This window comes from Excalfactoria chinensis, chromosome 7 (assembly GCF_039878825.1).
Source record: "Excalfactoria chinensis isolate bCotChi1 chromosome 7, bCotChi1.hap2, whole genome shotgun sequence".
Lineage (NCBI taxonomy): Eukaryota > Metazoa > Chordata > Aves > Galliformes > Phasianidae > Excalfactoria > Excalfactoria chinensis.
In genome coordinates, this window is record NC_092831.1 from 19,952,964 (window position 1) to 20,020,641 (window position 67,678).

Below are 67,678 nucleotides of genomic sequence, written 5' to 3' on the forward strand. Positions count from 1 at the left end.
TATATGTAGGGGAGGACAATCACAAACACAGAGTTCAGACATGATTTATCTCTGGCTGTGCAACCAGATCAGGCCACAAAACAGTCAGCTCCCTGATTGACACAAAGTGCAAAGCAAACAACAATCAGACTAATGCGGGCATGCCTCAAATTGAGGCAATTCCAGTGTAACAGAACAAGAATCTTCATAACTAACAAGCACTTTATGCCATGTACCTAGGCAGTGCTGTTGTTTATTTCACAGTACTCAAGGGCAAGAGAACAAGAAGCACTAACCGACACCCATATTAAGACTTTTATTTAGAGAGAAATAAAAGAAAAAAAGTTCAACTGTGCAATATGTTTGGGGAGAGGAAAAGAAGGTAAGAAACAGATGGGGTTAGCCATAGCACAAAGATGAGGTAGAGGTTACTGAGACACACCAGGAGGGTTACTTTGTAGGAAGACACCTCTCCTCAGAGATTAAAATACAGCTGTGCTCTGAAAGCTTCTTTCAACTTCAGTACACAACAGCAGTAAGAATGCTTTCAAACCTATTGTGTGCATCTCTACACGTTAAGGAAGTTCATTTTAGAGGCCTTACAAGGGGTTCTCATGCTTCCCCCCCCCCCCCCCAGGAAATGCAGGCTAAAGGCCAAACCACCGGGGTTGGGTTGACTGTTTCAGAGCAGTGCCCGGTACTGTGATAGAACAGGTGTGAACACGGCTGAACGGGGGACATTTTAATGCTTGTTTTGTGCCCTATGCATCACACTCAACATTAGGAACGAAAGTGGAGCAGCTCACCACAGCTGCTGCCTAGATGTGCTTTGGTGTCCAACCTGAACACACTCACCATGGGTGAGAGCTGAGCAGCTGCAGGACATTTCCACACTTTTTACACATTATCTCCAGGACAAAACCGTCACACGAAAATGAACACTCGGAACGCCCAGAACACTCCACAGCCGCTCGCGCACGCTCTAAGGGAGAGCTCGGCATCACTACAGCTCCTCCCACCACGCTACCCATTGAGAACGCCGAACCGCCCCATTAAGGCTCCCATCGCCCTGCCCCCTCGCAGCCGGCAGAGGCGGGTCGCCGTGTGCCCTTACGTGAGAGGAAGAGGTGGTGCCTGCCCGACGCCGCCAGTAACGGCTGTGCGCTGCGTCTCCACCCCTCAGCGGGCGGCGGTGAGTGCGCCAGGCCAGCGCCGGCGTGGGACCGAGCGGGGCGGAAAGGCGCCGAGCTGAACGCTGGCACGGTTATATCTTTTCTTATCGCCCTCTCATTCCTCCTCCCCGCTTTCCTTCTCCAGCCGATCCGCGCTCCTCTCTCGCTGCCGCCGTTGGTGCGGAAGGTCCCGCTCCGCGCTCGGCCCGGGGCTGGCGGCCTCGCGGGTGGGGGAGGGAAGGCGGGAAGAACGCACTAACGGCTGCCGCACGCGCCCGCCCGCGCGACCTCGCTCGTGCCGCGCGCTGCCGCCGGCCCGCTTTCCCGCCACGTGACCTTCCCCTCCCCCCCCCCCCCTTTCTTTGGGCACCATGTTGGCGGGGCGAGGACGGGCGGGCTGACAAAATGGAGGTGATACCCGCAGCTCGTAAAGCTGACAGAGCGGGCGGGAATGCCGCGCTTGAGCACGGGGCGCGTAACGGTGCTTCTCGAGTCCCTCGCGGTCGCCTTTCCCCGCGCCGTGGCGCGGCTGCCGCAATGGCGGCGGCGGGCAGGAAGCGGGAGGCTGCGGGAGGGCCGCGTTTCCGCCCCTCGGCGCTCGGCCGCCATTTCGCTGCGCTGCGGAGCGCGGGGGGAGCGCAGCCTCCATTCTGTGCCCGGGGAACGCCGAGAGCTCAGAGCCGAGTTGAGCCCGGCGTGGGGAGAATCGAAAGCCTGGCCGCTGTTCTGCCCTCCTGCGTGGCTGAGACCTGCAGCAGGCCGCTAGCGGCGCTTTTCAATCGCTCCTTTTCCGGGCAAGAGCCTTTTGAAGCTGAGAGGCCGCTCAGTGCCTCGTCCTACTCCTCGCTGGTGTTAGGCCACACGGAGCCGCGCTTCTTCTCCCCTTCCAGCCCCCCACCCCCATCTTTCTCATCCCGAGGGTGTTTGCGATGAGCACTGGGGACGTGGGGCATAGTGCAGAGCAGCAGCCCAGGTCGTTGCCGTTACCCTTTCTCCACGCCCCCAGCTGTAAACGCACATGACATCCACGGCATCCTGCCATGATCCTGGTGGGCAACACAAAGAAACAGTGCTGCACAAACCACGTTTTCTCAACTTGCATTCAAGTAACGATCAAATCCAGCCTAGGACAATGATCCACACCCTGACCGGAGGAGAACAGTGTACTGATGTCCCTGCTCTTTTTTTTCCCCTCAGAACGTTAACTTATAGCTTAAACATTTCAAAGTATGGTGACTAAAAATGGTGCAGAGATCTCTGGGCATTGTGTGACCTTCCTGGCAAGCTGCAACCTTTGTAGGACTGAGAGCAGAGAAACCAGTAACTCACACTAGTTCTGTTACTGCATTAAAAGCATAAAAGAAACCCGATCCCTTAGCAAAACAGCTAAAAATAACTGTTTTCCATGTAAGCAATTATTTTATTCCCTTGAACTGTTTGTCAGAGGGGAGCTATGATGAGTTCAAAGCACGCTTCAGTAAAGTTGGCTAGAATCTTATGCTTTTTTTTTTCTTCTTTTCCCCAGCAGATATTCCTGTTGGCATTGGGAATATACAACAAACTACCTACACACTTAAAACTGAAAATCTCTTTATTTGCTGCCTTAAGTCTTAGATTTGGCGAGATAACTCATATGCACGCCAGGTCCAACTTTGTCCATACACAAAAAACACCAGTACATCTCTGTAGTGTTCTCTGAATGGAGAAAGAAATTTCCATCTTGAGAACATCAGTTTCCCCTCTGTTATAATACTGCTTGTCTCTTCATGACAGTTCAGTCATGATTCAGTAGATCAAAATGTTCTGAATGTTTTGAAACTATTGATATTTCATTAATAACTGATTATAAAAAAAATAGTACTAATGGCTTCATAAACTTTGTGTAAGATAGGGTGGCATTGAGGCTGTACTGGGCTTTATTCCACTTCAGCTCGTGGTATAATAAAGCAATAATTTGCTTCTGCCCACTGTAGCCATGAGCTGTACGTTGGCTGGTATGGAGCCCCATTGGAACAGGTTTAACTGAAGTTAATACACATGGCTTGATTTTACTTCTTAAAACTTTAAAGTTGTTAAAACATGATACTCGTAATTTCATAGTTGGGTTCAATATTAAGATCTTAATTTAAGGCTTAGTTTGACTTTAAATGTAGAATTATATTCAGAGTGAAAATTATTGTAGCGTAACATTAATTAGGACCTACCTGCATTTCCCTATGCAATATTTGAAGGGATAATACTTTAAAAACTGAGGAGACCAACCCAAGGTTTGAAAAGTTACAATGTACCTAATTTTGTCAGCGTAGATTATTTGGAAATAGCACAAGCGTAGTTTTACAGTAGCACATTATTTAGGTAACTACTCCAGCCTGGCTACTGTAATGAGTTGCACAAAACATCTGAGGTAGTAAGAAATTCCTGCCAAAGACAGAAACGCAGCGTAGTGAGAGAAGCTGAGTAACTGAACCATCGTGGGGAAACTTGAAATAGTAAAGGTTAAGGGGAATGTGATTTCTTGTTTATTTGAACGCTTATATAGAGCTGCACTCTCAAGTTTGTCTGCTGAAGTACTTTTTGTGATGATGTGTAACTTCATTAACATTCATTGATACAAATTGGGCATGTAAGTGTAGAGTTACAGAGTCATAATGAAATATATCATTTGCAAGGAAAGTAATGCGGATGACCAGCACTTGGATTCCTGCGGATCAGCTGTTGGAATTTCTGGTTATGCAAGAATAGAATCACTAAAGGATTCTTCCACTGCTGTTAGTGGAAAATATTTTTCAGCACAGAAACTGTTCTACATCTTTCCGTTTGTAGGATGCTGGATTACTGATACAGTAGGTTACGCGTAAGATAATTTGAGTAAGAATTATTTGCAGTGTGTTATTAGCGGTGAAACAGTAAGATTTGAAATCTGGAGTTGTAGGGTTTGATTATTTAAATACTAGACCTGTTCATGATAGTTATGTAAGCCAGTATTTGACATAAGGGATTCTCTGCCTTCACTTGATAGCTCATGTTCTTTCTGCAGTAACTCCTGGGTGACATAGGCAGGATTTTTACCCTTTGAAAAGTAGTTCTTCTACTTTTACCCTTTTCCATTTCCTTTCCTGTAATGACGAAGCTGTGCACTGCAGCCAGAGAAGGCCTTGCTTGGTAAGAATTGGGGTGAGTACTGACTTTCCCAACTTGTTTTCTAGGTTTCCTAGATCTAAAAGAAAGGCTGAGTTAGAGTACCCTTCCAAAATGGCTGCAATTAAGGAAGACAGAGAGGTGGAAGATTACAAGAGAAAGGGCAGACGATCATCACAGGTGAGAGGATTGCCTTCTTAAAATTATAATGGAGTAGCTTTAAGGAGAAGAGATTTAAAAAAGGAAAAAGTAGAAGTAACTGGTTCTATCAGCATTAACTCAGTCCTTTTTTCATCCTCCTAGCAGCAGAGTAATTGTGAAATGCTGTGTAGAGTTCTAAGGGGTGGGATTTTAGGCATGGTGGGGAAGTTTTGCTTTTCTAGCTTTCTGTTGTAACAAAGCTGATCTGCTGTGTGCTCGCGACTAAAGGTGGAACTGTTTGGTGTTGACAGGAACTTGATTCTTTCTTATCTTCACAGTCTTGTTTTGAGCGGGATTGAAGGCAGGTTCTTTTTTAATAAAAATGGTTGCCTGTTAGTCACTGCAAATGAAAGTGAGGCTGTACTAAGTAAAAATAACTGTTTTCTTTTGCTTCTAGCAGAAATACCGTAGACTGAATAAGGTGCGTAGTATAGAGAAGATGGTGGGTCTGTTCTGGGAGGATGGGAGCTAGTTACTTTGGGCAGGGTGTGGAAATGGGGGGGGGGGGATCTTCAGAAAACTGTGAGATCAGCAAAGAGGGTGTTATTAATAATGCTTGTATGGCTTGTCACTGAGACATTTGTGATTGTGTTTTGTCATGTATTGCCCTTCTAACGTTACTTTTCCAGGGTACCTGAATGGTTTTGCTAGCTGAACCCACCATTCTCTGGTGCTGATATACCAGTGTCGTGTTGACAGGGGGATAGTACACCATTTAAAAAACAAACAACGAAAAAAGAAACACAATAACAGCCCGTAGTTACATTTATCCAGTAACGTGGTTACTTTGTATTGAGGAATTGTGTGTCAAGTCCTCCTGCAGAGCCCCGCAGCTGTCTGTTGCTCACGGACACAATGTATCGCAGGCCCTCAGCTGCCTGGAATGCCTGGTTATTAAGTTTCTGGAGAAAATGTTTTGCAGAGAAAGTTGTCTGCCTGCTTTCAGTCCCAGAAGGCAGCCAAGGATTGGGCTACAGTCCCACTGTGCAGCTGTAGCTGCAGATCAGCTCGTGTTAGCTGCCATGTAGAGGTGCAGGGCAGGGGACGTTGCCACGTGCAAGAGAACCTGTAGAGCCATTGCAGCTACAGAGGACTGAGTGGGCAAAGCCCAGCTGTGTGAAAGCTAGGATTCCTGTAAACTCACTCAAAAAGTAGTTCTGTATCTACAGCGCTATTGTGAAAAGCAGCCTGGGGTGTTAGCAAAGCTTAGGATTTGTGCAGGAGTCGCAGGGTGCTGCCCGTTACCATTCTTTCTTCCAAGAACGGTACAGGTAGACTGAGCCAAGTATTCATGATATCATGTAGGGTATAGGAGTGTGTAATTTGACTTTGATCATGAAAGAAGAGTGCAGAGAGGTCCAGATGCCCCAACCCCCCAAAAAAACACGAAAAACATAAAAACACCGGCTTCTTCTTGCTGCTGTCTGCCTGCAGGAGCAGCCCAGCCCCCACCCATCAGTCTGGGTGCTTGTGCTGCCGCTGCAGTGCTGGGACGTGGCTGGGTGGTGCGGCTGCGCCTGCGTGCTCCTGCTGTGCCTTGGCCCTGCCCCTCCGGCTCCATATTGAGTGGAGGAGACAGATCGCTCACAAAATGGAGGCGGCCTGTGCCGTGTGGTGCTTGGGCTTGAGGAGAAATTAGGTGGTCACGGCAGGAATGAGGGCTCCTCGCCTCCTTAGAACATAGGCATGTCTTAGATTAAGTCCTTAAACTGCTTAGGTGGAGAAAGGAAGTTTGTTTCCCGGTTGCTAGCTGCAGGCAGGCTCAGCACTACCACCCCCTCCCTGAAGGAGCTGCAAAATGGCGTTCGTTCGGGTCTGCAGCGCTGAGTGGGAGGGAGCTGTGGAAGCAGCACAGTGCTGAGGGGGAGGGGTGTCATGTTTGCTGCCCAGAAAGACTGCTATTGTAACTAGGGCATAGCGGAAGGATTGAGAAATAGCATCATGCGTGACAGAACAGCATGCTGAGAACCCGAGAGATACTTATCCCCTGTGAGAACAAAATGCTTCATCACTATGAAGTACTGCCTTCTATTTCTGTAGAGAATTCCTCTGACACAGATATATTCTGAGGATAATAATATCTGATGGAAGAGAGAAGTTAACTGCGAGTGGTTGTGTTTTTTTTTTCTCCCTATATAAGAGCTGCTGTTCATTTTAATGGAATAAAAATAAACAGAGAAGGGCTTTGATTTTTCCTTTCAGGAGTGACCTGGAGTTCTGTAGTCATTCTTTTAAGGTAGAAATGATTTGAGTTGCTATTTGACAGCTATGCGGCCTTAAGTAGTCTTAGAGATCACAATCAAGTCTGGCTTTTGGGTTTCTGGATTTGGGGAAGGCTAATTTCATCAAAATAGTACATTTAACAGAATTGATTCCTTGTATACTGAGTGTTCAAAACCCTTTAAAATCCCAGCTTTAAAATAACCAGCTAAAAATTAAGTAGGCACAAAGAAATGCAGTTAGGAACAGAAAACAGCTTCTTACTTACCCTGAAGCACCTTCTGTATGCAGTATGTTAACCCTTCAAGATTTAAAGTTTTCCTGTAATTTAAAGGGAGATTCTTTTTAAATTATACTTTTGTAGTCTAAGCCACTTAATAGAAAAGAAGTTTTAACTTTAGCCAAGAGGCCATTGTTGGCTATTTTATATAGTATTACTGTGGTCATGAAGTTGGTGCCTTAGACTAAAAGTTGTTAGTGAAAATGCTGCAGCTTGCTTTTGTGCTAAAGGAGCTACATCCCAGAAAGCTGCTCATAATTATAGGGGCAGTTTCCTGCAGTGCAGCCCAATGGCTGTAAAACAACGGACCTGTAAAGCTGCGTATAATTCTGAAATGCTGTTCTGCCAAGTATTGCTTCGTAGTTTGAATCGCTCTGTAGAGTGGTTGTGTAGCACTCAAACGAGTAAAGGTTTTTCTGACCAACTCTTGAACTACCATCCTTATTATTTAAATTGGCAGAAGCTGAAACACTTCACTTGCAGGCTTGAAGCAAGACTGCTTCAGTATAACAAGTCTGCGGCTAGTAGTTTTATGTAGTTCATCTCTGAGGATTATGCTGCTTCTAGTCAGCTTACACCACTGCAACAGAAGCAGTGTAGCCCAGTGTACGTTACGCTGTGGAGTTGAAGTCACGTGCTGGTGTAGCCAGCCAGCAGCACAGCCAGCCAGCACCTTGTTGTGAAGTGTCTTGCACTTGTATCAGATTGCAAAATAAGGCTTGAGTGTGATTACTTATTAGAAGACTCCTTTGCCTTGGGGATGAAAGTGGTAAATGATTTTTTACAAACTCCTTTCAGATGTGCAGGGCTATTTCCTGCATAACTGAAGTCCTGTGTAACACTGAAAGAAAGCAGAAACATGAAGGCACTTGTACTTACAAGCCCACTCTTTTTTTTCTTTGGAAGACTGGGCTTGAAAATCAGCATGTTTTACAACGTGGCTGATCACATGTAGGTGATACCATCAAGAGATTCACTTAAACTGAAGTTTCTTTTTAACTGTTTTTGCTAAGGTACGAGTCTTACTTGTTCTCTCCATTCTCGGTTATTCATTACTCTTTTTTCTCTAAGACAAAAGTCAATTTAAACTTAAGAGGTAAAACAAAACCACATACATACTTCTACTTCATTGCTTGTGTGTGCTCAACTAATAGTTACCCAAGGACAAAATCTGTAGTTGTAAGGAATTAACAGCTGACAAATCTTCTTTAAAATGTGTACGTTTTTAAAAGGGTTTTAATACAAATGTTCCCAAAAGAGAAGGTGTTTAATTTGAATTCTTACCCTGTTTGTTTGCTGCTATCCTAATTTTTTGATAGCTTCTTGCAGTTATGCTTCATGAAGTGTTAGAACTTCCCTTTATCTAGCAGTGCTTCATTGCTAATCCCTACAGAACAATATGCAGCTCCAATAGAGGATAGGCATAAAATGAATGCATTTCAATGGGGAAGGAAGGACGCAAGCGTGCTAACTTAGTATATTGAGATCTCTTTACCATTGTTCTCATTTGAGCATTCCTAAGTTGTTAGCTGCTGTTTTAATTAAAATCACACTTCATTAAGTGTTGAACTTAACTGTGCTGCTGTCTACAGTCATTAGAAGACGTTATGTTAATGTGTTTGACCTGTTTATAGTTATGTGCACAGTAAGTTTTAGTAATGCTGTGAAATTTTAATTCTGCTGTTTGCATTCAAAATATGTATTTTATGTTTTTATGTTTGTAGGGCCATGAGCCTAAGGAGCCAGAGCAGTTGAGAAAGCTGTTCATTGGAGGTCTGAGCTTTGAAACAACAGATGATAGCTTGAGAGAGCACTTTGAAAAATGGGGCACACTCACGGACTGTGTGGTAAAGTGTCCAAAATCAGTTTGTGCTTTTGAAAGGACGTAGGTACTTAATCTAGTACAGAAATGCAGAGTACTCCCCTGTGTTTTTAGGTGATGAGAGACCCACAAACAAAACGATCCAGAGGCTTTGGCTTTGTTACTTACTCTTGTGTGGAAGAGGTGGATGCGGCCATGAGTGCTCGACCACATAAGGTTGATGGACGTGTGGTTGAACCAAAGAGAGCGGTTTCAAGGGAGGTAAGCTGGGGTTTTTGTTGAACTTATTTCTTCCTCTCTACCTACTTAAGAGGCTCAACGTGATTTTTGGTGTTGCAGGATTCTGTAAAGCCTGGGGCGCATCTCACAGTAAAGAAAATATTTGTTGGTGGCATTAAAGAAGATACAGAAGAATATAATTTAAGGGAGTACTTTGAGAAATATGGCAAGATCGAAACGATAGAAGTCATGGAAGACAGGCAAAGTGGAAAGAAAAGAGGCTTCGCTTTTGTAACTTTTGATGATCATGATACAGTTGATAAAATCGTTGGTATGTAATTGTTTAGTGGGAAGTGACTTTAGTGGGAGAATAAAAGTGCAGCTTAACCTCCCAAAAAAGCTGTTCATTGAATATAAGATATTGGCATGATTAACTACTTGGACTGTTGTATGAAGCAAGGTAGATATAACGTTCTTTTGCAAAGTGTGGTCATGTCTTACAGTAGCTTCTTAGGAGTTGTACAGCGTAACAGCATACACTGCTTTCAGTTATTTGGAATTATTCTAACTCTGTCACCTTTCACATTTTTCTTTAGTTCAGAAATACCATACTATAAATGGTCATAACTGCGAAGTGAAAAAAGCACTCTCAAAACAAGAGATGCAGACTGCCAGCTCTCAGAGAGGTAAGTGTGGAGTTATGCAGAGTTATTGTATGTAACTGCTTTTCAATTAATGTAATTAAAGCAAAATACTTTGCAGGTCGTGGGGGTGGTTCAGGCAACTTCATGGGTCGTGGAAATTTTGGAGGTGGTGGAGGAAACTTTGGCCGAGGAGGAAACTTTGGTGGAAGAGGTAAATTATTGAGATGTTTCTAGAGTGATTTTTACTCTGGCTGTGTCTGATTTCCTGAACACATGTTAAGTATTTAAGCCAATGACCTCATATGTTCTGTTTTCCAGGAGGCTATGGGGGTGGTGGCGGTGGTGGTGGGAGCAGAGGAAGCTTTGGGGGTGGTGACGGATACAATGGATTTGGTGATGGTAAGTGTATTGCTGCATCTCCCCTCCTGACTAAACTAAAAGCAGTGACAATCAACTTTTTGGTCAACTCTAAGACATATTAAATAAAGCTACGTGTAGATCAAGTGTGTCCAGCCAGTGGCCTGCAAGCTGCACGTGGCCAGGGACAGCTAGGAATTAGCCCTGCCCCTTGCTGCTGTGCTATTGTGGCAGCAGCTCTTTGCTGCTGAGTGGTTTGGCCTGGCCTTGGGTGCACACCCATCACTCAGCAGCAGCAGAACATCAGCCTTCGACAATTCCTCATCAGTCAGTGCAGCCCAGGCAAGCAAAGTGGTCAGACACCTGCGGTTTAGGGAACATCTGTAAACTGGAATTCTTCTGATGGCTCTGTCTACTGAGTAATCTTAGGTCAGAGGAATAGAGCGGCAGGAGCAACAGCCACTTCTGCACAGAATGTGATGTGTGATGGTGAAACTTACCTTATTTTAAAAAAAGTAATGATTTTTCTTGTTGGATTAAATAGTTTGGTTAAATGATTCAACAATAATGAACACAGTGCAGGGGTAACATTGTAGGAGACTAGTGTGTGTGTTTGTATGATGTTTTAGGGTTTTTTAGTGGACCTTTTTTTACCAGTATTTTGCTTTGATTTGCTTAGTTTGTTTCTTCTTGTATTCAAAGGTGGCAACTATGGAGGTGGTCCCGGCTATGGCAGCAGAGGGGGTTATGGTGGTGGTGGAGGACCAGGATATGGAAACCCAGGTGGTGGATATGGAGGTGGAGGAGGAGGATACGATGGCTACAATGAAGGAGGAAATTTTGGAGGTGGTAAGATGCAGCTCAAATTAGCTGACCCTTTTTTCATTCAGGTCTGAGTAGTACAGTGTGGGGCTGTGTTACATAATTGAAATTCTCTTACCTCTGGATAAACTTTGATTAAATTATGCAACACTAATTTAACTGGAACTTAGTTTTCAAAAAGCAGCTGCTGTAAATGTGTGCTGGTAGAGTAGGAGAATTTCGGTTTTTGTCCTTTTGAAATGCGCTGTTGGGTATCGGTTTGAACCACGTGAATTGTGTCCTCATTTGTGAGCACGAAATGCTGTAAGTTTATGGAAGCTTTCTTTACCGTCTGGTTGTGAAATGAGGTTCCTCAATTATTTTTATAAAAGCAGTTCTTTCACCATTTTGCCTTTTGAAATAACCAGAAACCACGTTATCACGTGGCTGTTTTACAGCATTAGCAAGGGTAAACCCTTGATGGCGTGGAAGGCAAACACTAAAACATGCGTGCTTCTTTAGTAGAAATTGGGGGGGAAGAAGCAGTAAGAACATGCAAGGACCCAGTGTGAGTTTAGGAGGTTAAGCAGCAAAATCTACTGCACGCTTACCAATACCTTCTGGTGTATCTGTGCTCATTACAGTTTTATCACTTTTTACAGCAAATAAAAATTGCTCTTGGCTTGTAGTTTATGTCATGTTCAGAGCACTGAACAGTGGAAGAATGATGGTGAAAGCAGAGTATTTTTTAGTTGGGAGGCATTAAGTTTGGCCTTCCATGTTAATTTCAAATTGCTACTCAAGCCTGTATGAACCTTATTAGATAGCCTGCTGTTTTTCATCATCAGTGATACACCAACTCCTAATCTTCGGAACGCTAAAGGTTTTGCTGTCATTTGTGCATTGCAAGTAGAGATAGCTTGCTCAGTGCTTGCAGGTCTATTCTAAGTTGCTTTAAACAGCAGTTGCAATTTACGTGGAATGTTGCAGTTTTACAAACTTTGTGAATTTATTTCAGGTAATTACGGTGGCAGTGGAAACTACAATGACTTTGGTAACTACAGTGGACAGCAGCAGTCCAATTATGGTCCCATGAAGGGTGGTGGCAGCTTTGGTGGTAGAAGTTCAGGCAGTCCCTATGGTGGTAAATATATTTCTGTACCAAAAAAAAACCCCTTTGTTTAAATTTCCTTGGTATTTCTTACGTTTCAATATGCACCGGGTTTTGTTTTTTGTGCAGGTGGTTATGGATCTGGAAGTGGAAGTGGGGGCTATGGTGGTAGAAGATTCTAAAAATGCTACCAGAAAAAGGGTAGGTGTAATGCATATTTATAATGATGATGAATAATGTACAACTGTTCACTGAGAGTAATAATTTTCTTATCCTGTATTCAACAGGCTACAGTTCTTAGCAGGAGAGAGAGCGAGGAGTTGTCAGGAAAGCTGCAGGTTACTTTGAGACAGTCGTCCCAAATGCATTAGAGGAACTGTAAAATCTGCCACAGAAGGAGCGATGATCCATAGTCAGAAAAGTTACTGCAGCTTAAACAGGAAACCCTTCTTGTTCAGGACTGTCATAGCCACAGTTTGCAAAAAGTGCAGCTATTGATTAATGCAATGTAGTGTCGATTAGATGTACATTCCTGAGGTCTTTATCTGTTGTAGCTTTGTCTTTCTTTTTTCTTTTTATTTTCCCATTACATCAGGTATATTGCCCTGTAAATTGTGGTAGTGGTACCAGGAATAAACAAATTAAGGAATTTTTAACTTTTCAATATTTGTGTAGTTCAGTTCTTCCACATTTGGTACAGAGAACTCTATAACAGAAATAAAATGTAGTTTAGGGTGTTTCCTTGTTAGTAGAGAAGATTAATGCATTTCTCAATTACTATTTTGTATTAATTTAAAGTTAACAATAGAAACACCTATTGATTTGCAGTCTTAAGGGGTCTAGTCTCAGTGTATATATGTAACTGTCATTGATAAGAGTTACATAGGCATACAGAGGGAGAACATCTGTATGTTGCATTATAGTTTGTTTAGATGTATAACTAGGATTGAGTTACTCAAATTAGTGTTTGTGAATTATAGAACTAAGCTTTACCTTCAAATGAAAATTTCAAATTACTTTTTGGTTTGTGCATATTTTTTTAATTTGTAGTTCTGTATTAGTAGTAGCGCTTCAAGAAATAAGGCATGATAAATATTTTAACAAGACCAACTTTAGTCACATTCAAGCTGTCTCCAGTCTCATCTGAGATGTATAAGGGATAACTGCAGTTGCTGAAGTTCTGGGTGAAGAGAAAAAGAAACTTGCTTTTTACCTTTTTATTTATTGTAATTCCCGAGAAGTTAAGGTGGGGTGGGAATCAAGTGCCTGTTTCCTTGGGATATACAATGATTCTGTTTCAATAAAACTATACTTTGGGGAGGGTGGCTTGGAATTTTCATCCCCTTCCTTTCTCCCCTTTCCCCTCTCCCTCACACCAGACTGTGCTGTTTCAATTAAATGAGGCATCATAGTGAGAGTAATAGGTATGTTCCTAAATAACTTAATGGCTATATACTTTCTTGCATGCACCCTAGGCAATTTTCTGGACACATTCATCTGACTGGGAGCCAAGGGTAGCACAGGTGTAATCACTGACAGTCCCAGGTAATGGCGTTCCAAAAGCCCGTTCACGATGGGCTCTAAGTAGCATAGCTTTCAAGCTTTTTCCCTTACGAATATCTAAGCTCAGGTAAGAGCTTGAGGATGAAACAAAACACAATCTAGTTATATTTTACTTGACCACAGGAGGTAGAATGATAGTGTTTTACAGTTTGATTTGATGCACTGGAGTAGCAAATCTTATCAGCACATCTGGCTAGAAATTGTACTCAATTCTCATTACTGATCTCCAAATTAAGGCACTACAATCTCTGCTTTTCTCAGCTGATGTCACTTCTCTCTCAACTATTGCCAGGACAGTGCTTTCTGACAATTGAGACTCAGAAGAGTAGGGACACAGTCAATAGAAGAAATGTTCAGACACTTGACAATATGTGATATTGGAAATTACACCTGTTTCACTTCTGGGTCAATGTGCAGTATAAGGTAAATGCGATTCCAGTGTAGGAATGAATCTGCAAAGATGTATGAAATGGCTCAAGGCATAATCAGTCATATTAATATAATTTTAAGAAGTTATTAGCAAAATGAGTGTGTTGCTTGGAAAAAAAAAAAATTAAACGATGTTATTTGAACACTGTTATTGAGTGTATTTAGACTGCAGTACACTAAAAGAAGGAATCACTGTCAAGATGTTAGCCTCCAAACTGGATTTCAAAGTCTGCTTATTCTTTTCTGTGGAGTTTTAAACTATCTCTAACTTAAAAGCAAGAATTGCTGATGCAGTGAACATTTTGTTGTTGTACGTAATTTGGGCTTGTGGGGAGGGCGGGTGGGGGAAGGTTGTATTTCAATAAAGGCATTTTTTTAACCAACCCACTTGGAGTTTGAAAACACATTAACAACTAAAACATCTCACTAGGGAGTGAGCCACCCAACTGCTGACTTGCTTTGTACGTTGCTACACCTAGAAGTCGTGTAGATTTGTAACTGGGGCCTGCATCTGGTTGCAGGGACAACTGGAGAATGGGGTTGATGTCCCTTCTGAAAATGGATATGGTATTTCTAAAAGTTTTAGAATGTATTGACAGTGTTCTTTTTAACAGGGCCTCTTGTAGCTGTACTGTGACAACAATGTTAACTTTGAAAAATAGTGTCATAATAAACTTTATGAACAAGATCTGTATGCAACCTTTTAAGAGATGGAGTGTGTAAGTGACCGCTTTGTAGGTGGGTGGGGTAGCTTAGCTGTTGTTTGTGATGTGGAAAAGTGTAAGCTGTGAGGACAGTGATTAACCGGTTTTAAAGAACCTAGGATGTACTTCTTTGATCCGTACTTTGTTAAGGAGACCCATAAGACAGGAAGGACTTCAGCAGCCTTTTGAGTATGGAGAAGTCAGCATAATTAAAGAATGACAAGGCAGCAGGAGCGACAGCTTCAACTTCCAGAAAAGTGAAGGCATAAGATACTGTGCTGATAGTGAGCAGCTTTCCAAAGTCTAGTTATATCTGCTTATCACAGCTGAAATATCGAAGAAAGTCTAGCAAGAGTTCTTCACCTTTTGGAACCTCCTTGAGTGATAGCTACTTGAGTTGACTCAAAATCAATAGGTCTAGCATTTAGACCTGAAAGGAAGGGCAATGAGCATAGGTAAGGTTTGCCTTTAAAATTTTTCATGAATTAAAAAGAGTTGTCGGAGGTTTTGAAAACAAGGTAAGAGTAATTTCTTTAATTTTCAGGTTGAATGAGAAGCTGCTGCTTGACAAAATGGGGAATGTCTTGCACATCCTCTTCAATTGAAGGTTTCTGACTGGGTAAGATTGTAGTGCATAGTAAAATGTGTTTATTGCTTATTTCCTTATAAGCTTTCCTTGACTAGCCTTTTGATAGCAGGGAAAGCTATATAAAGGAGCAAGTGTTCCAAAGTATGTCATCCACTGTTCCTTGTTCTGGTTTAGGGGTGTTGGCTGACATAATTCCTATTCAAGAGTCTTCCATTCCTGGCAGGTAATGATAATGCTGTGTCAGAGATCAACAAACAAATGATAAATGATTTTAAATACGTGCTTTAATTACCATTAGGAGTGCACTGTTTTTTTTGTTTTGTTTTTTTTGGGGGAGTTGGGGGGGGAACATGTTCTTGACACCCGGTGTGATATGGAAGGGCTACAATATCTAAGCTGCTCATCACAGTCCAAAGTAGTCTTTCCTATACCGAAGCTCTAATTGACATAAAGACATTCTGCATTTATTTGATCAGTGGTTTTCCCTCCTAAAATAAACAAATGCCTTACCAGGTGAGGTTGTACTTAAACATAAAAATAGAGTTCCCTTTCAGATGTTCTTGTGCTTTCAGGGCAGGTCAGTGCAGGCTCCTCTTTTAAAGTGATACCCAGCTGAAAGCACCACAGTATAAGGATAAATAGCGATGAAATTAAACTGTGGATTTATTTATTATTCTTTGCATGTGGGTTCTTAACTCTTGGAATGTGTATTTCCTATTCTGCTGTATCCCAGGACTGTATCCCATACCTACAAAAGTCTCTGATTCAAAAAGTCCTTTGGATAGTAGTTAACTATTCGAACTTCTCTGTACCTCTTTGCATCTTTGCAGTATTTCTGCAAAGTCTGTTTCTATTTTACTGTTCGTTATGTTTAACTTACTCAGAACAAGACAAATGGACAACGTGCTGTTCAGGACTTGGCCATATTGCAGACTGATTGCAGTAGCTGCATTTGCTGTTCAGAAAGCAAACTTCATGTTGGAACACATACAAGCAGAGGTTCACTTGATGTATTTTGACAATGGTAATGTGCAAATTTCATATCATCAGGAGATACTAAATGGAAATCGCATAGTATATACTTAAATAAAATGGTGACAAATGTTCTTACTTAGTCAAGATTGAGCAAGAATTAAAACCTGCTGCAGTGACGCCACAGTCTCCTTAGTATAGTAGGTATATAGTATAGGTAGCTTGTTTAGGTGATTTGCTTGCTGTCTTAACTAGAGGTGAAAAACAGTTTTCTCTCTGCTATGCACCATTGCCCTTCTGAGCTGATGCAGTCACTCAGTGCCACAACAGGTCACTGGGGGAAGCATTCATGTGCTGAGTTAGTTCAAAGGCATTTGCTCATAAGGGGAGGGGGAAGTGTTGCAATTTTTTATTTTATTTTTTTTAAAGAAAAATCTTGGAAAAATGAATTTTTACTTATCAAAAATGTCTACCTTGCATTCCATTGCCTAATAAGCCATTCCAGTAAAGCCTTGCCCTTCCATACTGTGTTCTTCAGGGTTTTTTTGCACCAAATGTGTGCAAGAAGATATCCCTCAAGTGACTTGCATTTGGTTTTATACCACTCCTATTAGATTGATTGGCTTCCATTACTTATTATCCCATTGGTACGGTTTTTTTTTTTTTTTTTCAGAAATAAAACTTCTCAAAGGCGATCAGACCCATAAGGAATATTTGATCAGGCTTATCTTTGCCCAAGAGACACTTCCAAGAGTTAAGAATGTTATTTCATGGCTAGTTTTTTTCTTGAGCAGCTATAAATGGAGATGTACGGATGTGAAAACGAAGTTGCAAAGCATCGGTCCCTATACTGCAGTTCTGTAGAAACTTAGCAAATACCTAGAGCTGTATGTTGACTTGAAAGCAATTTGTCCTTCCAGGTAGGAAATGAGCCCAAAATGAGCCCAGGGTAACACAGATGTGATAAACTGTTTATCATTAGACAATACCAAAACGACACGACTTCTTAGCTTTGATATCCTTTGATTATTTTAATATGGGAATGCTCCTCCTCCTTCAAATATTGCTTGTGTGACGTACTGACTTTATGGTTTTGCTTTCTGTATTTAAGAGATTCACTTCTGTTCGTAGACTGTCTGCATTACAATGGACTATTCACATATCAGTCTGTGATCTCTGACAAATATTTGTATCTTGTGTGAAGCATGAAAGATCTTGAGTATCACTGAAATGCAGATATCTGATGGATGATTCTTTTTCTGCTGTGGGTGCTACAGGTTGACATCTCTGTCTAAGATTAGCTTTTTCCTCATCTAAAGTAATCCAAGTATCTCCGTAGAAGAACAGTGACCTTCATGTAGAAGATAATATCGCAAGATTGGAAACAGCGTAATATGTTAAAATAACTGGCAAAGACTTCAAGAGCAATGGTGCTAGTATGGTGATGTCTGATCCTTGTGGTTAAACAAGTTCAAAAGCATGGAAATGAAAAATTTCAGTATAGTCCATAATGGATTGAAATGTTAAAATATTTCATTTTTGTATCAAAATAAAGTGTATGTTGTCAAATGACTCACAATCTTAAATGTGTTGCCATCACTTTTGTTTAGTGCTGAGAGGAGTACGAAGTAAACTGAAGTTACTGCAATGCAGTGATGGGATCGCTGTTCCAACCAGGGTCGGCAAGTCAGAAAGTAACTTTGATTCAACTCAGGAGCTGAGCTTTAGTTTTAATGGCTTTGCAATAGAATGATGGGAGTGAGAAACAGAAGGTCTCCAGGTGGAGGCTTGTCAGTGTGTGAGGTCAGAATTGTGATGCCTGAGAATTTACATGATGTGTCAGTGTCACTGGTTGTTCCCAGGTTTGGGAGCACATCCTCTACCTTGGTTGTGATCATTAAATGAAAGGCTTGCAGCCTAATATTTTCATGTAGACTTCAATGATCTAATACAGAATATTTCTGCCTTAATGTTGTTAGGTGTTGCAAGTACAAACACCACTGTCTTCGTGATGGGGAAAGTTCAGCTTTGCAGCGAATGCATGTTGAGGTCTAAGTTATTTCAGACTGACTTTTTGCCAAGTGGAATTCAAACAAGGTTTCTACATTAACTGTGTTCTTTTTATCACACTTTATCATATTTTTCATCTTGGCAATGGAGTAAGTAACCCTGTATCACAGCAGACTCTGCAAAGGCTGTAAGAATTTTGTCTCAGACTTTTGCATTAGTGCTAAGTAAGTACCAAACAAAAATGGAGGGAAGGGGTTTATCAAGGTCTGTTTTATACCCAAATTGTGATTAAAATAGTAATCTGCATCTAGAGATGCCCTTGATAATGGGAGGGGAGGGGGGAGAGAGGGAGGAAGGGGAAGGCAAGCATCTTAACTGTTCTTGGCTGTACTGTCAGATGTACCTGTGTTAGAGCTACTGTGTATCACTGTTCAATGACAGTCCAGGGCCACAACATGATTTTTTTCCTAGTGCTTATACTTCAAAATTGCCATTCTCAGCGATGCTTTAGATCATCTTGCTTCAAATGGCACCAAAGTCTCACATTCCTCTAGTTTTGATGACTCCTAATAAGGATGTTTTCCTTCCTTGGCAGTACTGTGTTCAAAGTCAATACAGGCATACTGAACAGCAGTAGCAATAAAAATACCCCATGCTACTGTGATATCTTTGATTTAGTTTACCTGGTGACTGGCTGCTCTGTCTTGAGCAAATAAACCTGCTTAATCTGTCAATCCTGGCTTTCAGGTTTTGAGCCATTGGTATTAAATGTTTGCTACAGAAAATGATGTCCTCTTGCATTCAGAGTATGTCAAGGACTCTGGGGGGATGGACTCATGTGCCATTAACATGAAGGTTGTTAAACAAGTTAGTGCAAGTAAGTTTGCCTGGATTTCTATTTACCAACAAATACCATCTGCACAAACAAACATCTCAATGTGATGGGCAGCATTCCTAGTGTTTCCAAGAATGTTGCGGTTCTTGGGAGCAGCTGAAATTAGAATGTCTTTCCTTTTTTTCCCCTGTCTCCTTGTGTGAGCTTGCAATTGTTGCAGTGCTTTATATGCAAGAATTGTCTGCTTTGTTGCACCAGTATGGTTTTCTGAAGAGTAAATGACCCAAACCACTGTGTTATAAACTACAGTTAGCATGAGGTTGGGAACATGCAGCCATTTGCAGGCAGTGGTGAAGACGAAGAGGGAAACTTTTGGTAATTCTTCCTCTTTTGGTAGTAGGGACCTGACGAATCAGCCCAGGCTGTTTCATGGATCTGCATCGCTGCAGGAAATGGCCACAACAAATCTGTGGTTGGGCCAGACCAGAGTGCAGCTAGGTCTCTCCAGAAGCCTAATAGTGCGAATGAGAGCACTTTGCTGGCAGGATTTTCTTGGTACAGATACTCAAGGCTTAATAGCTGGCTTAATTTCATAGGATAAAATAAAGAGACATGCCTCTGGGGATAATCTGTTATTCAGCTGTGTTAGATAAGATTGAAAGTTAGGATAGTATTTTTCCAGCATCAGATACTGACCTGCTCAGAGGTGCTTTTGAGAATGCATTATTTACAGAAAGGGGAAGAATAATTATAAGAGTGGAAACTACCGTTCTTGCTCAAGGGCTACTTTTCCTATTGTCTGCAGCTGTGATGGTAAAGATTTTTACTAGCACAAGTGCAATCCTTGTTTCCTAGCATAAGGTTTAGACTCATTTAGCTAATATGATGAAATGCATTTAATGTGGCTCTAAAAGCAGCAATGGTTTTCACAGCATTAAGGTGAAGCATTAAGGTCCAGACTTTAAAAAATAAATAAATTGTAAGTAATAAGTTGAAATTCCTGTACTTACTGACCCCTTCCGACTTCACTGTATCTGCTGCTTTAGATACAAACACGTGTGGGACAGGACCTCACTTTGGAAAGTAACACTGTATGAGAAGTGAAGCTGTGTGAAACAGTTACCTGTGCTCTAGTTCTTTACGGGTATGTACCTGGAGCCTCTGTCAGCTGAAGACTGTCTCCTGGTACTGGCACTTGGCTGCGCTGCCTTTCCAATAGGATATAATCCATAGGAGCAGGGCTCCTAGCATCATCCAGCCCTGCAATACAACTACCTTCTTGGTAAAGCTCCTGGAACAGACCTGCTTTCCTACTCCTGGCTCTTCTCTGTTTAGCTAACAGCACACTTCAGCTGAAGCACAATAGAGATTGTGTACACGTTGGCACCGGGTAGTAGAAAGGCCTCTGCTATGCAGAATCTGTAAATGAGATAACAGAGGGTGAATGACCAGCTCACTAAGTGTAAATACAAAATTCTGGGGATAATGAAAACAAAAGCTGATAACGAAGGATTACACTGCTGTTATTACTATGACCTACTGGACAATAAAATGCTTGTAAAATCTAGTGCATCCAGGGAAAGTCCAAACTGGCAACTACACCACAGTTGGTTCCAAACTAGTTACTCCTATTAAGGAAAGGGGGTTTACTGAGCCCACTGGAGCTGTGTGAAAACAGCAGAGAATGAGTGGAAAAAAAGGAGAAGCTCCACAGCATTCCCTGATACAGAAATATTCATCGAAACCAGGGCTTTCCGTCCTAGACCCCTACCCTTCCTCTTTTGGGAACATCAGCCCTGCCCCCTGCATCTGCAGTTTCACAACACATTCACGTGGGAAGCAAGGCTGATAGCCGCAAGCTCTTTTAACTGAGAAAAATAATGAGCTTCTTTTTAGAGGACTGTTCAGTAGGTCTAGCAAAACTTGCAGACCAGCTGGCTGCTTAGTGTACTAAAATAATGTGAGCACGGTAACAAAATACACCTAAAATAATAACGAAACAGCACCAATGGCAGAAAAAACATGTTCCTATTAGAAGTTCTGCAGGGAAGATGAGGCAGTTTCTAACGTTCAGTTCAATGTGTATTTCAAATTACATATTTTCAGTTTTTAGAAAGATCCACGATGATCAAATACAACGAGTCCAGCGGAGGAGTAAATGAAACACTGTGATTTATTTGCCCAATTTTTCACCTCTTATAACTTCACAAGTCACAACATTTTTTCAACAAACGGAGCCCAGGTTCCACAGAGCGCGGTGCTCGGCCGTTGGGGTATCTTTTTCCATGACCTCAGACAGAACAGCAGTGACAAAAGGTGCCTGCTGATCAGTCAGAGATGCAGAATGAATTCCAATAATAATTAGTGAAAGGTATAAAGAATTTATTAGTTGGAAAAAATACGTAATGCTGACACTGCTTTTAATTAAACAGATTCTAATGCCTTTGGAGGAGATCTCATCACGAGATAATAAATAGTGTTCTGAGAGAAAAACATACTAAGTTAGTATAGGCCTGAAACAAATTTGTCATGCAATCCTTCCAAATGGTAGTTAAAATTATGGTAAGCATTAAGAATGCTAACAATGCTGTGCGATACGCCTCTGCTTGTTAAGTGTATTTTGTTGCATGAAGACTTATCCTTGGAAAACCAGTGAGAGTACCTGAATCAGCACATAACCTACTTCGGGGAAATAAATGCCTATGATGTAAAAAATAATAATAATAAAAAAAAGTGTAATGAACTGGTAAGATGAATCAAAAATCAAACAATGAGTATCGACTTGACACTAAATTAGAATCATATATTAAATATAAAGCATTTATAAATGCATAAGAAAAATCAGAAACAAACGCTATTGCATTTTTTTTCTTTTACAAAAGAGTAAGAAGCCATTCTGTTTGTATTGCAAGAAATTACATTTAAGAGGCTAGAATTATTCTTATATATCAAATCTATGAATATAACAGGAGATAAGAACAGTATATAAATACGGTATCTTTAAATATTTACACATGTATGGAAACTAGTTAAAGTGGTGCTAAAAGAAGGAAATGCCTGTTATAAAAGTGAGATTACAAATTTGCATACATACATCTGCATTACACTATTAGTTTTGAACTCGCACCTTTCATAAACTTAACTATTAATTTTCAAATCACCATTGCATAGAATTACTTGAAAAATATTACCTAATTCTGCATTCCACCTCACAGTAAAGGCTATTAGGATAACGATACAAAAATAGTAACTCGAAGAACACCAGCCAGCCGTGCTGCTCTTCAAAGTTTAGTCTCTGCCTTCCTGCTTTTAGGAACAAGGAAGATGTTGCCATCTCTAGTTTGCTGCAGTGAGTATTCACTAGGAGAGTAAGACTTTCCATCTTCATCGCGTAGCATGCTGAACACCTCAACATATAAGGTGGTTAATTGCTTTTTCATTTGACGAAGGCTTTTGTCATTCTCTCCTTTTTCTTTCAGCAATTTCTCCTTCTCATCTTTTAGGTGACTCAAATCTTGCTCCAGTTCCACGATATTTTCCAGTTTTCTCTTACGGCAGTTTTGAGCAGCCACTTTATTCTTGCCTCTCCTGCGTATATCTCGAATAAGTGCAAGCTGGGCTTCGCTGAACTGCTCCTTAGACATCATTTCATTGAAGTCATCAACAGGGAGATTGATGATTTTTTCCACTGGAAAAGGGATCTGCAGAGCCTTTGCTCTTTGCTCATCTCTTGTGAGATGAGCTTCAAGACGGCCCGAAGGCTTATCTTTTGTAAATGGAGCTTTAGGGTGGCCTGGGCCGGCAGGAGGGTCTTTCTTTGGTGTGTTCATACGTTGTAAGCTGGGTTTTTGAGTGCTTGGCTCCACAGAAGGAAGTATTTGATCAGGGAACCGCAATGAGTACACACTAGCATTGCTCTGTGGCACGCTCCCAGGTGAACTGTCCATGTCTTCCATTTCAGAATCACTACAACCAAAAGTCTTATCTCCACAGGTAGATGATTCAACAGAGTGCTCAGGAGATGCTATACTAGAATTTGCATTCAGTGAAATACCAGAGTCAGAATCATTACACTCCGGTACAGTTCCTGAGTAGTCATCATTAAAAGCTCTCCACAGTGGGAAATCAGAAAGATCAATAGGTTCACTTAAAATATCTGCAAGTGATTGACTGATAGTGTTTGTTGTTACTGTGTCACTGTCCCCCTTTGCACAAATAAAACTGGTATAGAAATCCTCACACAAATCAGAGCTCAAAGTTGATGTGTTATTTAAAGAGTTCACGTTCAGCTGGCTGCTGTCTTCTGGCTGCAAAATGCTGGAAAAAGGGCCCTCGATGTTCTCCAGGAAATCTGGACCACAGTTAACATCTTTTCTCATGATGGGTAACGAGTTGTAGTAATTATAGCTGTTGTGCATCTCCGCTGGCTTGGTTTCAGGGCTCGTGATTGTGCTTACTTCAGCCAGGTTGTCATTTTCAATGTTTAAACACTACATGGGAAGCGTAAGAGAGGGGTTTAGCAACACAAGACCAACTGATCATGAAATATTTTTATAGAATTCACAACTATTAATTATTTTAGTCATTAACATGTACATGGGGTATTGTAATACTGCTGTAACCTAGATGAATACAACATAATTGCACTATTGGGTGACAATCTAGGAAAAAGAACAGATATCTAAGCAGAGTATGAAGCAACTTATCCTGGACAAAGCTATTTGGAATATGACAGCAAAGCCTCTCAAATTCATAGCAAGGTGCTAAAGAAGAGATCCATTCCAACACACTGATACATGGAAACAGCCCTCCTGTTCTACCAAATTGCTAGTGGGGATTCTGGAACTGTCAGGTCTGAACTCCTCACAAGCATCCATGCTAGTAATGCTCCTCTTCAGTAAATTTAAGATTACTGAATGAGGCTTACTGAGCACTCACAGCAAACTATTTTTAGCCATCTTCAATTTTATGTGATGATTTCTTCATTTTAGGATTCACTGAAATTGCACAGAAATGTAATTCTCTGGAAAGTAAAAAAGAAAAAAAAGTGTGAACCCTTATTAATGTTAACTCATCCCATACGCTTCTAGGAAAGCTGGCTAACAGTAGTGTGAGTATCTAAGATGTTTACATAGATGGGCTTTTGTTGGCTACAAAACTAACATTCTTTCCAAAAGAGTGGCAGTTTCTTAACTGAAGCTGAAGTGTCCCTGCTGTCCCCAAAGAATTAAGCAACTACTGCAGTGTTTATGTGTCTCTTAAGGAGGGTTCACACGCTGACTATTTAACCAGAGAGTATACAAAGCTTAAGCTAAGGCTTTGAATGTGAGAGCTCTTTTATTCCCTTTTAAACATAGTTTGTAGATCACAATAGCCTCAATTTAATTATCTCAATCAGAAGATTATTCAGTCACTCTACAGAATTAACAGACAGTTTTGGCTTGGTTTCTTAGTATCTTTTCAGCTGCCTTTTCAAAGCTAGTCCTCCTTGCTACCTATGTAGGGACTTTTAGGCATACCAAAGTAGTAAAGACTAAGAAAATTAAGAAAAATTTGAAATATAGAAAAAGAATAAGGGAAAAATTAGAGTGACAGGACATATAAGGTTCCCACTACTGTTGGGGTCCCCCCCCTTTTTAAATAGTCAGAACTAGATAAAGGAAATAGAAGATTAAAAAAACCCAACTAGATGCCCTCTATAATGTACAACTCAGTGATTTTGAGCTGTCTATTGTTCCCTTGAAATACTCAGTTCATGTACATTATATGATTAGTTTCAACCAACAAATATGTAGTTAAATAGTTAAATGAGATAAACAGAAGAGCCAAGTGTAGCTAGATATCTATCTGTACATTCTATTATTATTTATACAAACCCTTTTCTTAGATAAAATTCATGTAAATAGTATATGATTACTTTTGCATTTAAAACACTTAAATAATAGGAAAAAAAACACTCATTTACAATAATGATTGCAGAAACAATTTATGCTGTAGTTCCATAATTCAGAAGTGTCTATTTTCAATCAGCTCCTATTTCCACCATGGTTGTGCTGTAACAGGTTGCGTACAGATGCAAACAATCATTTGTCAAACATGATGAAGTTCTGATTTGGAAGATACACTGTTTTACTAAGGCGCCCTGATAAAGACTTATTTCCTTCCTAGTATAAATTCTTCAATATATTACTTTCTTTCTTACTTGCTCTTGTACCTCATACCTGGCATACCATACTCTGCTGGAATACCCTGCTAATATTACTTTTTTCCAGATGATTATTATACTAAAGTTTTACCTGTAACTCCGGAAGGGACAACAACTCTTCCCAAACTTGCTCTATGTTCTGCATATTCTCTGCATCAGTAAGTGGAACTATACCAGGTGAGTTGGGTGGCTGAGTTTGATTAGAAGAAATGAAGACTGGGTCACTATCAATCTGATCAGGAACCAGTGATTGAAATGCAGATGGAGAAGCCTGGAGTGTTGAACAAACAAACGTATACTTAGAATCTTCCAAAGCAAAAACCCGTTTTTGCTGTTTTACCATTTCTACAGAATAAATAGGCATTTCTTAATGAAAGCATTTACTGTACATAATGAAATAATCTAAAAAGTATTCCCATGAAAGGAGTTTTCACATTATTTCACATTAAGGACAGAAATAGGAAAAAGTATGAAATGAATGATGAAGGGCTTATTTTTACTCACCAAATAGTCCGGGTCTGTACATCAAAGTAAAGCAGCCCAAATACACCAACTGCAGAGAGCTGAACTAAGCTCACTGCAACAAACTGCAAAACTCTGCTACTTGCAGTAACTGGCCTGACTGCCATCAGCCAGTGTAAAACGGCCTGCAGGACTCAGTAAGCACAAGGAATACAAGAGCACCAAGCCATGCCACCTGCTCCTGATACAGCCCTAGTTCAAGCCCACAACACGGCTTTATTCCAGTTACAGATGGCTTGGGGACAGCACTCAAATCGTATCACAAATTAATATTTCAGTGCAGCCACATCCTGGTATGAGAAAATAGGAAACCGATCCCCTGGCACACAACCACAACCCGTGTAACCGCTGCACTGAGCGCTTACCTCATTGTTGTCTATAAACGGGAATGCTTCTGCCAAGAGCTGCATGCAGTCATCAAAGGACAAGGCCTCTTCTGGTTTTGAAGTATCTGTGCTCTAAACAGGAAAGTATTGAAAAAAAAATGTTACTGCATCTTTGAATAACTGAACAATCTTCCATTACAGCAACAAATGCAAATTCATTTTAGGCAACCACTAGCATTACACCTTCCTGTGGATGGAAAAAAGAGTTTTAAACGCACTCACAAACACAATCAGAGTTTACCTGAGAAAAATTGATTGGTGGTTCGGCGTTTTCTGACTGAATCTGCTGAGCTGGCTGAGCTGGAACAAATTCACCTGTCTCCTCGTCTAACACCAGCTGAGCCAGCAAGGCTTTCTCCCGCTCTTTCTGGAGCTGCTCTTGTCTTTCCTTTTCAAGTTTCTTCTGTTTCTCGAGTTCATACTCCTTCTGTCGTTGACTAAAATCAAAAACTTCACGCCTTGCCCCAAGGTCTATATCTTGCCTCCAAAGGATGTCAATCAAGTTCATGTCCTGTAATAGAAATGCCGTTTTGAAGCAAGCCTCCTCCCCAGTAGAACTGGTTTAAAACAATAAGGCTTTTAAATTCTGCGTTAAACAGGTAGACTCATGTAAGTGAGATTCATTCTCTTAATCCTACAAAATTGTCTAAATGAAATATGTCTCCATATGACCTTCCTGAAGTGTGTGAACTGAAGGTTTGGTTGCTGCAGCCCACACACTGGGTCACGGAAACTAAGCAGTTTGTTGCAGTTGGTAAGGCAACACACGAACTAGACAGTTAGTATTCTTTCCTATGTTATCCCATAGAATATGTGAAGCAATATATTGTGTCACATTACAGTAAGAAAGTAAAAAACGAACAAATAAACAAAAAACGATATAAAAGAGAAAAAACAGAAATTAAGTATATCCATGTAGTTCTTTTTCAGTATAATCTTATTAAATTGTAAAAACTGACTAAGAACATCACAAGGAGTTGTCTGAGTCGCTACAATAACCATACTCAGAATGCGTTTTTAAATATTTGTGGTCCATCCTGGCGTCAAGTATGAATCTTAAGATCAGCAGAACAGTGCTACAGAGCCGGAGGATAACCTGGCTCCAAGTCCCCACCTCACACAGCATCACGGGAGTGCTCGGCAAAATTATTAAGACTATCACTAAAAATCTGCAATTCCAAGCTTAATTTCAGTTGACGTTGTAAGTGTGACTGGTTTGGAGCTGAGTATAAGCCATGTATCGAGCTGTCAAACTTTGTTAATCAATTGGGCTCTGAGCAATTTTTCATATTTTTATGCTGTTCAAACAATATTTCTCGGTGCTGAAGTTTGGACTCTTCTGTAAGAAGAATGCACCACACAGAAATCATCAACCAACAATTAACTCTGTTCCTGCCAAAGCCACGACAGCAACCCATTCCAGTGCCTGACTGCACCCTCCATGAATAAATTCTTCCTAATGTGAGACCCAAACCTCCTCTGGCACAACCTGTGGCTGTTTTCTTGCATCCTGTTGTATCAGCTGAGAAAGGAGTCCAACAACTCACTGCAACGACGAGTATATAAACATCATATCTCACTTGAACAGGACTTCACTGATTCAGTGAGCAGTTACACCCAAGGTACATTAAATTTTCCACCATATCAAATTAAACATTCCCTTCTCTGTTAAGAGTGTTTTCAGGCAGAGAAGCAAAGTAACCTACACGCCACATCCCACTGCCTTTCAAAATGACTGCTTCTGTACAGCAGCGATGGCTTTAGTGGGAGTCCACATCTGAGCAGACCATAATCTCTTCATTAACAATGCAATGCCATTTGTGCTCATACATGCACATTACATGATGTACTTCTACTGGTCACTAAAAATAAAAGCCTACTTTCTTTTAGAATCAGGCAGTTCCATGTAATACCCACGTAACACAACACAGGCATCCTGACACCTAAGACATATTTATTATATCTTGCTGGGAGAGACTGAACTCAGCTTTAATGGCCAGCAATGAAGAAGCTGAAATAATTGCAGTGGCTGCCCAAGACAATGTTTGGTCTCTCCAGATTGGAGGGTAAAATGAACTAATTAAGTCCCGCGGTAATTGGAGATGCTGCAGTATAGTATAGATTCATTAAGGGCCAGTAGTTTACCAGCTGCTCACTGTCTCCTTCTGCAGCAGATTCTAAACTGTTTCCTAGTCTCAAAGCATTTGCAATATGCTCTGGATAAAACTGCAGGATCTGGATTTTAGGGCTCAGTTCTGAATTATTCATCTACGAGGCACTGTTACAGATGCTACTCAAAAGATTTGTGTGTGTATAATGCATGAGGTTGCAAATTAGCAGAGCTGTTTGCCTCACCGAGATGCAGCACATTACTGCACAAAAATAGCAGAAGTGCTGCATGGTTTCGGTTTAAATCACAAAATACAAAAGTGATCCAAAAAAAGGTACGGAACGCAGAATGCTTTTTCCTTGAGCAGAAAAACATGCTGCCTTGGGCAAAACCCTCACGTACAGCCACCAAGCCAGGCTATGCCACACAGCATATCCCCACCAAAACACACAGCTTTGGGTGCTGTGCATGGCTGGGACCCGTGGGCACCACTGCAGCTGCACACTGCTTTGGGAGCACAGCTCTGCGTGTGGAACTGGAATGAACTGAACACACCTGATGCGTGGGCTGTTGCCTGAGGAATAGCGCAGCACTGACTTAATGTCACTGTTTCTCAAGGGCCCACATTAAGCCCTGTATCTTATCTGTGGCTTTGTTAAGCAGTGCTGCACCTCTGCTCTGGACAAATGCCTGTCAGGAGCCTTTTTTTATTGTGACTTCTAAATCTATTTGTCTTGTGGCACTGTAAGCTGAAAAGGCTTGTTTGCTTTTAGTAATCACCACCTAACTGGAAAAGATTACTGCTATTTTCAGCTTGGAAAAATTCTATGCTCCTATAATTACTCTTCATATGAACAAGTTACATGGAAGAAGTGTTCTCCTGTTCAGTAAGCTAATATTTAAAACCATCACAGAGCACGTTGATTTAAATATAACCTGTTACTGAACATTTATCTATAACTTCAGCCAATGATTTCAGTGATACTGCCCTTGTCAGGAAAATAAAAAGTGCCGGGCATTAGGCCAAGGCCCCAGGTCAAAGTTAATGGAGCCACCACTGACCAGTGACTCACAGAAGGGTGACTCACAGCCCCGGCACGAGGGACAGCAAAGGACTAAAAAAGAAATTGCAGTCTATAGAAATATGTTGCAATTTTGCTCTTTCAGCCTCCCACTTCCAATTACTTCGCAGCCTTGTTGACAACAACACAGACAAATACATGTACCCACAGGTGAGTGCAGGCACTTTCCTAGGTCTATCACTGAAGTATTTTTACCTTTCACCATGAAAGCACCACACAGTGACCATGTACTTGGCAATCAGTGTTTCCAAAGCCACTAAAAGGTATTTCAGTTTCTGCCTGTGCAACAGCCACCCTCTAATTTTCAGATGACTCAACACAACCTGCTGGGTGGAGAAGGCTGGTTAGGAAGGAGGCAGCAGCAGGGATCTGCACCCAATGCATAGCGTGTAGTGGAGAGCCTTGTGGTAGGTTGGCCAGCAGCAGTCAAGCACTACTTCTCACAGCTCCAGTCCCCGCCTCCCTAGCACCAGGGCTGCTTACTGTAAGTGCTCCAAGGGGCCCTCGTGACTGAACCCACAAGCATCCGTTTGTTCCTCCCTTCCTTGTGTAATTTCTTGGATTGCATCAGAGGAAGTGGCCGCCTTGGCAGGAGTGAGAGGCCAGAGCAGCCAGCCCAGCACAAGGACACAGCTGCCAGCAGGAGGGATTTCATGGGCAGCGCTTCCCCCTGCTCTGGGCTCAGCTCTTTCCCTCTTAACCCCAGTCTCTATTTTGAAAGGAAATACATTAAGGCACTTATTAAAAATGCTGGATAATGATAATAAAAACTTCTTGAAGAATAGCACGCTTTTAGTATTTTTCCTCTGAAGATGAACAGCAGTTTTATTTTATTTCTCCCATTTCCTTCACAATTTTGTAAACAAAACATGACTATATAATGACAGAATAGCTTAGGATGGAAGGAATCTTAGAGATCATTGTGCCTCAACCCCCTGCCATGGACAAGGTTGCCAACCACTACACAGTGCTTCCCAGGTCCCCTCCAACTCAGCCTTGAATGCCTTATCTCCAAGAACGGGGCACTTCCCAGCAGAGAAGGACAAGGTTTGCTTTCCCATCATCCACGATAGCAAGAGGTGCCTTGCACTCATCATTTGCGTTTCTGTTCATTTAGTGATATGCTCTCCCCACCATATCGACAGCTTAGTTTGGACTTATAAAGGCAGTTTTGATAAGATACACATAAATGTTAAACAATTCACATTAAGCCACCATCTGGCCCCCAATGGAAATTTTCATGTTTTAGATTTACATATCAGCATTTGCCATCTGGGCAGAGTCTGTTACACATTTTATGAGAAAATCTCCCACTACATTGTAAAGTTTGACAATTAACTCTTATCGCTCCTAAGCGAACACACTTGCAGTGGGGTAAACAAAGGGAAGAGACCCAGGTTTTGTGTTATTTCATAGAATGACTTCCCTAGTTTCCACAGAATGCTCATCCTTCCGTGTCACGGCTCTTTGGTTTCCTACAATCCATTAGAATCTATTTCAAAGAAGACAAAGTATTCCGTACACCAGGGTGAATAAATCCAGCAGAAAGGGCAGAAAACAACCCCACAAGAGGTAAGAAAGCACTCCTGTCTGTAGCTTATTTACAGAAAGAACTTGGAAAAGCATCACTCATTTCCCATTTGCTTTCCAGGAAGGGAAAGGAATGGACAAAAAGCATCTCACATTTTTGTTGTATTCAAAGTACCACACAGGAAGTGAAGATCAAGGCCTTAAAATATTCCTGGACAAGAATGAAAGGAAGGAGACTAAATAATAAAGCAAGACTAAGAGGAACTGGAAACATTCTTACCACTTTAGAAAAGCAGTGGGAACAACAGCTGAACATCTTCCCTTCATCATCCCCAAGAGGAAATGATTTTATTCAAGCATGATTTTTAAATCATTTTATTTTTTTCATATGATTTCTGAAATCACCATAATTAATTATTTGTTTTCAGTATTCCAGATCTTCCATACTGGAATTCTCTATCGAGGTAAGCTACTTACCTAACTGCAAGTCAATTACAGAGCAAAAACAATCACAGGCACCTAAGTCCCTTGCTTCAGGGAAAGCACAGAAAGCAGATAAAATTATCCCAGCCCCACTACTTTTGACAAACATAGAATGAGATCTGAAAGCTGGGCCACAATTTTCAGTGCCTTACAACTGGAAATATGAAGAACGGAATTTGAGTGAACAAACTGAGAGAAGAGCAGCACTTAAGAACAGGGAAAGGATAGTATCATATGCTGTTTACGCTGGAAGGCAGAGAGGCTCAATTTCAATATTAGATGTCTCGGTTTAGGATTTGGAAATTCAGTGGAACAGGCAGCTCTCAAACAAAGCCACAAGACAACAACCCGTGATTCATGGATCCTCAAGGTCAAGGCCCCAACCATCTTGTGGAGCTGCCTGCTGTCCCGCAGCTTTCACCAAGACCTTCTGCAGGCAGTAAAGGAACAAACTATGCACTTGGGTGGAGGTATGCCTGACATTAAATCAAAACTGCTTGAACACTGCCTACTTCAGCTTCACAATGCTCATTTGCTCTTACTGACCCTAATTAATATATGGCTACCTGATATCTTGGTCGGCAGCCTCTTTAAGACCCAGAAGGCTGGCTTACCTGGGGAAAAAAAAAAAAAAGACTTTAAAAGGATTGGAAAGATAAAGCTTTACAGAACAAATGCCATGAGAGAATTTCCACTCCTTGTCTATATAAATAAGCCAGCTAAAAAATGCTGGCCATGTTTCTCAGGACATTCTTCTGCCCCAGCAGAGACATATGAAATAAGCTCAGTCTCTGAAACATAAATATTTGTAAGCAAATTTAATTTCTTACTCAAGAAAGAAATCTCTAGAATGTTTTTCCAGGACAGGAAGTGAAGTTCTGGTATTTCATTAGCTAGAAGTGTTTAGCCTCTGTCTTCTCCTAACATACATCTCATATTTCAGACTGTAGCTCCCACTGTATTTGAGCAGGCTCACCTAATAATGCCAAATTATCAGAATCTACTCTTATGAATCAAATCAGTTTAAAAACTACTTGGCTGAACTGTTCAGCATTCTTAAGAAAGTTTCCATGAATGTTGTGATTCTTCTAACAAGGAGTGGGACAAGCAGTGACTGGCTGCAATGAGTCTTCCTCTGCAAGTGCAGTTCAGGACATACAGCCCATTGCACTGCCCCTAACACAACAGAAGTAACTACCCTGAGAAGCAAACAATTTTTGTACTTCACCTGAACTGGCACCTTCTAGGAATGCTATTAACAAAGGCTACAACTGTAAGACCTGGTTTTGCTCTGATGGTTTTCCCATATGACGAATGCTATGGTTAGCAAGCTTTCCGAACTGTTAGGAACAAGCTATATCCCACGTATTCTCCAGGAGTGAAAATACAGCTTTCGTCAAGCCTGAAGAGTATAAAATGAGCAAGAATGTAACTGCAGTAAAGAACAGATGTTTTAGGATGTTCATGGTCATGCATGTGCAGGCCTACCTCCATTCCAACCCCCAAAGCTGCAAACTCCTAATGCTGGCATGTCTGCACTAGAGCAAGACCACTGCGACTGAAGAGAAACAATCAATTACGGATAGCAAAGAGAAGGAAAAGAAGGGACATAAATGGCAGATAACTGCTTTACCCTGACAATAGCTTTCTCTTTTTCTACAAAATCAATCTGTCTCCACCTCCATGCCACTCAGCACAGACTGTGTACAAACACCACAGAGCAGTCCCTTCTAGCCCAGGGTGCAGCACCAGGAGTGGTGTCCTGCTGCTGGCTCAGCAGTCAGCGAGGCACACGTGCATCATGAGGCATCCATTTCTGGTACAACAGAGGAGGCGATTCTTCCTCAGCGCTGCAGATCCCTTTGCAGAACATTGTTTGGCACCCTCTCACAAGCTTCAGAAGCAGCTGTGTTTTTCTGAATTGTTAAATCAATTTTTGGAAAGCAGCAATACATAAATTGAGTTTAACATATAGCACATGATTATCAGGGGCCAAATTGCCCCTCAACATCTTAAAAAAATTCAGTAAATAAATGAAAAACAGCTCAACTGCACTATCTCATTTGCATGGCTTGCAGTGTGCAAACAGTCTTAAACCTGACATCACTACTTATTTTCTTTGTATGGTATTTTATTTTTCAATGTCATTCTCTAGCACCTGTGGCCAAATCCATCTTGTATTCCATTCCCTATTTCTGCCCTAGCCTAAAGGAAAAGAGAGTGAAGTCTACTGCTGAAAGCCAATGACAACAAACTCTGCTTTACAAATCTAACAGTGCCCATATTTATAAGCACTAACCTGGCTGCTAAAAACTTCTTCATAGCTCATCCTAAATCTCTTGGAGTCCCAGGCTGCTTACCAGAACATCATCATCAAAAGCAATGCATCTTTGATATTTTCATTGCTTTGCCATTTTAGTTTGATGGCTTTCGTTCTTCCCTTTTCCCCTTTAGATCATAATTATATTATGTTAATCTAAACATCACTTTCCCACAGTATAATTGGCAGGTATACAAGTGTTGTGGTCCCTTCTGTTGAAATTCTGAATCCCTCTTTCAGTTTAACAGTCATTTACTTGCTATTTCTTTACTCTTTCATCAGCAGCATTACAAAATGATTAAGTCAATAAGCACACAAAGTGAGTATGCATACAAGTTACAATCCATTGCACAAGTTGCATAATGAAATTGGAAGGCAGGCAAAAAACATGGGATCGTTTTATAAAAGAGTGGGTTAGGCCGTGTATTTGTTTTTACATGTTTGATCCATCAACAAAACTCTGCCCTGCTGCCCCAGCAAGTAAACTGAGTGATTCTGTTGTGGCTTAACTTCTCGCTGCTGTCTAATCGCTGTGTGTTGCACTGTGTTACTCCATTTTGAAAGGCATTCAAATAGCAGCCAGAAGTCTATTTCATTTCAGGAAATACTGGTCACATTAAGAGCTTTGCTTTTTGTCTCTCAGGTTAAAATTTCATTGTAAGAAAACTGGCATTTGATGAATTTTGCAATTTATACAACAAATTCTTGACCTACAGTTAAACAACGTAAAAGCTGTATGTTTTTATCTGAAAATACTGCTGATCACTCAGACAGAGGAACACTGAAGCCTTTGTTGCCCAGTTCATTTTATGTAGGGAACCTACAGTAGTTGGGAAACAATTACCTGTTAAATGATTACCTTCAGGCTATTCTGCTGAACCCAGCCAGGCACATACAATGTGTGGACACTGCTACAGACTACTCATTAGTTTATCTAGGAGAGGATTTGTTTATAATAATGGCTCAGTCATCTGAGAAGCATGATCCAGACAAATTATAGCACACTCTTATGACCATTGAAACAAGTCAGGAAGAAAAGATGCACACAGAGTAAAGGACATAATAAAACTGTAAATAACATTTATTAGGTTGCGTTAACCTTGGGTTATAACCTTTTAGCCACTATTTTGATTTCACTAGGATTACGCTTTTCTAAAAAGTACTTTCAAGCCAAACATGAAAACAGAGTGCATCTGTTCTGGATCAAAATACACTCAATGATTATTTATACTCTTGAGCTGTAAGTTTTCACTCCACTGAGATCTTACTGGTAGGCCTCCATTTAGCTGTCATTTAGCAAATGGCTGGCCAAGCTATAGGGACAGGCACCAGATGGGTTACTACAGTTACATGACAACTGGTATGTTCTGGTGTTACAAGAAGCATGTCTCACCAAGCTCCCATCCTCTGATCTCACAAGCAACTCTGTTGTTGTTTTTTCATGAGCCAAACTGCAAGGGCAAGCACTTGCAATGTCTTTGTGGGCTAGAAAAGCACAGAGGTTCACTATCTGCAGTGCCAACACACGTCCATCAGCCCTCCTTCACCAAAACAGACAGCTAATCCATAAGGCTGCACCACAACACCTCCTCCATGCTTATTAACAAAGCTGAGACAGAGAGCAAGGATGCTCTCAAGACCCTGAGAACTCACCAAACAGCTTATCAACTTAAAAGAATACAAGCCTGAGAAAAAGAAAATCAGAATGTTTTAGAGAACACTAATGAGGCACTGTATGCTCTTAAGAATTAAACAAAAACACTCAGTAAACAGAAAGAAGATCGTGCCATCTGACAAGACCTCAGTTCTCTGTTTCTGAGGCAGAACTGGATGTCAGCTCACCCTCCAAACAGTCTGCAGGAGCAGCCAGGACACCAGGGGAGAACTGCCATTGCTCTACGGGGTACTTCTAACTCTTACATAAAAGCACTTCTGTGATCTCGATTTGTACGATAGTGCTCCTCAACTGCACTCAAGCCTGGTCAGACCCACTCTCTATATTGTTCAATTCCAGAAAACACGCCAGTCAACACACAATAATGCACACTCCACAACTACATGGTTACATTTTGGGGAATGCAACTCTTGCTCCAAAGGTGGCCAGCTGTGCCATGTTATGTGTGCTGTGGCTCACATCTGGAAGCTTCACTGCCTACCTCCCACTGACCTCGGTGGGGCACAGGTGTTAAATACCTTTGTGGATCAGAGTCTTGCAATTTATGTGTACTTTTCATTTACATGATTTATGCAGATAATGAATGCTGGGCATTTAGCATCAGTGCATGCTGTGAATAAAGAAATGAGTGCTGTTCAATGTAATAGTGTATTACAGAAATTAGATGACAACCATGTACTTCTAATAACCCTTAAGCAAATGATGAAGAGAGAGAAAAGTTCACCATAGCTCATTTTCCTTCTCCCCCCTCCCCTTCTTCTTCTTCTTGAGTGTTTCTATAGGCGAATAAAAAACAAAAAACAAACAAAAAACCACCACAACAGAAAGGGCCCAAACACACTGCTATCCAGATACTCATCACTAGACACAAGATCTTAACAGATTTGAGGATGCATGCCTAGCATGGTATGTTTTCCTTCCAGCAAAGTAATTCATGGTTACACGGTTTATTTGACACCACTCTCAACCTTCACTAATGACATACTACAGAAAAGATTCAGTAAATAAAACACAGCTCAACGAAGCACTGCTGAGCAAAATGCTCCCTCTAGATTTAGATGAAGCATCATAGAAATCATTGTTACCTTTCTACAAAGGGAGTTTGTACAGCTACTTTCCTTCCTTCAGCCACACACAGATACATGATGGAAGCTGTTTCTCAATACAATGAGGCAAGGATAGATTTTATTTGCTCATTTTCTTAAGTACTGTCATTCACAAACTTATCAGCAAAAAGCAATCTCTAAAAATCATTAATCCCCAGGAATGTTTCGGGAAACTCTTCAACTTGTCAGTCCCACACGGTTAAGCAACCAAACCAAGAAAGATCAAGAAGGGCCAACATGTCAGGTGTCTGTGTGCCAATTTATCATTTATATGGACATAACAGCTTCTGCTGAAAAAAAAGTAAATCCACTGAGGAACTGAACAACACCATATAAGAAAGTGAAGCTATCTGCATTGTGCAATCTACCGCTCGCTTTTTAAAGTCACGTGTAGCTCTCAAATTACAAACTCTGAGAGCAAAATGAGCCAATTCATCTTCCAAGATCTGAACCAGAGTAGGTAAATGGCTTTACAACTCTTACCAAATTCTATAAACACAATAATTCTTTGTGCCCTCAAAAGAACACCACCATCTCCAAACTCAACCACTGATAATTTTCTGTCCTTCCACCCAGATCAACAGTTCCCTGGTTTACAGCCTGTACAGATGGTTATAATAGGGCTGCCTCCTTCAGACTCATGATTAAACGGACAGATGTACCTGAAAAACAAGGTACAGGCCAATCTCTGACACACTTTTCCTCGTATGCACCATCAGCAGCAATGATGACCAAAACAAGATTGTTTGCCATAAATAATGAACCCACTGATACATTTATTCCACCCACAAGCAAGCAAGCATTAAATAGTTGGGGGGAAGGAAGGCACAGGACAAGGGTATTCAGCTTGCAGAAAAACCACAGAAAACCAAGAAATTTTAAAACCAAAGGCACTCACCACAGTCTGTTAAACATTATTTTTAGTTAATAACTGCATCTGTTGTCTGAAGAAAAAAAAAAAAACACAGAGCTGATCTCTTGGACACTTATTATGTAAATATGTGGCTTTAAAAATGTTAACTTAGTTAAAAACTTTAGCACATGCTGGTTCAGTGCTCTGCACAAACCATGTGGAGGGCAACACCAGCATTTCAGACATTTTCTAGAGCTGCAACATTTTATCTCCCGTGGCCACAAGGTGCAGCTCGATAAGGTATTCCACTGCAGCTTCTGAAAGGGAAATGCTGAACGCTGATAAAGATGACAGGTTGCCAAGGGAATTAGGAAGAGAGTTAAACCCTAACCCTTCAAAAAAGTACTGCAGGTTTAATTATTCTATATCCAATGAAACAGCATAGCAAATTGTCTTTTATCGTGCAGTAAAAGAAAATACTTGAAAACAAAATGTTCTCATACTCTCAGCTTAAGAATCTTTCTGCAAACTGCGTCCTTTCCCTTGCACCTGCGTAATCACAATCATTTTATTTTTTTTTTGAAGGACAGATTAAATACCCTTACAAGTCCTTCCATGCCTCCTGTAATGTGTGCCAAAGGTACCTTTATACCTTTTCTCCGCTCTCCGTTCCTCTTCTCTGCCACCATGTTACTCCCAATTCACTGCAGAAGAGGTGGTGACAAGGCAAGGCAAAGCTCTTCCAATGGCAGATTAACCCCAGCGACAACGTTCAAAATTCATAATTCATTCCATTTGTTCCTCCTGTTTTGTTGGCTCTGCGAAAAAGCACCTTCTTCCTCATACCTGGGGGTTCAAGGAGGAAGCTTACCCTTTTTTGTCTCTTTCTGCACGCCGTTTGTACCAGGGCTTTAGGGGACAGCTACACTAACTGTCATTTAAGTAACAGGTGGGTTTTGTTGTAAAAGTCAGGCTAACTGGGATAACAAATTGAAAGGGAAATTCTTTACAGTGTTCCCAATTTGAGGGCAAAAAGGGTTGAGAAGAAACAGACTTACCTTGCTGCCTCTGAAGAAAGCTTCTAATCTCTAAGAGCAGGGTGAAACATCCCAGCACACTGCAGGCTATCTATCAGCAGCTGAAGGACAGTGCAGAACATAAGTGTAACTGCCCTGCATATCTGCTGCCAAATTAAAGTTCGTGTGCCAAGTGCCCCAGTGAGGCAAAATAAGTTGTGGGGCTTTTTTTTTTTTTTTTAAAGTGGACTCTTATTAAAACCAGCATTTGTAGCCGACTTTTTCCAGTAAAAGACATTACAGAAAATTGAACAGCTTTCCATTTCCATTTCCAGATACAATTAAAACCAATTTGTTAATCAAAAGGGAAAAATAATGGATCGCTGATCACTTGGGGAAAGAAAAAAAGACCACAAAAACAACAAAATATGGAATGCCGAAGTGTCAGGTTTGGGTCTTGAGTAGTTCTTAGTCTTTGCCCAAAACACTTCACTTACTCATGCCTCAGTAAATACTTGGATAATCAGACTACAGCAAAATGCAAGTAAAAACTGCAAGACTACAATTTCTCTACGCTACAATCAATTTAGACAATGAGAGACCAATATCTCATTAAGATAAATCACTACTCACACAGTCAGATATCAAGGAGTAAATTGCCACATACAAGCACAGTTTACCAAAACCTCCCATCCCAAGCTGAAGTTTGGATTCAAAACTATTATACTGCTCCAGCCTTAGTAATAGACTAATTTTCAGAATTTACGATTTTCAGAGTTTAAAATATCTCAGCCGTTTGTTACAACCCCATTAACAATTTAATTTTTTAAGAAGCTCCCATTCTTCATTTTACCAGCAAAAAGAAGCTTAGAGGGATTATGTGATACCTAGAGATGCTCACACCAGTTACTGAATGACAAGGATTCCCAAGTGGTACACACTGACTACATTCTTAAAGTGAGCGACAAAGGATTACAAATCATGCTGGAAAACATTCCTAAATGCTACAAAAGTCCACCAGGTCACAACAATTGGCAGTAGTGAAACAATTAACCACTAATTCTATCATGTTCTAGTTCAAATGCCCCAACCAAATTACAAAGCAGAATGACAGAAGTTGCTGTGGTTCAGCATTCACAGGTATGAGACACCTAAACATGACATGCGTTTCCATAGACAAGGAAATTAGCATAAACAATCTGAAATTACCATTTTGTTTCTGTATTTCATTTTCATCCTCAATCCTACTTACTTCAGAAGTCTCAAGTTTGATTTATTTTTTTAAGGATCAGTGGGACAATGTCCCAGAAATTCCTCAGCTGACACACAGACCTGCTCAAGGCCCAGCTACACTAGAAAAAAAAGAATGTGTCAATATAATTCAACGATGTAGAACAGCTTTGAGAAAATACATCCATGTACCTCATGTCAAATAAATCACAGAAGACTGCACCAGTATCTACAGCACACTTGTTCCAAGGACGCTTAGTGACTCCATCACCTGCACTGGAGCGTATCGGTCACTGCTTCTGCAATGATGGTGAAGACAAGTGCTAATAGAATGAGCTAGGATGCTCACCGAGACACCTTGACTGACCTCTCTACAATGAAGGTCTGCATTCTCCTCCTAGTGATGAAGCTCCTGAAAAGCTGTTACCCAGCTGAGCTGCTCCAGACTCCAAAGCCCAGCCCCACCACCCTCTTTCACCCACCACTTTATTGCCCAACTGACTGCAGGGCATGCATCTGGTAGCACAGAGCACGCAATCAAACTGGAAATACCCTGCTTTAAGACAGAGCTCAGCCTTCTTACCCAACAGGACTTAACTCAAGGAAGCAACTCCTGAAGACAGAAAGAAGCGACCAAGCACCCAGGTGACACTGAAGTGAACACCGGCTCTGGAGCCGACAAAGACCAGCCATTTCACTGGGACCAGCCATGCACCAGTGGCAGCAACCATGTGCTGCTGGTGAACTCCAGCAGGGACCTTCAGATAGCCAAAGCAATGCAGGAGTCGCTCCACTCGTAACTATAACAATAAAGCGGGGAGGTACCAATAGTACTCCCAGGGTTCACGCAAGCAACACTCCCCTCCTGGATCTTTCTGCCTTAGCTCCTTATGGCTAAATAGCCATGATGACCTGAGCAGGAAGCAAATCAAAGTCAGAGCAGCTTTTCATAAAACTCTGTTGTAGAAAAGTAGCTGCTTCAACATTTCGTGGGCACAGGCTTCCAACACAGCAAACAGGCACACCCTTAATCACAAAACAAACTTCTTCTTAAAGGCAAACTATCGACCAAGCTCCTTCTGAGTCAATTTTCCAAGCATGCAAACTTCGTTTTGCAAGCAGTCTCCAGGAGTGAATTTTTTCATACTTAGCAAAGACAGCATGTAATATCAATACGGCAAACAACAATAAAAGTTTGATACTGCAAGGCAGAGGTGAAGGCAAGGGAGGAAAAATTGATATCTTTATGTTCCATAGCCATACAGAAGATACTTCCTTAAAAGGTTTGAAAGTGACCGTCTCAAACTGATCTTACATAACTTGTTGTGCAACACCAAACTTAAAAGAAGTTTCTTCTCTTTTCTCCTCTGTTAATTTCATTGCTCATAATAATACCACAGAACTTAGATTAAAAGTCTTAATACTCCACAAGACAATTATAAGGGTGGGAGGTCTCAACTATCTCAGTACTGTAACAGCATCAACAACAAAAACATCGTTCTTGAAACGATTTACTTTAACTGGAAAGATAGGAAACATTTACAGTCACAGTGCTTTTACAGTTACTTAACTAAAAATAAACCTTATTTTATATTCCTTCTTCTCAGTATCAAACCTGCAGGTAATCAGGTCAAAGTCAGAAATCCAAATCGAGCTAATGAAAAAATTCAGCCAGATATATAAAATGTACCCATTTAAGGTTTTGTTATTTTTGAAGAGGGGAGGGGGGAGCTGTTGTTTTTTTAACGTTAAACCCATTTTAATACAGCCTTGCCAACCAGTACTTGCACTGGGGATTACCAATAGAGCTGACAAAAAAACACTAGCTTTACCATATACTATGAGTTATTAATGCAGTTATTAACCCTTATAAGTTTTCCAAAATCTCCATGATCAGTGTATCAAAATACTCAAATTAACCCTTTAAAAGTGAACAGTACAGTAGAAATTTGCAGTCAGACACAAAGCTCACGTACAAACACATAGCACGTCCATGCAAAAGTCAGCATTGGCCAGAGAGAACTGAGTGAGTATTTTACCAAAAAAGGCTGAAGATGGGAAGCAGAAGAGGCTCCACAGAATGAAGAGAAATCCTCTTTTCCAAAGGATTCAAATCATATATATATGATATATATCATATATATATATATATTTTACCCTTACCATGTCTTGCACATTTCTTGAATAACCAAATTAATACTTATTTCAATTAACAGAGCCAATTCTGGTTCTGAGAGACTTTGCTTCTATTTGAAACAGGCACTGCAGGGCTACGTATACTACAGTAAAATTAAACTAATATTAAAATGGCATGCTTTGCTGTTTCTAATGGTGATTAAAAAAAAGAAAGGATACTCAACCTCTAAAGCAAAGAAACCCTGAGAAAGAACGGTCCCTGCTCTTCCTTCTTTACTGCGCTGTAGAGAAATAATACTGCCCTTACTCTCAAGAGAGCCTTGAGCACCATACCATTGGCTAGCTAGTAGGATTACTGCTCTTCATGTACACGGAACAGGAACCAGGTAGTAAAGTCAAGAGCACACAAAGCCTATCTTTACTTGAATTACACACCCAGAGGAGCTGTGGATGTCCCATTCCTGGCAGTGCTCAAGGCCAAGAGGGATGGAGCTTTGGGCAGCCTGGGCTGGTGGGAGGTGTCCCTGCCCCTGGGAGCAGGCTGGAACTGGATGAACTGAATTTTTCCCTTCTTTCCCAAACCATTCCATGATCCCATGGTTCACCTGCATCTATTTCAAATAAAGCTTTCGTGTTTTAGCAGTTTTATACACTACTGATAATTTTGCTGGCTTCATTTCTTAATGGATGCTTTAATAGTTTACCTTAACAAACAAATACACCATAAAGCTATAACTGTTGAGCAACCCTGAACAAATTTCAGTTTACTGCTGTATATAAGTCATCTTTGGATAAAACAGCCTTAAAGTCATGACTTCCAACTACTCCTACCAGACTTCTCATTGGTTTACGTAAAAAGACTTGCGTAATGGCAGATGAATTGTTCCCCAAACCAGTTAAACTAGATTAGTGCAGAAAAGAACTTAGCTGACCCCTGCGTTGTATTCTCTTCCTTTCACCTGAGATTGAATTCTGTGGCACAAAGTCCTGTTTGGATATAATGCCCCGTAGCAGAAAACTGAACACACTTGCAACCGCTTTAAGTTCACTAGGAATGTGTTTTATTAGAATAATGGATTACTTAGGGTTGGAATGAGATGGAAGCCAAAACAAACTTTAACTAGGTGATTAACCTGGGGACTCTGGAGGGCGCTTTGCCTGGCTGGAATTCAAACACAGTAGCAGAGGATTAATATTTAATTCATGCCAACAGGTTCCTGCCTGGACTTGTTCTGCACTAATCTCAGCCAGCACAATTACAGCAAATACATCATACTTTCACAAATTAGCCTAATTTTCATGAATGGTTTAGTCATCTTAGAGCTTATCTTTATTAATTTCCAAGAAAATAAAAAAAGAAATAAGCAACGTTCTAGATAGAAAATAAATAAAGTTCCTTCTTTTCAATGAAGGACACACCTGGTTTTAAAAGCATGGGTTCAGCTGGTGTCCTCTACTCTTCTCATCTGGACTTTGTATAGAAAGTCTATAAAAGATAGATATTCTTTCCTTCTGCCTCATGTAAACTGACCTTTTTCTGGACATGCAGTCAATGCTTTTTCACTCTCTTTTAGAAAAACCCAATGCATTGTAAGCATTTTCCAGTGACAAACTGTGTCAGGTTTTGCTGTTTTGGGGTTTGTTGTTTCTTCTGGAGGACCAGATCTAACATAACTTGGCAACTACCAAAAGGAAAAATTAAATGAAAGACTTGACTGGGGAAAAGAAAGAACAGATATCTTATTTAGCCCCTTCCACTTCTGGTGATCTCACAAACTCCAGCATATTGCACAGAAGTATCAGGGACTTCTTCAATATTAAAGAATGCTCAACGTGCCATTGCTACATAAATTTCAGCCAGGATCACGAAAGCAGCAGACAGCATTTTGCTCTGCAAATTCAAGACAAAGAAGAGAAAACTTGTAAGAACTCAAAAAAGTATTCAGGGGCAACAATAGCTAATAATAATCTGATAATTTTAACAATGATCTGGCTGTCAGGGTGACACATAACCTTCTGTATTCTCATTTAGGATAAGCGTTACACTCTCTTTGCTTTTCTCTGTTTAAGAAAGAAAAAAGTAACGGACAATGAGCCAAATTTTATTCTTGCTCATGAACTCTGGTGGGAAACATACACAAAGCTTCCCAACCACCCACACACTCCTATAAAAACGTCTCAAGTTCTTTAAAGCACATGAGATCATCCAGCTGCTCTCTGCTTATACTGAATGTTCTTTTTCGTCCCTGTTTGGTCTCTTCCACATATTTTTCCAAAAAAAACCCCACCAACTTCCAAAGCCAAAGTGCTCTCCTACTTTGAGTTCTAACCACAAGCTTCTTCAAGTCCCATTTTCAAATGCAACCAACTCCTTGTATTTCAAACAATTTCTCATGCAATGTAAATTCTCAGCGCATTTTAAAGACAAAATACAGAACAGCGTCCATACGATAGGTATGTACTACAATAATAAAACATCCAATTAGCTGTTCTATTGAAAGGATTCTCGTGGTCATCTTTTATTAGTCTACATTTCTTTCAGCCACAGGTACTGCACTGCATTCTATCTACCACTGGTTTAACTGAAAGATATTCTGAAGTTTTGAGGAAAGATTTTTCAGTGCAGCATGATAAGCAGGGTAAGCTCATCAGAATTAACCAAGGGTCTAAAAAACGCATTTCTACTTAAGACAGAGCTTGTAATATTCTCATTACTTCAACCACACTTGTCTGTAATTTTAGGACTCATGGAATCATTAAGATTGCTCTAAGACCAAGTCCAATCATTGACCTAACATCGCAAAGTCCATCGCTAAACCACATCCACGGGTCTGTTAAATAACTCCAGCAATGGCAACTCTACTGCCTCCCCAAGCAGCTTGTTCCAATGCCTAACCACCCCTTCCACGTTCTTGATATTCAATCTTGGCCTCCATCGGTGCCACTTGACACAGTTTCCTCACATCCTATCTCTCATCACCTGAGAGAGAAGACCAGCACCTTTATCACTGCAACCTCCCTTCAGGCAGTTGTACGAAGTGATGAGACCTCCCCTCAGCCTCCCCTTCTCCAGACTGAACCACCCAGCTCCTTCAGTTCCTTCCGAAAGACCAACAAAAAACACAGATGCTTTCCGATATTGAAATGTACCTACATATATAGATGGACAAATAGGTATCTATATAGATACCTTAATCTATCAACAGACACGTTTAATAGTTATTGAGCTAAAAAACACATCGAAGGCCTGTTGCCAGGCCTGACTGGTGCACTCATTTGTCACTTCCTGCATGATCGGTGTCATGTGGAAAGAACAGGCCATTGGCAACAGAAAATCAACCCATTCACTAGACAACCTTATGTAGTATGTCACAAAAACAGACATTTAATACCTGCACAAAGCCCTACAGACTAAAGGGATACCTCTAACAGAACTAGAGACTCTTTTCTAGGTAGAAAAACCCACGCACTGAAGCAGATAATCAAGTACATGGTTACACGGCCTTCACATTTAGGGCTCAGTGCAAACGCAACATACATGAGAAAGTAATCTTGCTCACCTTCTCACAAGGCTCAGCGCTTAGTGAGAGTTGATGAGTATGTCATGTTGTCTTACAAGGCTAGAAGCAGCAGGCACAACCCTTTCAGTACCTTGAAGTTTACTAAAGAAATAACCAATTACGAGTACACAATGCTTTTGTGAACTTGACTTGAAACACTTTGACTCACATTCCAGCGCGTTTTTCCTCAGCTGTTTTGACACCTGTGTCACTAGTAATAGACAACATCCCAAAAGACTCCCATCCAGCATTCCATTCAATGAATAAAAGATAATCAATTAGCTACCTAAAGATACAGCGCCTTTCCAGAATAGCTCTGACAGAATCCGCGGCTGTGGGGCTGGAGCAGCACAACGCGGACAGGTGGTCCCACAGGAGGAGCCACAAGAGTCGCCCCGGCACACACAGAGGAAGTCGCCGCAGACGCCGGAGTGGCGCGGGGCCCCTTCCATCGCGGCCCCCACCGCCCCTCACAGCGCTGCCGCGGCCCTCCCCACGCCCTTCTCGCCCCGCACCCCCACGACCCGACACGGGAAACACGCGGTTGTGCAACTGCCCCCACTAGGGCCGCGTGACAGCGGGAGGCCCTCAAGAAGGAACCGGACAAGTAGGCGGGGCCGGGCCGAGCTCCCCCCTCGCCACTGACTGACCTGGCCCCGAACTGCGCAGCGGGCAGGGAAAGACCCCGGCCCGGGAAAGGGGGAAAGTACCGGAGGGGGCGGGGCCCGGCCCCCGTCGTGACTCAGCGCTGCCCCCGGGGCGGGACGGGGCGCCACCACGTGCCCCGCCGGCCGCGTGACCGCCCGCCCCGCCCCTCCCCAACGGCCGGGCCAAAAGGGAGGGGGAGCGGGGGCGCGCGCAGCCCCGGTTCCCGCCCGCCCTGTGGCCGCGGAGCTCTCACCTGCACGGCGGGCGGCAGCTCGATCTCCATGGCGCGGGGCGGCGGCTCGGGAACGGCGGCGTGGAGCTGTCGCGGTTCGGCCGGCACCGTCTGCGCTCTCGTTCCGCCGCTGTTTGGGGACGGGGACGGCCCGGCCCGGGCCGAGCCAGCGGCGACCGCCGCGCTCCGCCCCGCCTCGGCGCAGCCACTCAGCAGTGCCCGCGGAGGCGGCTCCTTTCCCGGCAGCGGCGGCGGTGCCGGGGACGCGACCCTCCCACGGCGCCGGGCACCGCGAGCGGCTGGCTTTTCTGTCAGGAGTGCGCGCAGCGCCGCGCGGCGCTACGGCCGGTTCTGTCCGTGCCTTGGTGCGGGCACTGCGGCGGTACGTCCCCAGGTGTGTGGTTTCCCCTTCTTTTCGTGTTCTACGTAATTAGTCCGGTCTCGAAGCACGGCTACGAGCCACGGGCAGTGTGCTACAACGGTACTAAAGATACCTTTCCAGACTCTTTCTGGTTGCGTCCTCCACACGTGCTTTCCTATTACACCAAGCTCGCATCCCAGAGCGCTGTAATTCCCTGGTATCTGTGGTTTCTTGTACTGTAACCCCCGTTAATACTACGGGTGTCGAAATCGTTGGCGTGCGTGTGTCAGCCGGCTGATTTAGAGACCCGAATCTCTCCCGTGATGCTTTGGGGACATGTCATGGAAATGCCCATCCTATCGGGTGTCAGTGCTCCTCGGTCAGATGTTCCTCTGGCACGGCACTGCCTTAGAAGAAAACTCGATTGCTAGTGGCTTTCTTGCACTTAAAGTGAACTCTTAGGCATGAGAGGGACTAACGTTTAACATTATCTGATAGTGATAAGAAAAAGAGGAATGCCTTTAGAGTAAAAAAGGAGAGATTTCGGTCAGGTGTTTGGAGGAAATTCTTTACTCAGAGGGCAGTGAGGTGCTGGCGCAGGTTGCCCAGAGAGCTGTGGGTGCCCCATCCCTGGAGGTGTTCAAGGCCGGGTTGGATGGGGCTCTGGGCCCTGATCTGGTGGTTGGAAACCCAGCCCATGGCTGGGGGTTGGAACTGGGTGATTTGGCAGGAACCTTCCAACCTAAGGCATTCTATGATTCCATGATTCTCTGCAGTCTTATATTTCCTGGTTCTTGCTTGTGCCTTAATGTGGCTGCTTATCTGAATATTCATCCAGGTATATTTCATGTAGTGTTTGCAGGGTGTCACCTACATCTGGTCAAACAATGAATTCACCCCTGGCACAAAAAAAAAAAAAGATGAAAATCACAACAAAACCTTGTGGAATACAGATGAAACCTACTACACAGACATTTAGTGATGTGAAAGCGTTTTCACAAATAGCATGAATGTGGAACAACACTGTCACAGCATTGCAGACCTGTGTGTTTGTCAGTCTTCTTCAAGACAGAGGAATGCCACTGTATGGGAACTGTTAAGTCACAGCCTGAACCACACTTACTGTTCTTAGCAGAAAATCAAAGTTTTCCATGGCAGGAAATTGTTTAGTTTCTGTGGCTTGAAGCTGAGGCGTTGCTGTAGGTTTTTCTCCAAAGTAATGCAGTATACCTACATGGAGAATTCACAGTACTTGAACTGTGTTAATTCAATTTGCTACTGCACAGCAGTGGTAGTATAAGTTTTTCACAAGGTACAAGGGCATGACTTAGCAAAAAGTATATAAATTTGATAAATATGGAGTAATTATAAGATTTTATTTGTATCCACCTGTTGAAAGTGGGGGTATGCCCAAAAATGTAGAAGGTGCTTGCTCTAGTTGTATGAAATCCATAGAAAGAACACCCAGTCTAAGTAGATTTGTAACATGCATGTTTGATAACTGTATGAGATATTGTGGAAGCACTTGGCTTACGTTGTAAGTTAAATTGCATCCATGGAGCCACTAAATATCTAAGGAGGGAGATCCAAGAAGAACATATAGTGCATGTGTGAATGAGTGAGCTATTTTGAAGTATGTTTTACAATACCATATCCTCTGTTCCATGGAGGGGTAATACAAGATAACAGTAATTAATGTGCAGTGAAAAACCAGAGTCAAAAGCTATGTTTTGGTGTGTTTTGTATTACTTTGGCTGTATCTTGCAGATTCTGAAGGGACAAAACTCTACAACAGAAATTGGTGTCACAGTTTAAAACTCTTTTGAGTAGAGCTGCTCCCAGCTCACGACCCCATGCTGGTGATGTCTTATGATTTTTTTTCTTTTCTGTATTATAAAAGAAATAGCAAGCAGAAGACAGAACACATTAGCACAAAATGAGTAATGCACAATGTCAGTCCCTGAAAAATTGCCCTGAAGCTATGAAGGTGTATTTTCTATACATTTTACTTAATAGGAAGGAAAATAAAAGCACACAGGAATCTTAGGTATTGGTGTAGATTGTATCACAGTGCAGAATTCTGTGCAAAGCTAAGCAGCTTGCTTGGTGCCTGGGGTGAAAAAAGAAAAAGGGCACTTTCTGGCCAGGATAGATAAAGAGTGTTGACTATATGTTTCATTTGTGTTCCTTGCTTAATTTCTTTCCTCCTTATCTTCACACCTTGAGCTCAGGCAGACCACTGTTTTTATGCTCCTTTTAAAATGATAGGAAAAAGGAGAGATTGGGCCATGTTTTTAGTTAATGGTCTATTAACATTTTGATGGAGTTATTTCTAATGTCTCTGCATAACATTTTATATTATCTTATATTAGAATAATTATGAAGCTAGAGACTTCATAGTGCCACCTACTGCTGAGAATGTGTATTTTAAAACCTGACTAGTTTGAGCAACAAAGAAAAACATGTTGGCATGTAATCTTTCAAACACCTGAAAAATGCTGGGAACACATCCTGATTTGCTGAGTGAATTTCAGTAATGCTGAACTTCTAAGCTTTGAATCAACTCATCTATTTTGACTGAGGCTATAATGAGAAGTGACTCTCAGGACGTGGGACTTTGTGCTATGTAGAACTTTTGATGTTAGATTTTTAACAAAGACTTTTATTTTAAAATGAGTACCCCTGATGATACTAGAAAAATGTTGAACATAATTCATTTTTAACTTAATAATAGATAAAAAATAATAACCATGTCCTCTGTTTTACAGCGAGGTTTTAAGAAGACATAAAGGAAGGACCCTGGAATCAGCAAACAAGGTGCACGCTCCATTCCTTCTTACTCTACAAAGCTGTATGATGGACCATGGATTGCAGCTTGGTTGTTGACAGGATTTGCTGGTATGTCCTCAGCCATGGTGGCTGGAGTTCTTCTTCCTTAACTCTTACCATGTAAAAGTTAGATGAAGTTAATGTATGGCCTAAAGTGCTGTAGCTGGCTCTTTCTTCACTTCTTGAAGGAAATCCTATCCCGATAATATTGCTGGAGTAGCATCCATATACCTATAACATTTTCCTGTGTCCCAGTCTTTAAGTATTGATTATGATCTTATTCCCTGGAACTATGGTAATAAGAGAAGCGATAGGATTTCATTCATAAATATGAACAAATAGAGTGTAGCCCTTTATTTGTTCTTCCTGAGGAAAGCTCAACATTCAGTTTGGCTTTGAGAAATCAGAAATGGTTTAACTTCAGCCAGTAATTGTATCAGCCTGCAGAATAAACTGATGCTTTGAATGTATGACTGTCAGAGTTTGTCCTGTTATATAGCATGATGACTTAGAAATTAATTTCCTTTCAAGTTGAGAAATTCTTGATAAGGAAGTGTTAAAACAGGTAAAAGAGCTTCTAAGGACAATTTAGCCACTTTGTATTTTGGAAGCCTTTAAGGGGAACTCTGTAGAACTCCCTTTTTCCATTCACAGCAGAGAAGGACTGCATTTGTGATAATATTAACCCACTGTGTAGAGTCATAGGATCATTAAGCTGTAAAAGACCACAAAGATCATCTAGTCCAACTGTTATATTTAATTTTGCCAGAGAAAAATTATCAGAATTTTTTGTAACACTGATGAACATGTAGTTCTGGTTGCTCACTTTACTAATGTTAAACAGTAACAAAATAAAGGTAGTTTGATTTAAAAGGGGGAAAAAAGGTATTTTGTAGTTGTTGAGCTTATTATACCTTTCATGCAGTGAAAAAGCATGCTGACTTTTTGGAAAGCTCAATTAAACAAATTATTTTTTCTAGTGTATTTTCTATGACAATTCTGTGTTCCTTGTCAGGCTAAAAATTGTCCAGCCTTCTGTGCTAACAACTGTTGTACCTCGCTAAGTTCCCTATAGACTGGGGAAAATTCAGAGCCACAAGGCCCTCTCAGTCTGGAACTGAACATTGTATTTGTGAGGGAAGAAAAACAAAGTATTGAAGATCTCCTACAAGGTCCAGTGTGGCAGAGCGAATGGTCTGTGGCCCTTATTTCTACAACCAGTTGAAACTGACTTTCTAATAGAACTAACAAGCAGCAAATAGGGCCACTCCTCTGAATGGAGTAGGGGAGCTCCTTCCTGACACTTTCTGTTAGTTGTCTGCCCAAAATTCCTGTTTTCTTGAGATGCTGTTGGTGCCCACTCCTCTTCCTTGCTCAGTTATAATTCATCTGGTGGCTCTTACTTGCTTCTCTCACTGTGGACTATGAACTTGGAGTGTTCAGTTGTGTCAGTGTAAATAATTAGAAGCAATGCATAGGGTATCCCACAAACTTAGAAACATTGAAAATGTTCTGCATCTTTTTCAAAAAAAGGTACAAACTCAAATCACAGCGCAGTTGGTTTTTCTTTTGTTTAATTTGCATCTTTTTGCCTTGTCCAAATCATACCATTATGTACACAGTGCTCCCACACATTAGCCTCATTCCTAATCTTGGCTGTTAGTGTGCTATGTGGAGAGTGTAACGCATGGATCTGGGTATGAATGAAGTCTGTTTTGAAGCAACTAATGTTGAGCAGTCAGTGTGATCCTCAGCACTTTGCCTGTGTGCGTGTGTCCCTATCTTAAGCACGTGGTAAAGATAGGAAGGTAAATCTTTTAAAGACAGTTTGTGAGGAAATGAAAACTAAGCTTGATTCTTAGAATGTAAATGCAACTCTTATTTTTATGCATTGTGTTGGGGTTTGTCACAAGGGTGATTTGGTGGCTGTTCAGATGGATCTCTGGCAGCCTGTGACCTGGTGAACAATTACAACGTAGAAAGTTCCCCTTAATCACCCTTAAAGATTTGGACAAGTTAAACATACGTGTGTATTTCTGAATAAATGTGGCCTTCCAGCCACTGATTATTTTCCTGCTTTTTTTTCAGAATTTTCTCATTTATCTTTGTCTTTTTGATAGGGCTGTGGATGGAAATGAATGTTTAAGGCTGAAACTGTAAAGAAAATGACTTAACGTTCTTCCCTTCCAGATTCTTATATGGAGCTCAAAATTACACTGCTCTTCTTTTGCCTTGCTGCATTCTGTGCAAACTCACTTCTAGTTGCTGGGGGAGAGCAAGGAGAGTTTCCCATCGTTTTATTGTCTGATCAGTGCAGTCTGGGGCCATCTCTTTCACTGAAAAGCTACTTGAATTTATTTGTATTATCTGTATTGATTTTCTGGATAAAACCACTACTTTTGGGGTGCTACATTTCTTCATACATCATCTGTAATTCTCTCTTCACTGCTATTTGAAGGTTTTTGCAAAGTACAACTGTAAACGTCAGGAGTGTGCTGAAGTTTACTTATTTTCCCAATGAACACAATAAAAATAAAATGAGTTTGAACGACCATACCTGTTGTGCCCTAAACATCTATCATATCCTCACAGTTTGAAGTGTGGTATGTCTTTGCAACACAGCACTGGTGTTCCCAATATATGACAGTGTACAGTGAGCCATGTTCTGGAGGACCCTACAGGAAAACAGGAGCAGCAGTTTGGTAGTTGGTAGGATGAGACAGCTGGGCTGTGAGCAGCCTGGGAGCTTCACAGGCAAATAGCTTGCTGCTGGCAGAGTGTCACTAGTGGCAGAAGGAGGACATAAGGAGGCAGGAGACACAACAAAACTGCATGTGTGACTGGCAGAAGACTTGTGTCTAACAGTCCCAAGGACCGCTTGATTCTATCATAATCCTCGTTTGAGTTTCAGCAGCAGGGATGGTGATTTTGATGCTGTTAAGAGTTAATCGTTGATAATTGCACTTAAGGGAGTTGCCCTACTTGTTCCCAGAAAGCCATAAAGCAGTCGCATTACTTTTGCAGCCCCTGTGTGTTAAACGAGGACACCCTGGTAACAGAAGCCTGTGGAGTCTCACATTCAGCATTGCTGGCTGAGAGGCGCCTGCCTGCCCGCATTCAGGGGACAGGTGGTCCATAAAGCAGGAGAAGTTATGGCTTGCTTATCAAAGCCAGTCTGGATTAATTTTTTAGGTAAGATTTTTATGGAATGTGGAACATGTAATGAAGAAGATTTTTATTTCTATTTTTTTTTACATCTGCTGTTTCTCTTCAGCCGTTCCTTTTCAGAATTTGTCTGAACAGATCACTCAAGTTTGCACAGTATAAGCAGTCAAAATGTTTGTTGCTTGTGGTCCTTAAGTCAAATGACATGTTTTTAAGCTCACAAGGGCTGTTTCTAAAAGAATATAGTGTGTGTGTTGGATTAGCTTTTGCACGGTTTATTAGTGCAACAGGAGAGCTGGAAAGGCGTTGTTGGATGAAAACGTCAGTAGGAACATGGGTGATTTGCTTAGGTGAGCCAAATAAACCAAGTAGAAAATTCAGGCATGCACTAGACTATGTATTATAATTTGTGAGGTTTAGGAGCTCTGCAAGTCTTCGTCATTTTGCAGATTGAACAAGAATAAGTGCTTTTCTGATTGTGGGATGTTTTCTGTTGCTCATGCACAGAATTATTTTTTCATCTACTATAGGCAGTAAGTTGGCTATATGAGCTGGCTAGCATTTCAGCAAGCTAAATTCCTGGTGCTCTGCCTGATTTCCTTGGAAAAACTGAAGCTGCTTTTAAGGAGGTTCTGTGAGAAAACACAGCAGAAGAATTAGTTTTGCTACCTTTGGCCTGCTTATATGGGAAAGGCTTGCAAATGCCCTCAGGCATGAACTTGGTTACATAAAGAGTAAGAAATACAAAATAAATCATATTCTTTAACTCTAAATTGCATTATTTGATGTAATAAGAACCTCCAAACCAGATCAGATCTAAATTAGTTGTCTGACAATGGTAATTCCCAGATGTCTCTGAGGAAATTGCCCTATTCTTCAACCTCCTTTCCCACCTCCACCAGTATAATGGATAATTATGTAACAACCTGACTACAGGGGAAGTTATTTTTTACCCTCAGGCTGGTGGCTGATTTATGCCCTGAACTGAGAACATTTATATCCATTATGAATTTTTATCGGGTCCAATCTAATTCCCCACATAAACGTATGAATATGTATGTATAACCTCTTACTGAATCCTGTTAAGCACTTGGCCTCCATGATACCATTTGCCAGCATGTTTCATTCACAATGAACTTTTGCCACTTTTAAATATATTGCCTTTTACTTTTATTATTACAATCAGTGCTTGCTTGGGGAATGTTTGGATGACAACAAGAGTGGCATCTCCTTCTGCACTTCCTCTGCTCTGGGAGCTGTAGAGAGCAGTGATGTCACACCTTGGCCTCCTCCAGAAAGGACAGCTCAAGTATCCTCAGTCTCTCCTGTTGCTAGCTTTGCTGCCCTCCTCTGGACACTTTCACGGACCTTAACATCCTCTTTATATTGTGGAGATGGGAACTGCATGCAACATTCAAGCTAAGATTACCCCAAAGTTAGATATAGCGGGAGAATTACCTCTTTTGACTATGTCTAATGTGTCCCAAAAATGCTGTTTGCCTCTTGACTGCCAGGGCAAGCTGCTGGCTCATGTTGAGCCTGCTGTTACCAGCACCCCTAGGTCACTTTCTGCAGAGATGTTCTCCTGATGCTCATCTCCATCTGTGTCTGTGTTAGGATTGTTCTGTCCCAGGTGCAGCACTCAGCATTTTCCTTTGTTGAACCTCATGCTGTTGATTGCCCAATGCTATAATCACAAAAAGTGGACAGGTTTTGACTAGAAGTGAAGGAAGATGGGACAGTTTGTAGGGAGGGCTATTGCATATTCACAATACTGTATATTCTGGGGAAGAAACAACATAAGTTGCTTTGCTTTATTCTAGCAAAAGTGAATGTTACCAACAGTATCTACAATTACTGTAACCTGAAAGGCAAGGTTGCCAAAAGACAGGTGTACCCTTGAAAAGCAAACCTTGAATTAATACCTGAAGTGAAAAGAGGCCTTGAGTTGGACTTCAGGAGGCCATGTATGAAAAGCCTTAAAGTTTTGAGTCTTTGTAACGTACAGTCAGTGATGAAATACCATTAGGCTGAATGGGGATATATTCAGAACCAACAGACATTTAGAGTGGTTGTGTCAGATGGCAGGATCTGAGAGGCAATACTAACATAGAAGAACTTATATGATTAGGGTATCTGTGGATAAAGCCACAAAGTTAAAATCTGAATGCAAATGCTTTAGTTTGGGAGTGCTGAGAAATTGTCTTCTGTTGGTTCACTTAATTATTTAATGAGCAGTGGTTTTTATTCTGTTTAAAATTTCCCTGCAACTCAAGGTAATTTAGATCTGAGGTTTTGGCTCAAGTCCATACTTAGCCTGTACTCAGTATAAATTACTGCCCTAAAACCATGACATGTTCAATTTATCCTCCATTTTAAATGGCTGAAGAGTACATGCATAATTCTGTGCATACCCCGCTTTCTGTAATCTACTGTGACAAATAGACCAAGTGACTGAAACTACTAGGTAAGACACTTTATTTTAGTCATGAGCCCACACCCAGCTGAAATTTAGATATCAGGTAAAAATGACTTTTGAATTATTTGACTTGAATTAATGCCAAATTCAATCTTATGCAGACTCGGAGGAGAAAGAAAGTACTGGAATAAAACCAATGATTTATGTGTAGGAACATAAGCAGCAATCAAAATAATAGTAGTGGATCACCGTGAAAAATATGACAACTCTTCTTGTGTGCTGTTGTGACTGCAAGATTGGACACTTGGTGATGTTTTGGTACACAGAGTTGGGGGCCATCATTCTCAGTTCTGCCTTGTATCAGAAATTCTGGCCAGGCTCTGCATGCCATGCTCCACTCATGCTATGTTGTTCTCTACTATCCAGTAAAACTTTAAATACTAAAGTTATAGACAGATCTGATTCCTTTTATCTGTTTATGTAATTTTGTCCTCAGCCAGAGATCTGTTCTTTAATTTGATGCTTCTCAGTGGATTTTTTTTTTCTGAATTATCATGCCGAACAGTTGTCCACTTCGGATTTGTCATAGAAAGGTACCTGTTCAATTTCAGATACTTTTCAGTCTGTTCCACTTCAGTGGTCTGTGCTACTCCCCAGAGAGCCTTGAGCCTTCTACATATTTTAGGCTGCCAGATTTCTTATGTTCTTTTCCCCAACAGCCAATTTTGTTCTGAAGCTCTTATGACTGAGCCAACTTCCCTTCCTACAGAAAGGGATACTGTCTTGTTATTGCAATTGAGGAATTCCATAAGAGGCTTTTAATGTCTCCAGAGAGTTACGTACAATAAAAGCTTGAATTAAGCTTTAACTGACACTTATTCATGCAATATTCATTGATTGGCAAATTGCATTTGTTTCCACTATTGATACGTACTTGTAAGCTTAGCTCTAATGCTGCAATTACATGATCAGACTAATACATGACTGAATAAGATACTGTAAGGTCTGTTTGAGTAACAGAAGCAGCTAGATACCTGAATCACTGCAATGTACACTGCCATCTTGTGTTCTGAAGTTCTAGTGAATATGAAAATGTGCAGAATGCACTGTAGCCTTTCACAAAAAAGGCACTGGCTATACTAGTGGAATATGCAAGATATTTGTTGTTGTTTTCATTCTAGTAGAATAGAAATAGTACTTAAAATAGCAAATCTCACTGGTAACTCTGAATTTGTCAGTGCAAAGGATCCACTTCTTTTAATTAATGATTTATGGACATCTCAGGCGAAACAGCGGGTGAGGGGTGGGGGGGAAGGACTGCAGTGAAAATTCTGCTGCAGCCAAACCATTCTGCATTCTCCTTTCCAGCAATGAGGTTCAACATGGACTCCAAGGAATAGGTCTGTTGTGAGGCAGCCTCTGAACTGGTGTACTGTTCCCAGACTACTGTCTGCCAAATGCTTCTCCTCTGCAGAAAGGGTGTGTGATAAAAAAGAGGGTAGTCTTGTATTCGTAGCTGGAATATCTCTCTCTTTGGAGCAATTGTCTTCAGAACATAACTAGATCATCCCTGAGGCAGTGCCAGTATGCACCAGAGTAGTGGCTAATTAGCTGAAAGAGGACCTACAGTGACATTTACTTAAAAAATGAAGAAAAGGAATCTAACATTTCTGCCCTGAACTGTTTATTAAAAACTGGATTAAAAAAAAAACACAACAAAATCAGTGACAGATTTTGGTGGATGAAACAAGTATTGCATGCTCTTCCAGTAAAAAGAATGATGTGCTAATCAAAGAAGTGAAGTTGTACATGCATCCTTCCAATTGCTTTCACTGTATAAAAATATTTAGCTCTGCTTCATTTATTTTTTTTTTTAAATTAATTCCAGCTTCTTCATGTAGTTGCTCACTAAGAAGGATTCTATAAAATCCAGCTACTGTTGTCTGAAATGAACATAAGCAAGAAAGAGAAAGTGGTGCCAAAAATCAGTAACTAAGCTTGAAGACCAGGGGCAGGGCAAGAAATAGTACATCATAGCAGCAGATGTCATGGTAGAAAGGTAGAATGGCAGAAAATTTTGGCAGGAGGTGTAGGACTCTTGGCCTTACTTGTGTATTAGTTCTCATTGAGTTTGCTGCTTTCCTGAAACCTTCCGTTTCACCCATTTGGCATGCCTTAGCCCATTTACACATACTTTTACATAACTTCCGATATGACTTTCCATCTTTGAAAGGCAAATGGTTATGGCATCTGTTACAACTTGTGCATGCAGTTCCTCTATCTCCCAAGGTTTGTTTTTTTTTTTTTTATGGCTTAAATGTGTAATAACTGAATTTAAACAACTTCTTTCTCTTGTGAAAGGAGTAGTTAGAATGATTCTCAAGAGCTTTTGCTCCTGTAACAATACTTTCATCATACTTTACTTCCTTTTGCGCTTGCCTTCAAAAGGCAGCGTGTCATTGTGGCCTGATTGCATAATCCCCTGTTTCAGTAAGTTTGGAGTTAAAGCTGTACATTTGCACACTGCAGTACCACATCTGGGCTGCCAGATTTATCCAGAAAGTGAATTCTGGAGAAAATACTAGCTCCAATGTAGACTTCCGTGATCCCTTCTAGGAATGTCCTCTGACTTCGCTTCATGTTACAGCCCATTGTTCAGAACTGCAAACATCAAATGCAGCTGTGACTATCCAAATTTTAGGTGCTTTTGTGAATAAATAGAATGGTTAGAGAAACCTTGTTAGAGGACAAGCTCAGGGAATGCTAAATGAAGTTTCACTGTGCAAAACTTCAGGCATTTACTTGTATTTTCTCCTGTAATTAAGCTCAATATTTCTATGTTTTTCCAGTGGTGCAAAGCCTGTTTTACTATTGAGGAAAAAGTCGTTTGAAGAGAGATCTGTCACAGAACACAACATAATTAGATCTTGAATTTAAACTTATCATAATTTTTTTGGCTTATGGACAGAGCTGCCTTTCCTTTAAAGTGTCCATTTGCAGGACTATAACTGTCAGTGAAAAAGCCTCTGCTTAGCTTTTATTTTCTGTTACCAAGAGCAGCTGGCCATCTGCTGGGTGAAAGGAAAGCTGTGCTTTGATGTATTTGGAAGCAAAGGTTAGGAATACCCCCCCCTTAGTCCTCGTGAATGGTGTTTGGGCTGTGTCTGACCAAATGTTGTTTTGTTAGCCCACCTTGCTCAGTTTATCAGCTCTCCTCAAGTCAGCATCCAGAGTTGTGTAGTTTTAGATGTCATTCACGTGGAGATACTGTCTATGTAAGATTCTTGCTGTCCCTGGATGTGGTAGGAGATAAGGAATTTTGGGCTACAGCTTTAGGCTTGCATGGCAGCATAGGAAGCGAGGACCTGGAGTTCTCAAAGCCTGGGCTGGGGCTGCTCACAAAGTCTCCAGCAGATAGAAGCTTGCTGCTAATGTATGTGGCTGACAGAACATCAGCAGGCACTTCTGCAGATAAACTTTTGACTGTCCTCAGAGAATGCTCTGGTGCTGAATTTGAAGGCAATGGAACCACTAAACCTGCTGCAGAGATTGGCAGTGCTGTGGAGAGGGATCACAAGTTCACAGCACAGCACTGATTCAAATGAGCTCAGCACTCCGTAAATCTGGGAGATGTTTGTGCTCAGAAAGGCTTAGGAACTGTGGGATATGTAGTATCATCAGGAAGGGAAATCTGAGGCCCATAATTTTTCCTCTCTAAGTTTTTTACAGTGTTAGAAACTGTTTAGAATCGGCAATACAATATATTTACACATTAAAAGTGTTTTAAAAATCTTTGCTAATAAACAAATGTTCATTTCAGTTAAATAATAATTGCAAGGCTTTATGGAAGAAAATGTGCTATGTCTCTGTGTTCCTAATCTGAGACCAGAGAGCTCTCCACTGATGCAGCAGTGCTTGCAGCAGTGATCCTTCTTTTATTGGAGAGTTTGAATGACATGTTCAACAGTACATAAGGAAATGCAAACATTTTATTGGCGGAATAAGGCAGACATGATCCCTTGCCTTTTAAGGAAAAAACCAAACACAGAAGAAAAATTCAGATTAGTGACTCAAAAATAGGCATGTCAGCAATGTCTCGCTGTCTTGTGTATCAGAAGCATTACCTTCTACATTGCAATAGAAATTTGGTATTTAAATAGGAGTAGGGCAGTCTTGGCCCAAGCAGCTTTGTACCACGATGTCCAGGGCAAGTGCTACTGTTGTCACAGCAAGACAATTGTCTTGATAAATGTTTCAATTTTGGCCCTCCCTTTACTAAATTTATTATCATGCTTTATTTTTCCTTCAATCACGAGGTTGTACGATTATCCTTAGCTGCCCTCCTCAAACTAATCCATACACTGGCCAGGAGGGAGTGCTCTAGCATGGCTGCCAACACTATTATCCCTGAGTCTTAACAGGCCCTGTTCCAGCAAGCTTGGGAATGATTGCCCTGAGGTTTCTCATCAAGCTGCTTCCAGCTCACAAGAACATGAGAAGTCACTCAGCGCTTCTTTTTATGCCTAGTCATTTGGTATTTACAGTATTACTTTCTCCCCCAAAGTTTCCACTGCTTTCTTTTCCTCTACTTTCTACGTTGTAATTGTTTCCCTGCCCCTAAACTTCCCATGCTGCAGTGACGAGGAGTTATGCACACAGGGACAGTTTGTTTTTGAACTTCTCAACATACAAAGCTTGTTGTGTTAAAGAGAAAATATATTCTGTTTTTCTCTTACTCATTTGAAAATGTCTACATTCTTCTGTGATATCATTGCATGTAATGGAGCAGTAAGCTGGTCCCCTATCACACAAAGAAAGCTGTGGAGATTAATTATCTCACAAATATTTTGGAGAATCAAGCAGTTCACCCATTTGTGCTGCTCCATTTCCCATGTTTTCAGCTGAAAGAACATGCTGCTGTCTAAATTGATGGCATCCTTTTCAGCTGAGACCAGCTTAATCTATTTTCTGTTCTTCAAAAAAGGAGCTGCCTTTGTTATCCCTTGCATGCACCACATTTCTCTATTGAAACAAAGCACTGGTGAACAGCACTGGCTTGACAGTGCCTGAGACTGGAGTCCTCAGGTCTGGTACAGCAGCAGCTGTAAGAGCATTTAAGGTGCAAATTCAGCAGCATGAGCTTTAATTTGAAATACTTGATTAAACTTATACGCTATGCAGAAGAATTCAAATCACATCACTTAAGGAAGGAAGCAAAATTTTAAAAAGCTAAAGCAAACAAATAAGCAATAATTTCAAAAGTGAAAGGAAGACAGCCTTACAGACTGCTTTAGCTACTCATAGTTTGTTTTAGCAATGCTTTCTTACTTGTAGATAACGATGCTTTTTAATAGTTCCTACCTATGGATGTCCACCCTGCCCTTCTTCAGAAGGGCCTTGTTCAATAACTTATTTATGGCCTAAAATATTCAGATACTCATTTCTCTTCATACACTGTGCTGTAACTTGCAAAATCCTGTAAATCATCCCCTTTCACTAGCATCTCTCATATTACAATTGTAATTTAGTAATTGTAACTTATTTGCCTTTGAGCAGAAATGTTGCTCTCAATCACGCAAATACTCAGTTCAGCTGCCCTTCACTCTTCAGCCTGGTCTGTAATTGAATCGATGTTTGTTCTGTTCTCTAGAATGAACTTACTTTACTTCTTGATCTCATTACTACTGCTTTAGCTTGTCTCTTCCTTCTTGTTTTCGTTTCTCAGACAGAGCAAAACTAAAGAGCTTAGATCCAAGTGTGGGAGAAGGAGGACGAAATGAGGTGTGAAAGTTGCATACTTCTGACCAAAACAAAAGGCAAATGTTACAATGATGTGCTGTGTAATGATAATGTATGCAGTCCTGGTATAATGATAGTATCACTGATTGCAAACCAGGAAATCCCATCTCTGCTGTGGTTAGCCACATCAATGCAACACCATGTGGTGTGCTCCACTAACCTGCCATGGCCCCTGTTCATAGCTCTGTGCCTCCACTTCCTCCTGATCCACTCTTGGGGCAGCAGATCAAGAGAGAACATTAGATGCTCAGTTCCCCCACCTGTTTCTATCTATGCACTTCCTGACTTACTTAATCTATTCTCATGAACTTTCTACTAGTAATTACCCTTACAGGATAATTGTGCTACTGTGTGGGAGGTAATTATGGAGTAATATAAGAGCATATGATAATAATATGGATATTATTGAAAAAATGTCAGTTTTTTCTTATTCTAAACTGAAGATGCTTAGTTCTCCTTTGACATCTATTTCCATAATGATGATGAAAAAACTTGGGTTTTAAGCAGAGGGAAAAAACATCCATTGTTGCAAATAAAAAGTGGAAAGTGACTAGAACAATGTAATTATGTGCAGAAGCCTCAATAAAATCCAACACTTAATTCAAATACACCTCACATTTAAAGTGTGGGGTTTTTTTCATTTTAAAGAATCATGTCATTACTCCCTTTGCAAACAGTTTTTGCAAGGTATTTTCAAGCATTCCTCTTGTCCCAGATATGGTGTTTACGCAATTATATTGCTTGATTGTGTGTCTGTTGTTGCGTACCTTGGTATTCCCTAGAGCACGCTCAGGTAATTGTCTTAGAATGTAATAGACACTAGAAGATAATGTTCCTTCTCATTAAATGCTGAATTTGAATTTGCAGTAGCTGATTTGTTTGTCAAGCTGCCTTGCTATCTGATCCAGGAAGTTTTTTTATTGTTGCTTTTGTTGTTGCTGTTTGTTTGCATGGGCTTTTTTGTTTGTTTGTTTATTTTCTTTCAAGCTAGCTACAATAATCAAGTGCTATACCTCTAAGTGAAATGTCAAACTTGGTTATCTCGTAGATATCCATTTTCCGCAGTAGGGATTTGTGGAATAAGATTTAGTCAAGAACTGCACAGATAAACTAAGCTTTTCAATAATCTTAGTGCATCAAACTACATGCTTAGAGTGGATTATTTAACAAAGTGCTATAATGAAGTCTTGCTTCCAGTGTTTCCCAATGATGTGATGTGATGTACGTTGAGTTCCTAGCTGTATTCTGAGTTGATCTCAAAATTCATACACATTAGAACATAGGTGACAGGAGAGTGCCAGGATATAACACTGTCAGAGGAAATTGTTGAAAATGATTATTACATCTAGATTCTTTTGAATCAATTATACATGGAACGTTTCTCTGTTGTCTGCTGACTATCAAAGTGATACCTTTTGGGAAAATATAAGAAAGCATCTTTCCTTTTCAAACACATATAACTACACAAATGAGGAGAGAATCATCATTTTATGAATTAAATGTCTCAAAAGGAAACTACCAACTTTACTCAGGAAGTCATAAACTGGACTGAAAATGCTCATTCTCAAAAGTGGATTTTCACTGTTGCAACACTTCACATCAGACTCACTAAAGGAGGGCATAAAATGAATGAAAAATGGAAGTTCTCAAAGTAAATGAAGAGAACTGAATATAGTTATGAGATTAAGTCACCAAGATAAAATGCAGGTGTACAGGAGCTACAACAGGCAAGAAAGCATACAGGAGGCAAATAGTTTCTGTAGAGGCTCCCTTGTCATGCTGGGCAGTTGTATTTCACTTTAATTGACAGCTCTGTTAAAGAAGGAGAAGGAGAGAAAGTCTTGGGGCAATAAACAGGAGTGTGGAAACCACACTTGAGCTCCTTTGGGATACACACCTTGAAAGCTAACTGTCTGTAAATGTCAAATTATGCTTACTTTCACCAACAAAGCCACAGGAAGCCATATGTAGTAAGTCTATTTGGTTTTACTGAATTGCCTCGGTAAACAAATACAGCAGCTCTTTCTCTTGACGGGCTTTTGACATACATTGTGGAAGGGTTGAAAGATGGCAGGGATGTACATCTCCTCACAGTGCTTTCTTCCCTTCAGTTATCTGGTTGCAACAGGACTGCTGTTAGAATAGACCAAAGAAAGTAAAATAAGAATTCACTGAGAACTTGCAAAGCACATATACTATAAACTTATCTGCCACTCTTGTTACAAGTGATGGAGTTTAAATGGATTTACTACCAGAAGTAAACAGAGTAAACAAATAGAAATTTGTATTATTCAGTTTGCAAAAGATCTGCTTTGAACAGATCAATGCACAAACTCATCCACGGATATACCTACCTATTTAGCAGGTATATTTCTTGCAAGCAATGTACAGAATACATAAAATAAGTCTCACATGGATAATAGTAATATACTACTTCTAACTCTGCCCTGGGACACCAGTGGAAGGTTTAATGTAGTTGTAGCCATTTCGCAGTGGAATCAATATGCATTTTTTAAGATGTCATCGACAAGGATTTAGCACTTTCTTCTCAGTGATCAGCCCTTATTCAGATATAGACATATTTCTAGGCTGTTCTGACCATTCTGTTGATTGAAAGCTGAAATAGTTGATAATCTTGGAAAATGTAATGAGAGAGAGCTGACTGTTGTGTACAAAAAGAAATCTGCATTTTTAATGTGTTTAAGGAGATAACACCGCCCACTAACATTTTCCATCTAAGAAAAGTCATCTGCTAGTTGGAAATCTGTAGATAAGAGGTTTCATTCATGGCCCAAGCACTGTAGAATTTTATCACTTTTATCCTAGCTTCAGTTCCTCCTGTCTTTGTGTAAGCTTTTCGTATCCTGACCTTTGCCAATGGCTTGAGGTCTTGCAGGGTTCTCCCTAGATGTGACCTTTGAGACCTGGGCCTTTCTCAGACTGTAGTAATGAACCCTCCATGTTAAGCCTCCTGTTGTCATAAGCTGATAATGGATGGATGGATGGATGTGTTGCCTTTCCCTCAGGGTCTCTGCTTATTCTATAAAAATGACACAAAGCCTAAGGAGGAGAAATTGTTTCAGGAAAACTTATTGGTCTAATCCAAATATTAATGAACTCCTCCTAGTGAATCAATTAGTTGGTGTTGAATGATGGATTCATCAAAGGGTGTAAGCTTTCCACATTTCTGGTGATTAAAATGACTAAACAGAGGTGAGCTCAAGGACTTATGCCCTTTTTGGCCATCTGTTGCCCCATAAGTTTCTTCTGAGCTCATGATTCAGCCGTGGATGTCCCACACCCATCCTGTTTTTAAGAGAGCCAAAGCCCCACCTTTTCTGTAGGTGGTGGCTTTTTGTACAGGGTTATAGAAGTGCGGAACAAAAAGCTGTTCCTAGTACATTAGTGTCAATCACGTCTGAATTGGACCGCAAAAAAAGCAACATCTGAAACAGACCTTATTCAAGTAGCATTTCCTTCTGTTATAACTTTGCAAGTAGTTCCATGAAAGGAAGACTCTTGACAAAAAAAGTAGTTCTTTTTCCTGATCATTTTCTGCTCATCTGTTTTAAAGAAATCCCTTCCTTTTGCTGTACAATAAAAAACTGAGGAAGAACATTTTAGTTAAGATACAGTTTTCCCAAATTACAGAAGCAGCTCCTTTGGAATCTGTTTCACAATGGTATTTTTCAGGTAGTGCATCTAGAATAAAAAAGGCCTCTTACTCTGATGCATGAATTGTTTAAGGTTTCATTCAAAATCATTTCAAAATCTGCCAGGGATGAAGAACAAAGAATTCCCACGCTGCTTCAGACCAACATCCATCCTGAGGCTGGTCAGGATGATGTTGATAATAAACATCATCAACGTTTCTCTTGGTTGTTCAAGTCTTTATAAAGTTTATCCATTTGTAAACTGAACTGATTTTTCTGCTTTTATTGGAAGCTACATGGTCTGCTTGCCGTAGTTACTGCTACTAATAGAATATTAAACACCTAACATGTAAAAAACTTTACTTTGGGAAGAACTGTTTAGCACAAGGTTCAGGAGATCACAGGTTATTGTTATACAAAGTACAATAGATCATACCTGAAAATATGTCTGCATCATTTTTTCCACCCACTTCAGAACTACCGTAGGACTGAATGGCTTTGATGCTCCATGCTTTTTGTGCATCATCTGCTATAATCTTGGCAATTTAGAGTTAAAGCTCAGCATATTTTACTTAAGAAATTCTTTACTGGGAGCATGGTCAGTCGTTGGAACAGGTTGCCCAGAGAGGTTGTGGACACCCCCTCCATGGAAGCATTCAAGCCAGGCTGGATGGGGCTTTGAGCCACCTGGTCTAGAGGGAGGTGTCCCTGCCTACAGCCAGATGTTGGAACTAGGAGATCTTAAAGGTCTCTTCCAACCCAAACCATTCTATGATTCTGTCATCTCAACTAAACGCTGCTGCTTTGACTTGGCACCTATTAGCCTGCTTTAAACTACCACTTTGTAGATCTGCTGGAATTTCTGCTGAAATTGTACTTCCCTTTCTTGTCACAATTGTATTACTTGCAAAATTGTTGCGTGCTAAATTTTCTTTTTAACCCTTCTACTTGTCAGTTGGATTTTATGTGAATTGACTGGACATTTTATAAAAATATGCCAGTGGTTCACTTCAGGCGAATGATTAGAAACAGCAACTTCAGGATCTGCCGGTCCATTATGTTCCTACTCTTGTTCATAAAGATTGCCACCGTTTCAAGGGAGCTGAGGATCACATTCAGAGCGCTGCCAGGAGCTCTCAGAATGAACTGAGGTGTCCATTAGCAGCACTTCTATTCCCTGGATGGTTAAGGTTCACACTGGTTCAAGTACCACCATGCTCCTGTCACCCCCAGTTAAATCTTTAGATGCACACTCTTGAAAAGTAACTGGGAACTTTTTAGACAATTAAGTTCTGAAGTAGTGATATATGTTGCTGATTGGATATTAGCTAGATTCTATTTTTGACTTGGACCCTCCTCTGATTAGGATCAAATAATGAGCCCATTACAAATTATGGTTCCTTACTAGTAATATAGTGCAGAGAAACATTCTGGCAAAATCTGAAGCCTACAGTGAACCCATTATCTCTCTCCAAACCTTCAGCAGTGTGGAATGGTTTAGATAACAGTGACTTAAAATCCTTCCAACTATATCCAGCACTTCAATAAACAATGTGAATGGAGAACTCAGTCAAGAGAGCTGTGTTTGTTCCCTAAAGACTGCCTCCCCAGCAGAAGACAGTTAAATGCAGGTATGCATGACTTAATTCAGAAAGTAGTATACAAATTAATCATGGGGGGGATGGAATTTAACTCCATAACCAAACCATCAAACTGCTGGAACAGCTGTTTATCTCACAGTAATATCAGAAACTTAACCTAAAGCTGAGACTCCATTGAAACTAGTGTGATTCCTGTCCCAGGAAAATTATAGACTGTTTTGTAGTCAAAGTACACTAAGGGCATCGTATTAATCATGGTGAGGATGAAAGCAAAACAAATAGCAATAATACCTGACTTTTATGCACACTTTCAGCCAGTAGTTCTTAAAATGTTTGATCCGATACTGTTACACAGTCCTCAGCGTATTTCTCTTCCAACCAATCTCTGCAGGGAGACGCTGTTATCCCTGTTTCTATATGAGGAGCTATAATTCAAGGAGGCACCAATATTGCATGTGAAACAGGGAACTGAACCAAAGTCTCTCTGCTTGTCCTCTACATTCTGCTCTCTGGAGAACTTTCTGCTAGTTGCTTAACTAATGGAAAGGTGTCACACTGAAATATCATGGGAGAAATAGGTTCTTGAAAGGGATTTGAAAGAGGATAAGGCAAGAGTTTTATGAATTTTCATGTAATTTTCTTTTAGATGCAAGACAGAATAAGCATGGGGTGAATGAGGAAGGAATGAACAAATAAATCAGCAGCAATAGGTAAAATATCGTTAGGAAAGTGTTAATAATCACGTAGTTACTTGCACTCCAAGATTTCCATAAAGCTGACTTTATCAAACTGCTAAAGGTAATCAACAAAGTAGGTTCTGCATGATAACAGAGTAGGCTTAAACTGTTTGAGGTATTACAGCTCATATAGAAATGCTAGAACTTATCTGAGGAGATAGTCTATATGATCACCTCACTCTGAGCAGAACTAGTTTTACTGATAGATGGCGTGTAGTCCGTTCTTTAAGATAAAGGAGGTGACTGCATTCTGTTCTTATGCAGACAACAGTTTTTCATTTTCACTGCCATTGAAAAGTAGTCCACTATAAATACTGAAGTCGCATCTTCAAGTTTGTGTCCATTACTGCTCACTGACATGGCAGAGATGTGAAGGGCAGATTGACTGCTCCCTTTTACTTCATAGCAGCCTTTTACATATTTTAAGATCTCTCTGAGCAGATCTCAGAGGTGTGAGTACTGTCAGAAAGATCGAACCAGATGCATGACTGAGAGGCAGAGTTGTGTCAGGCTTGGCCGTAATTAAGGCATGTTGGCATTATCAAGGGTTGTGTGCATGGGACCAGCAAGTTGTGGCTGGGTGTGTGACTGTGTGGTCTGTGTTTAGTGCACTCAACACATGTAAAATGAAAACCGGCTGTGTTGGATGGATTTTTTTGAACTACTCTACCATAGTACCGAGAGCTGCAGGTTCACAACTCCTGTTGTACTCATTCATTGCAGACATATGTAATCAGTACTTCAGTACAGGTTACCTCTGTATTTCAACAAAAGTGCATGGAGCAGCACCAGCCCAGAAGCCCTCCACTCTCATTAGGACACTGCCACACCTATCAACAGTCACGATAGGTCTGTAACACCTGTAAGCCCCTAAGTCACCTCGCCAACCTATTTCTTAAGGATCCTACCCACGCTAATGCCATTAATGAGCATTTCATAATTAACTTAGGCAACCCTCAGCCTTATAGAAGCAT

At 41.0% G+C, this 67,678-nt stretch overlaps 2 protein-coding genes across 30 annotated transcripts; one reads left to right on the forward strand and one right to left on the reverse strand.

Annotated features, from left to right (window-relative positions):
- The first annotated feature begins 1,042 nt into the window (after window positions 1-1,042).
- HNRNPA3 (heterogeneous nuclear ribonucleoprotein A3) lies at window positions 1,043-17,781 on the forward strand. Of its 23 annotated transcripts, none has more exons than XR_011904318.1 (14): window positions 1,086-1,242; window positions 4,358-4,469; window positions 8,715-8,837; window positions 8,927-9,073; window positions 9,152-9,362; window positions 9,628-9,717; window positions 9,779-9,886; window positions 9,994-10,074; window positions 10,735-10,881; window positions 11,852-11,977; window positions 12,074-12,145; window positions 13,800-13,930; window positions 15,185-15,259; window positions 15,404-17,781. XR_011904318.1 is itself a non-coding variant. In XM_072341884.1 (12 exons), exons 2-11 carry the CDS (start codon window positions 4,404-4,406, stop codon window positions 12,124-12,126), a joined length of 1,152 nt encoding a protein of 383 aa, XP_072197985.1. In that variant the 5' UTR covers window positions 1,043-1,171; window positions 4,358-4,403; the 3' UTR covers window positions 12,127-12,145; window positions 12,232-13,322. The 23 variants fall into 23 exon arrangements, 10 of the variants coding, with proteins under 10 accessions (XP_072197985.1, XP_072197989.1, XP_072197982.1 ...); XR_011904320.1 differs by having other exon boundaries at window positions 17,479-17,779; XR_011904324.1 differs by having other exon boundaries at window positions 9,794-9,886; window positions 17,479-17,779.
- A 3,275-nt stretch (window positions 17,782-21,056) lies between these two features.
- NFE2L2 (NFE2 like bZIP transcription factor 2) lies at window positions 21,057-46,317 on the reverse strand. Of its 7 annotated transcripts, XM_072341269.1 has the most exons (7): window positions 38,377-38,522; window positions 37,971-38,164; window positions 37,364-37,409; window positions 26,401-26,670; window positions 26,139-26,231; window positions 25,343-25,522; window positions 21,151-23,536 (listed from the first exon to the last, which is right to left on the reverse strand). In XM_072341269.1, exons 4-7 carry the CDS (start codon window positions 26,665-26,667, stop codon window positions 22,328-22,330), a joined length of 1,749 nt encoding a protein of 582 aa, XP_072197370.1. In that variant the 5' UTR covers window positions 26,668-26,670; window positions 37,364-37,409; window positions 37,971-38,164; window positions 38,377-38,522; the 3' UTR covers window positions 21,151-22,327. The 7 variants fall into 7 exon arrangements, with proteins under 7 accessions (XP_072197368.1, XP_072197370.1, XP_072197369.1 ...); XM_072341268.1 differs by lacking the exon at window positions 37,364-37,409; XM_072341272.1 differs by lacking the exons at window positions 37,971-38,164; window positions 38,377-38,522 and adding an exon at window positions 31,931-31,978 and having other exon boundaries at window positions 37,364-37,380.
- Window positions 46,318-67,678: the final 21,361 nt, after the last annotated feature.

Bases quoted from the DNA above. Each gene is read 5' to 3' on its own strand.
- HNRNPA3 (XM_072341884.1), top strand. From the start codon at position 4,404: ATGGCTGCAATTAAGGAAGACAGAGAGGTGGAAGATTACAAGAGAAAG. The intron at 9,074-9,151 runs GTAAGCTGGGGT...TTGGTGTTGCAG, and splicing joins AGAGAGCGGTTTCAAGGGAG to GATTCTGTAAAGCCTGGGGC. The intron at 11,978-12,073 runs GTAAATATATTT...TTTTTTGTGCAG, and splicing joins TTCAGGCAGTCCCTATGGTG to GTGGTTATGGATCTGGAAGT.
- NFE2L2 (XM_072341266.1), bottom strand. From the start codon at position 46,191: ATGGAGATCGAGCTGCCGCCCGCCGTGCAG. The intron at 26,232-26,400 runs GTAAACTCTGAT...TTTCCTGTTTAG, and splicing joins CACCAATCAATTTTTCTCAG to AGCACAGATACTTCAAAACC. The intron at 25,523-26,138 runs GTAAGCGCTCAG...TCAACACTCCAG, and splicing joins CGTTTATAGACAACAATGAG to GCTTCTCCATCTGCATTTCA.